At 47.5% G+C, this 72,089-nt stretch overlaps 1 protein-coding gene and 1 pseudogene across 1 annotated transcript; one reads left to right on the top strand and one right to left on the bottom strand.

Moving 5' to 3' along the window:
- Positions 1-19,510: 19,510 nt before the first annotated feature.
- LOC8036617 (acetylcholinesterase-1) lies at positions 19,511-44,943 on the top strand. The gene is made up of 3 exons (XM_029972108.4): positions 19,511-19,533; positions 32,897-34,390; positions 44,512-44,943. Exons 1-3 carry the CDS (start codon positions 19,514-19,516, stop codon positions 44,666-44,668), a joined length of 1,671 nt encoding a protein of 556 aa, XP_029827968.3. The 5' UTR covers positions 19,511-19,513; the 3' UTR covers positions 44,669-44,943.
- A 5,628-nt stretch (positions 44,944-50,571) lies between these two features.
- On the bottom strand, positions 50,572-52,028 carry LOC121837066 (annotated as a pseudogene).
- Between the last annotated feature and the right edge of the window lie 20,061 nt (positions 52,029-72,089).

Raw genomic sequence — 72,089 nt, 5'->3', positions numbered from 1 at the left:
GGGACAAAATCGAGAAATATGAGCAGTGTTCATCCCCTGAGCTTAAGGCCCCTCGATATGTTTTCGTTTGTCTTTATCCTTTATCAAGGGGCTTTACCTCAGCTCGGAGCCTCAACACGCGCCAATTGGCGTGGCGCCTATCCTACGCCGCCGGCGTTAATCATTGTCACGCGCTAGTGTTGGCAAAGTAGAAGACGCGTGTTGAGCTCCAGGCATTGTTAGAGTTTGGCTATGTTCACCCCTGCATTGGTTGGACACGAGCTTATACTAGAAAGCCCGCCGAGGCATTGATTGGTACGAGCTGAAGGCAAGTGCTCATGCAGTTGTCGTGTCCAATCTGTGAGTTGTGCTGGACTGCCGTCAGGTCGGCTGCTTCGATCCCGCAATTGCGTCATCAAACTTTACGAGCGCAAGACTGAGAAAAATAGTCCCCTTTTATGCTTACGATTTTACCGCGAAAAAGAAGCTTCAGAATCAGTGTTGGTCTGTGCGAGTATACTTGGGTGAAACCAGGATCACGATGACTCTGCAAAGTTATGAACCGTGCAACTCGATATTGTTTATTACCCCTTTATGGTGGCCGTGGGCATTGCGCCGCCGCGCGGCGTAAAAAGCCCCAAGTTGCATTTTTCTTCATCAGGCCTGCTCGCTTGCTTGGGTAGCATGGGCCTATAGGCACCCAGGGAGTAGTATGTTTGCTGGGTGGACAGTGAACTTGTTTGCGGTAATTAGACTTGTTGCTTCACGTTATAACGGGTATTATTTCCCAGAGAAAGCGGTCGTTTAAAATTTTAGGGTTGCTCTAGGAAAACCAGGAAAGATGTATAATAGAATAAACCGGGGCGCGCAGCCGCGCCAGCGGTTTAGACTACAGTTCAGATGCCACGACGCTCGTGTTTTAGCTTTTGCAGGGCTTTCTTTCTTTGATTCCGCTCTTTGCCGCGTGCACAAATTCTACATTTGTGATGTTGGTGTGGTCCCGAACTCGTTCCACCTTGCGGAGCTCTGGAGAAGCTGTAGTATACGCTCCTTGTGCTGGTCAGCCTGAAGCCTGGATCCTGCGAAACTAGCACTATTGCCTTCCCTGCCTGCTTGCCGAACACGAACATATACTTATGGCGAATTCGCGTGGTCATTTCCCGGCAAAATATTTTGCCATATCTCCGCCAAGGGCGTTCGCGTGGTCAAAGGCTGGCGAGTGCGCGCCGTTCGGGTGGCAGTTCTCAGGCGTGTGCTGGCAATTTACCGGCACAATTTTTGCCCGAGCTCCAAGAGGTCGGGCAGCTTGTCTGCCAGACTGTATCCGGTATCGTCATATCCGAATCGGGAAAGGGAACCAAACGAAACAATGGTCGCCGCAAGCGTGTTCTAGTAGAAAACGAAGCCATTGAGACAGACACCCCTCTGTGGTCCGAGAAAGACACCAAAAACAACGGAGATAAAGATAAAATATTTTAAAGGAAGCTTCCGCAAGATCAGTTTCCTATGGGACACAGCGTGTTATTACACCGCTGTAAAAAATGTATTGATAGTGCTGCAGCTCGACACTTGAACGCGCATTACTATTTTAGAGGGCTGGGTCAAATCAAAATGCCGAGGATTCCAGCAAAAAGGTAATAACAAGAAAATGGAATATAAAATGGCGACACTGGTGAGCCTTCTAGGATCCTTGTAAGATGGCAACAGTTCCTCGAGAATCTAAACAAAATATATTACAATTTGTTTACCCACATCTCAGAGTCCGAATATATGTTGCTGATGCCTAAAGCGTGCCTATTGTATCATAAAATAATCGTGGAAGAAGTTAACGAAGTTCACGCGCGACCCAGGCAGACGAAAACGCCAGTTGCAGGCGCTTTGTGTTCGGGTGGAGAGGGTCACGTGGTGCGCCGCTGGCGCGGTTTTCGTTGCCTGTGCCGCCGGCGTGAGCTCGCCGGCGATTGACCACCCGAATTCGCCATAACAAAAAAGCGAGCAAAACCTCGGAAAACGACTGGCTAATGAATAAAAATTCATTGACACTGTACATTGTAAGATATAAATCGCACCTGGAAACTGGTGTACAACAGGAGCATGTACGCTAGAAAGATCCAGGGGTGGAAGTAACAAACAAACGTAACATAGCGAACCAAACATGGCCGCACCGTACATCTCTCCAGCGCACACATCAAGGGTTATCTCCTTTACCTAAATAAATGACAATGCGAACCGGGTGTAGAATTCCGCAGGTCAACCCCTGACCCCCCCCCCCCTCTCCCCAACGGGCCTCTCACACCTGTGCAAGGGGCGCGAAAAGCAAGTAAATGCAACCACCGACCAGCCGCACGTAGTGGTAAGATCACCACCTAAGGAACTCTGCCTCGTCCGACCAAAAAAGCTCTAAGTCTAGATGGCAAAGCAGAGTACCCCGCAATCGTTTTGTGTGTTGTCCTCTTCTTCGTCCGTCGTCTCCGGTTTTCAAAAATGTGTGACATCAATCAGCTCGCCTGTCTACTTACTTTAGCTTCGAGCACGGGCCACGTTGCACAAGATCATCGTTGCTGGCCAACTGCCACGCAATGATTCTGCTAGGGAGCCCGCTGGCCGACTGCCAACAGGAGCGAGGCAAAGCCCCCCCCCCCCCCCCCAAGGGGGGGGGGGGGGGGGGCACCTACCGTCCGACAGAAAATTTCAGACGCCCATCTCCCGGAAGCCATGGTGCACCAAGCGCCAAAGTGATCGTGCAACTGGACAATGTGAGAAAACAATGTGTTCGTCTCCACGTGCCCACAGTTGGGACACTTATGATCGGGAACAATACCCCAGCGGTGGTGTCGTTGTCTTGCTGGAAGAACACCCCAACCCCGACGCCACTCAGAATCCACCACAGGTCCTGGAAGGCGACGAGAAACCAACGGGGTTCACGGAAAGGCGTTCGCCCGATCCCTCTGCTGAAAAGTGATCCGGGTCACGCAGAGCTCCTCGACTGCGTGACGTGGTGGCACTTAGCGCACTTCGAGGTCTGGTAACGCCTGTCTCAACTCCTCATGAAAAGCCACCATCCTTTGGTAAAAAAAAGAGGCGTTGCTTCTGCACTTGGGTAGAAGTTGTCCAACGCGCGAGGTACAAGCCCCCATTCGCGAGGGCCCCAGAAAATAAAGAGCCACGGACCGGACTGGGTGGTCCGTGTCATTTAAAATTCCTAGACATTTGCGAAGGAGAACAGGCGCCACACCGCGCCGACGCAGGGCAAGCCTCTGTATCCCAGTGACGTGTGAGGGCGGACCACTGACCTTGTCACTAGCTCAGTGCCCCTGCTCCAGTAAAACTGGAAGAGACATGAGGTGACGTGGTGGGTGAACCGGGGAGAGGGAAGTGCCACGTGAGCAACATAGAAAGGTTGCCCACAAAAACGGCTCTCACTAGATAAGCTCTGTCGTGGAGGGAGAGCGTTGAGGTGCCCGCAACAGTAACCTGACGCTGAAGCGCGGAGGCCACGACCTCCCACGTGCTGGATGCCACTCCACGAGAGTCAAAAAGCATACAGAGAACTCGGAGCTCGGTCACTACCTGGATGTCCGCAGTTGTAGCTGGAGGAGAACCCCCAAACTCCAAAGCCTGACTCTTCGTAGTGTTTAAGCACGCTCCAGAGGAAGCGCCGTAATCCGAGAACAGCTGTCCAACAGCCTCAAGACTGGTGGAGCTGCGGACAACTAAACGGACGTCATCTGCGTAGGCGCTAACCACCACTGTGTCCCGGCCGGGCAGCAAAAAGTGACAAATCCGGGAGCTGGACGCAAGACGTCGGAGAAGCAGATCCAGGCTAAGAACATAGAATCAAAGAGACAACGGGAAGCCCTGCCGTACTCCCCTGCTTACTGGAGAATGCAAGAAGAAACCCGTTGATTTGCAAATGGATACTTGGCTAGTAATTTAATCGCAGTAACTGAGTTACTGTAATTTAATCACCTGTCTTTGTAATTAATGACTTTCGGCCAAGAGGAATTGTAACCATAATTTAATTACTTTCTAGCGTCAGTAATTGCAAAATTTCAGGCATAATTACAATTACTTTTGCAAAACTTTGCGGCGCCGATAGAACCTCTCTAAAAGCCTCAGCCCTCGCACAGGCGGCCAAGCTATCGGTGAAACACTCGCGCAAAGACACGCACTTACGCACACGCACAACACAAATAGCGTCGCATTGTTTGATGGTTTGTTGCTTACACTGAGGGCTGAGAAACAATCCTCTTTGGAGCCTACCTGAATTGCGTCGTGTAGCGCCGTCTGCGGTGCGAGAAGAAAAAAATGGAGTAAACATGCCAAAATATCGAAAGAAAAAAAAATATAGCTTCAGCTTTCAGTTGAGGTAGTGAAATTTTATTGTCTTCGAGTATCTTTTGGTTTTTTGTTTTTGCCAGCTTTTTACGTTTAGAATACCATAATGTTTGTATGTGAATGCGGTCTTATTAGCGCGTGTGAATTTTATTTTTATATTAACACGTGTAAAGTATGCATATATGAATAATTGTAGAATTTTTATTTCCCGGGCTAACAAAACCCTGTCAACCTATTTTTTTCTTTAGCAATGTGGCGTCTTCCAGCATATGAACTAATTTATTTTTTATAAAAAATAAAAGAACATAGTACTTCATTGCATCAACTGTCAAGTTCCGTTATGAACTTAGCAAAATTCAGAAAAAGAAAGTAAAAGGCTTGGCATTTATGCAGCGATGTTTAAGCCTCCTCAAACACTGGGGCAAAGAATGAACAAATACGTTGCATTCTTATAGAGCTCGTTTAAAGTTATATGATCCAAGTCGGGGGTCGCTTTTAGAAAAAAAGTAATTGTAAAGTAATTGCATTACTTTGTATGAGTAACTTGTAATTTCAATGAATTACTTTTGACGTAGTAGTATTCTTTTTATTCTTTATTCAGGTAGCTCCTGCAGCGCCGTTGAGACATTATTGCAGGGGGCGAACAACATAGAAAAAAACATTTCTGCATTTGCGGCACAAACAGTTTCAACACTTAAATGGTTCCAATCCCTAATGGTCCTAACAAAGAAAGAATTTTTGCACAGTTCCGTCCTGGTGGAATATTCGCGTATTTTGTGGATACGATCTGTAAATGTAATTGTAGTTAAACTACTTCTGAAGCAAAGTAATTGTAATTAAATTAAATTCGGAAAGTAATTTACTGATGTATGACAGTCAGCTATATAGGGAGTGAAGTAACAGAATGAAAGTCTTGGGTAAGCGAAAGGCTCTAAGGACCTCGAACAGATAACGATGCTCAACCCCAACAAACGCTTTGGCTTGATCGAGGGAGGCACAGGCCCCCGACAGATGGGAAAATTCGCGTAGGAAAATAGGTCTCGTGTGAGTGACAGGGAGGCAAACGTTTTCCTCCTAGGCACGTTTGAACTGAGCTCCGTAGATGGGGAATGATTGTACGGATGCACGAGACGACTAGAGAGGCTGCCAAACTGCAGGATCTGATGGAAAGCCACCATTCTTTCGGAGAAGAATGACGCGGCCTGGTCTAAAGGATGGCAAAACTTCGCCTGTCTCCAGAAAGCCGTTTACAAGCTGGACTAGGGGGTTTGCAAGGGCATCTCAAAAAGTGACATAAATTCGGCTGGTAAGCCGACGTGACCTGGGTCACACCCGACCTTCATGGCCCTGAGAACGTCAGAGAGTCCCTCACGGCTTGTAGGACCTAACAGGGAGGAGCTCAGATCATCAGGGCAGGCCAGGAGATCTTCGCAGGATAGGTGAACCCGTTCAGAGTAATTCAAGGTGTTTGTAGCGGGGTTCAAAGAAGAAAAGGGACGAAAAGAAATTTCGGAGCACCGCGCCGATTTCACGGGGGACTTCCGAAAGGCTACCGTCCGCGAGATATACATTTGGAACGAAAGAGAGACCGCGTCCACCGGCACGTGTTTCACGGAGGTACCGGAGCACCTCCGGGCCTTCCACCGGCTGATCGCGCATCCGCTGCGCCACAGCCCTTCGCGAGGACGCTGCTATCAGTCGTTGGTGGCGGTCGCGAAGAAGCGCGAGGTACTCAGAGATCAAGCAAGTGCCCACGCCGCGACGCTGCACAATATGAATGCGGCGGACAACCTCATTGAGAGCCTCCGTTGTCCGGCGCGGAAGTGACTTCTCAGGCGTCGTCACGAAGGACCGGCAGTCAGACGTTATCGCGTTCCACTGGGGAAAGGGGGGGGGGGGGGGGGGGCAAAGGGACGGTTGTCAGCGACGCCCGAGTCGATTGTTGTAAGCTGGAAATGGACAGCTCATTCCGCAGTAGCGATATATCTTGAAGCCATGTGTCACCGCGGCGGTACAAAAAACACGACACATAAAAAAAAGAACGAACTAAAACCGGGTGGTGATCTGAAACATAGCCCGCAGCTGATGGAAAGGAAAGCACTTCGCAGCTAAGGAGACGTGATGCAAGATGCTGCTGCACATAGACACTGTCCAGCCGGCTCGACGACACGCCCCGCGACCACGTGAAATTACAAGTAGTGTTATGTAGTTCGACCCAGGCGTCGCGCAGGTCGTGAAACCCGATAAACCAAACCAAACCCTGGGCGTCGGAAGTATGTTACCCACAGCCAAGCCCGCGAACGTCTGGCGAGGAGTCTGTTGCACAGTTAAATTCCCCGCAGAGGAAGAAAACACATGTCCGTGGGCACATACTGTTGAAGGCTTCTACAAAAATCCTCAACCGGCGTATGGCCGTGGCGAACTGGAGCGTAAACGCTTATCGCCTGAACTTGGCATGACCGACAAGAAACTGTGCAAAATAATGAGGCCGTCCGGGTCGCGCAGTGAAAAAGCACCTCGCAGAAACGAAGTGCGAAATATTAAAACACCAACACCACGCGCGTGAGACGTTGCGAGAAAAAAAATAACAAGGAATCGAAAAACGGGTCTTGAATTCTGCCTCGTCCATGGGCAGAAGAAAAAAAAATTAGTTCTTGCAAAAACAGCAGATCGCAGTGACTAAACTGGGCAAGATGAATCACCTCGCGTTGCTTGTCCTGATTCCGAAATCCCTGCACATCTAGTGCCAAAATATGTAGGCCCATCAAAACTTCATGACCCAATCCGTTCTGTGATTGTGAATTCCCAGCGAAGCTGTTTAGCACACGACACAGACGTGACACAGAATTTCGAACAACGGTACGAACACATTTGTTTTCTTGATCGGTCGTCATCGTGACGAAAGACACGCACACAGATTTATTGTTGTCTTCATCGGTGGTCATTGTTTTGTGTGGAGAACTATCGCCGCCCCGATGGGCTGAAGGAAGCTGAAGGTACGACGGGACCGCAAACCCGGGAGAGGGGAAGGAAAGGAAACTAGGCACGCAAGCGCTTGGAACGACCACACGAAGAGGGAGGTGCGAGCGTAGACATTGCCGACACGGGTCGCACTGCGGCAAATCTTTGAGAAACCTTTATGATCTACCTGAGAGCCTATTGATCGTGAAAATGGTGCCTATTGATAACGAATCTACCGAATAATGATGATAAACTTCATTTTCAAAAGGGTGGTGCCATAACCTCTTTGGGGGAAGGGGAAAATACGTAGAAAAAGTTTACATTCGGTGGTGCATTCCTGTCGAGCGCGCGAACTCCTACAGTAAAGCGTGTTTCACATGCAGCGATTCTGGCCCTAGAGCGGCGCGATTTCCGCCGTCGCGGCGCTCGTGCCGCTCAATCGCTGCGGCTGGCCAGAGCGCCACGACGGCAGAAATCGCGGCGCTCTAACCGCTCATTCACACTGCAAGCGGATTCGCGTTCGCAAAGCGGTTACGAACGCGGTTCTATAAAGATAAGGTACAATTTCACGCGCACTTGATGTCACTGAGTGCGCCTGCAATTGACTGGATCTTTATACAACCGCGTTCGCAACGGCTTTGCGAACGCGGATCCGCTTCCAGTGGGATTGAGCGGTAAGGCCAAAACCGCTGCATGTGAATTACGCTTAAGAGTAGCGTCTCACTGGCCTGTGCCTCGTTAACAGGTATGATCCAGGCCTGTAAAGTGTGGATGTGAGGCCTGATTGCTAAATAACCCAAGCATCAAGGAGAACGCAGGAAATTGTGTCCCACTCGTCGCACGTGCCGGCGTCTGCAGCAGCATAGGGGGCAGGAAATGTTCTAAAGCAAAAGCCTAAAAGAAATGGCATTTTGCACACGCGTTCGTCAAAGCTTTGTTTTAACAATTTACTAAGAATTTTTTTTTTTTTTTATACTGGAAGGCGCTGCACGGGCCGGTGTCTGCAGCTGCAACTGTTTTGAAACAAAAGCCTAACAAATGGCTCCAGGCACGTGCGTTCGTGAGCGCATTATTTTGGTTATTTATTCAGAATCTTTTATACGGGGAACAGTGCGCATGCGGCGCCGGCGTCTGCAGCAATAACTGGTCTAAAGCAAAACCCTAAAACAAATATCTTGCACGCGCGTTGGTCAACGCTTTATTTTGGTTGTTTACCTCGAATGTTCCATACGGGGAAGGCGAACCCGTGCGGCGGGTGCGGTAGTGCGAGCGTCGAGTTTCAGTTGAGGCACAAGCGAAATTCACGGAGCCCTAGCCATAAACAGCCTCGCTGTAAATGTAAGTAAAGCAAAACATGGCAGTCGTTTGGCGTCCGAGTGGTCGTCTGGCATGTCGGCGTCTTCAGGAGGCGCCAACATTAGGAGACACTGACTCTACCATAGCCTCCTTTATACTGACAAAGCCTGGCAGATCGCCACCACAAGCGGCCGCCGAAATTGAAAATGTAGAGCGGCAGAACCACGGATGAGAGGAAAGCTACGTGCCGAGTGCACCGCCGCTGCGAGACGCCGAAACGCGCTTCTCCCGAGCGATGGAATGTCCCCTCGTGCTCCTCGCGTTACTAGCGCTACCGCTTCTTTTCTCCTCGGGTTTTAAAACCATGTTTCGATGTTTCGGGTCCTCGCCGCTGCAAAAGATGTGCGCTGACAGGTTCCCTTAAAGCCCCTTCATGTTTCAAAAGTAGCGCAAGGTGCGTCGATGCACGAGGCACGTGCAACGTGCAGCACTTGGGAAAATCATGCCGGCACAGCGCAGCATAAAGCTATATTTAGATTTCAGAAGCCATGTTCTTCCCAGATTGGGCGCGCGGCACGTGGCTAGAGTATTTCCGCAACAATGAATGACTCTTTTCCCAGGATAGAAGGTCTTTACGTTCCCCGAGAAATGCCCTGTGCTACCAGATCCTCGCACTCCAAATCTGCGACTGGGCACTGTATGGTTCCGTCGTCGAACTGCCAGGCTCTGCAAGTATAGAGGAGGCTATGACTCTGCGGACGACACGCGCGACGTCGTTGTCATCGAAGCCTCTGGCGTAGAGTGCGGATGTCCCTGGGCTGGAGTCACGTCGCCTTGCTCAGCGATCGAAAGGCGGTCGGAATCGTCGCGCAGGTCGTCGAGGCCATTGCCGCGAGATCTGAGGGTGGCGGCCGCGTTCGATGAAGCCTCCGAGGTTTGGTTGTGGTGTGTGGCGGGCGCGTCCACTCTAAAAAAAAGGGTGTCGTCTTACACCCTTTTATCTCCTAGAGTGCACCCCACAACTTAAGTTCAACGCCGGGCGCACTGACGCCGAACAGACGGCCCCAAATTTCATGAGGGGCTCGATAAGGGTGCGATATAACTTCTTACCCAGCTCAAGTACGCATCAAAGGCTACAGAAAGAAAACACTGAAAGTTTGCAGTAAGGGCAATAAAACCCCGATTATTTCGTTCGGCAGTAATGCGTACTTCAGCTATTTTATTAACATTCCGCTCGGCTATCCAGTCGGTCGAGAAGGTTGGTGCCGTCGCTTCGGAGTCAGCGCGCTTTACGCCAATCTTAAATTTTTGTTTGGTTTATATGATACAAGACGTGTAATACTCAATTCACACAGCAGCGTAAAGGCACCTTTGGCACAGGTACCTCTAGTAAAGGGAGCTGGAGATCGTAATCACACGGTGCATAAAGGTCCCTTTCGCTAATGGAGGTCCTGTGTTAAATGGAACTCGCCAAGCTCCCTTTACAGCTAGTGGGAGTAGCCTCGGACCCACGAACTGAAAATAAAATCACAAATGTATATAGATATATTTTGTTTAGTGCATTATACCAAATTGAATATATATAGGAAGAAAATTATGAAATGATTGTGAACACAAATGTGATATAAAATGCTGGAGTATGCGATGGAACCAATACACCAGCTAGCAGGTAGCAGCGGCGGCATGTGGAAAACAATGTCTGCTACGAACCCGAATACGATGGACCACTCAGAGCTCCTTTTCGAGGTTGTATCCGACTCCCCTGCCCAGACTTTTATCCTCGTTGTTGTCTATCGTTTTCGATGGCGTGACTGCCTTAGCCGTGAGACTCTGACGTGGTTCGTTTCTGCCGGGCACTACTTAACTATTTCAGCGAGAACTTTGCGGAAAAACTGAGCTGCTAGACATAAAATGGCCGCCCACCTTGCAATGGAAACTCGTAAAAGCAGATAATTTAGGGCCAGTGTGGCGAGGCGGGTCTGTCGTTTTAAAGCAAGACTCATATAGGTGCTCCCTCACACTTGGAGATAAAAAATGAAGTGCCGCAAAAGCAAACACAAATAATATATAGGTTTTAAATGTGATATTTCAAGCACAATAATTAAGAACTGGGCGTCAAACCGATTTCGAAGAATAATTGTTTTTCACGGTACTCCTCTCGCAGTTTAGCAGGAATGCGATCGACATCAGCTCATACTGCTCCGTTTACTTATCGTGTGATCAAGAACGCCATTTACTACAGGTAACTTCAGCTAAGGGACCTAAGCTAAAGGTACCTTAGCGCTGCTGTGTGAATAGGGTATAAGAATATGCCCTTTTTATTGAGAGCGTTCAATAGAACGCCCGAGGCTCCGCTGCCGGGGATGGCGGCCGTGTTTCATGGAATACCCGAGGCTTGGCCGTCGGTATGGGTGGCCGCGTTCGATAGAACGTGAGAGGCATCCTAGCGAGGGATAGCGTCCACGTTCGGTTGAACGCCCGACGCCTGGCTGTCGGAAATACGACGTTAGGTGAAGCGCCGGAGTCCCCGACAACAGGGGGATTTGGTGGAGTCCGCGGGCGGTTGGACGGGTCCGAGTCGTCATTGGAATGCTCGGGGTGCTGGGAGGGCGACGTGGGCGACACCTCTTTGCGGGGGGTGTGAGTGCGCCTCCCTGGGTTGCTGGGCGGCGGCGGCGTAGGACTTACGCTGGACGCGGTCCGCGATCGCATGCCCGTGGCGGCAAAATTGCAAGAGGCCGTGCAACCTGCAGTTGCATGCCCTAAAGGGCCGCATCGGTCGCAACCAGGTGTCTCGCACGCGGGTCGGATGCGGCCCTCCAGCCCTCACCGACTGCACACGCGGCGCAAACCGCGGTAGTCGACCCGGTGTCTCCCGATGTGGACCGAGTCGGAAATCGGCTTCAACATCTCCCTCTTGATCACACGGGTGCCGGTCCTGACGTCCGGCCGGTCTCGAAACGTGGCGTGGTTGATCGCCTTCCTTTTGCCGTACCGTGCGACGTCTTGCACCAGTGCATCCTCCGACACGTACGGGGGGAGGCGGTACACGGAAACAAGCACAACGTAGGCACCTACTGGGTCCAGGGGGACTTCCGCGTTAACAGGTGACAAGAACCTTTTCGCTACAAGACGCTGAGTGGCGGTTATGGCGCTGACCGCAGCCACAAACCTAGGTCCACCGTGATGCTGCAGATACGACAGGCCATCCCCGCCGGCGACAGCTTCAATGCTGTCCATGAAGGCATCCACTGAAGTGTCCGCCGGAACTTTGAACGAGAAGCACTGCGCCTTCGTAGGCGTCGACATGGCGGAGGCTTCGAACTCCGAGGACCTCAAATAAATCGAGTTCTCTGGGCGCGCGTAAAACGGGAGGAACGCTTCACACGATCGAGCGACCGCAACTGGTTGCCATGGCAATCTCCATTTCGGCCCCTTCAAATCTTCGAAGCTTCGAGAGGGTCGTTCTAATCCGGTTGCACCAAGATCACCATAGAGTATCATCGTACTGATGGCGATCCTCGCAATATAAGCGAAGATGTACGCTTGTTTCGCCGGTGTCTGAAAAGCACAATTTTGTTATACAAAAACTTTTTTACACAGCTATACCCTTCACCAGCGAATTTAGATCGGCTCGCCAAGACTGAAGAGGTCAAGCAGAAATTGCTAATATCATTAGACAAACTGCTGGCCGTACGGGGAGCTTGCAAATCTCAACAAAATGTTCTTTGCCGGGGCGACGGCAAATTCCGAAAATGCAAATAAAAAAGTACAATGAAGGTATCTACCACTCAGGTCACATGGACATCCTAAATTTCGTAGGTACAGAAAATGTTGCGGCAATGCGGGGTTTAATTAAGCGGTAGAAACGGCTCTAACCTACAATCTAAAAAGCGCCAGTGCGTCTACTTTAATTACAACTATTAGTAGTAGACGCCAGTGCGTCTACCGAGGCATCTCAGCAAATGACGATGCCGACACATATGTTTAGACCAAATATCGCAATCTGAGTTCTGACATTAAGGCTACGGTCCCACGGCAGCCATCTTGAACAAGGCGTTAGTTCAACCAATAGATGGCGACACGCACCCGTGGTGTGGCCCAAACATTGGTTCACGGTGGGATGGCTCGAGCACCATCACGTTCCCCTCGTGGCCTTGCTCGGGCCGCTGCCAGCTGCGCTCAGCTGGCTCAACTAGCGTGGCCCAGCAAAACGGATGTATGCGAGAATGTCAGGCTGGGTATAAATTGTTCTCTGATATAGACCGTTTTACTGAAAGAGGGCGAGAGAGAAAAGGGGAAAGGGCTACCGGTGCTTTCCTCCTTTCTGATTGTGTAGAAAGAGTGAAAGTCCCGGATGAGAGGCTTCGCCGGTGTTGGATGTCTGCTGTGCCCGAACTTCGTTCGCGCTTTCTTTCCTGTTTTAAACTCGCAAACTTAATTAGAGCCAGAGGCTTCGATGGCAACAGTTCCCCGGTCATCGGGACACCATTGCTGGGTCATAGGGTGCAGGAATAAAAACAGAAAGCATAGAATACCGTCCGAGGACATGTAGCTTGCAAGGAACCCGGCAAGGCGAGAGCGGCTGCAATGTCTTTGAGCTCTATCGCTTTCCGTATGACCCCTGTCTCCGGCTGCAGTGGATTACGTCCGTAAACCGAAAAGGCGTTTCCTCAACGCCATCCTCTCGACTTCGCTCGGAACATTTCGTGAATGGAGCGCGCACCGAAAAATGTACCGCCGATGAACATGGGGTACGCTCGCAATGTGCGCGCGAATTTTCTCATGATAACTGCTGTTTCAGGTTGTAAAATTTCGTAACTGAATTTATCTTACTAGTGATAATTTGCAGTGCTGACTGACTCGATTTTATCATCTACAACAGTTAGTTAAAGGCTCATTTACGCCGCCGGGTGAGGCTGGAAATTGTCGAAAACGTAGTTCTATTGTTTGTTTGTTTTTTAATCGCGATCTCCTGCGCGATACCAGAGAGCCGGCAAAAGCGCTCCTTGAAGTGCCGCTGGTGGGTTGTTTCCGTTGACTAAGGCGCTTTGAGGCGCTTGATAGTCGCTGCAGGAACGTCTCGTGTGTTGCGATCTGCGTTTTCGAGCCCAGCGTGCACGTTTCTTTGTTTGAGTCACGGCATCCGCCAGTGTGGCGACGGGGGGAACAGCGGTAGCGAACGTGCCAGCTATAGAAATTGGAGGTGAGTACTAAAAATAATGCATCAAATAAAAAAATATTTCGTGGCTGCTTCAAGGCTTTCTGCGGTTCGATAAAAGTACATCTAGAGCATCTTCGTCGTTCATTCACAAGGAGATATAAGAACAGGGACACGAAGATAAAAACAGCACAGCAAGACGATATGTAGAAGCTCCGGGCGTTTACAAAGTTAATTGAGGTTCCCGTTTCGTGTATCGCTTGTTGATTACAACTAAAAGCGGCTACGTTGAAATAGGCCAATTGCAAGCAAAAATGTATAAATGGTTCATCATTTCCAGTCATGCGGAAAGCAATTGAGCTTAAAAACATTCCAGCCGTACTTGCCTTGCCGGATTCCATGCAAGCTACATAGGTCCTCGGACAGTATTCGACGCTTTCTGTCGTTTTTCGTGCACCCTATCACCCAGCAATGGTGTCCCGATGACCGGGGGACTGTCGCCATCGAAGACCATGCCTCTAATTAAGTTTGCGAGTTTAAAACAGAAAAGAAGGTGCGAACGAAGTTGGGGCACAGCAGACACCCAACACCGGCCAAGCCTCTCATCCGGGACTTTCACTCTTTCTTCACAATCAGAAAGGGGGAAAGCGCCGGTAGCCCTTTCCCCTTTTCTCTCTCGCTCTCAAAATGGCGCTAACCACGATAAAACGGTCTATAGGGAGATGCGGTTCGGCGGTTGTAACTGGCTTTCGCAATAAATCTTACCAAGAAGGAATCAAACGTTGATTGACGACTCAATATCCTATCAATGAAAATTTCTTCTGCAGGAATGCACGCTCAGTAGACTCAATCTTCCAAGACACCAGTGGAAGCGGACGTCAAGCAAACTGCTTCGCGATTTACGGTACTTACCTCACTATTTTAATGACGACTAAAATAACGTCACGAAATATTTCGTTTCACGGGGTCCGGAAGATGTTGTAAAGGTTGTTACATTATAGTTCCCAGAAACTTTCTGGAACGACTCGAAGTCTTCCTTGAGTCCAACGCCCATCATGAACAGAAACTGAAAACGATCCACTATTCAGTCGGTGGGTGGCGAAACGTATCCGCAACTGCGGAGTCATGGTCGATGTGTACTCTAAGTGGCTGGAAGTTTGCACGATGCCTGCCACGACGTCCAAACACGTCATTGACGTTCTACGTTCTCTTTTACCTACTTTTGCCCTTCCGAAAAAAATACTTTTCTCTTATAACGCGCCAAATCTTGCTTCAAATAAAATAAACAAGTTTTTGAAGAAGAAAAAAACAAAAAACGGCATCAGGCATCACATTAGTGCACCATGCCATCCTGCAACTAACGGGCAAGCAGAACAGATGGTGTGCGAAACTAAAAAGAGCCCTTTTGAAGCTTACGGAAGAAGCAGTGCAGTGAAGAATCGCCAGGTTCTTGTTCCGGCAGCACGCGACGGCCTCATCTTACACGAAAAAAAACCCGCCGAAGCAATATTCGGCGGACGAAGAGCCACACCCCTCGATCTCATGATACTATGGCCTACGGACAAAGATCGAGAGATTCCCAGTTCGGGAGTAATGGCAGTTTATTCGGTCGGACAACTCGTCTACGTGAGGAATTTCAGCGGAAGTCGGGCCTCCCATGTAAAACTTGAGTAGAAAAGGCTCTATGTTGGTTAACCAAAAGGTGTCATCCCTCTGAATACGTTGGATATCAATGCCCATGAGTGTAAATATAACTGAATCACAAAACTCTCTTTGTGTATTGTGTAACTGCCCTTGCATTTGATAGTAGAAGCTATGGTGGTGATTTGGACCTTTCACACCAGGCTACTATTTCTTATTTTTCGCCTCATACTCCTTTGCGGTTTAAGTATGCTTCAAGAATCTTTTGGAACGGGGACACTTTTAGTCAACCAAGCCATATATTCCAAGCAGTCAATCAGGGAGTGCTGCTAGAAATCCGTCTCTCATATTAACGAATAAGCCGCACTTCTGCACAGTGCAGGTTTCCTGTTCCACGTACAGAGTTGTAAAGCAGCATCCTCATTGAATCTACCATATTCTGTTGCGGGTGAAGAAAGTCTTTGGGTACACGATACTTGAAACAAGTCTCGCACAGTACGTTGTGGTTCGACACCCACTAAAATCGTGGTCCTTATAGAGCCTCATCATTTAATCATTACCTCGTCGCCTCATATTGCTCTTCATCAACAGTAAGTACAATAGGCTGCCGCCATATTACAATCCAAAAATTGAAAAATTGAGTGGTTCAGTCCTTCGACGATCGACGTCCATCGTCGATCTTCAAATACTTATACCTGTATATAAATTAGACGCACAGGGGGGGGGGGGGGGGGGGGGGGGGTGTCGGTGGCCGAGTGCATGGTCTAGCGCACACCAGCTTGGAGCACTTGGAGCGAAAGCTCGCGCTGCAGAACCCACCCCGCTCTGCCCGTTTCGATCTGGATGCGCATCGTACCGGCGTGCGGTCGTGTATGCCTACTGCGTGGTGCACGTTAAAGACCCAAGGTTTGCGGTTGTACCAAACTGGCTAAATTACTCTTCTACAGCTGAGGCACCAGACGCCCACTTAGGTAGACTAACTTCCGGCTGTATAAACATACACACAACAATTTGCAATTAGACGCATAATAACAAAGAACACAGCGTGCCGCCTCTTTTCTTTGGATGCCTTTTTTAAACCAGCGAAAGCTCGCGCGTTCTCTCAGAACGGTCGCACATAAAACCCGCGTTTCTCCTACCCGGCCGCTTCCTCCTTTCATTATGTGTAGTTGGTTATAACTAAATAAACTATAATAATGGTGTATTATTCGTATTTAGTTTCAGTTTCAGTCAGGGAAAAGGAGTTTCGCGGGAACTAGAGCCAATAAATGAGCGGCGCTTAGAGTATTGGCACTCTCTTCCCCGACAGTGCTGTGAACGCCGCCATTTTGGTGCTTGTGCAGAGCAGGCGCAACTGCCGATCGTCATGATTCAAAAGTGCGACATCCTCAACATTAGATTCGGTGTTAGGAAGCTCATGTAACGTTGCTTTGCTTGTCGCAAACTGTTTAAAGTGGAGGACGGAAAAACGTTTTTTGTGATCTCAGATAAAGCTTCAAATAACTGGCAACCATGATTTTAAGCCACAATATGGCCGACTGTCGCTACTCTAAAGCGTAGCTTATTTAATGACATTATTTATGCTCCTGTTCAAGAGGCTTGTAATACCTGGAGGGGTCATGACGTAAGCCCCGTGGATTCCACAAGCAACTACCTTTTGACACCTGCCTCTTGCTCATTGTTCCCACTTGTGCCAGTAAATTAACTACGGTTCAGAGTAACGACACTTAACCATATTGTGGCTTAAAATCATGGTTGCCAGTTATCTGAAGCTTTATCTAAAATCAGAGGAAACGCTTTTCCGTCCCCCACAAATGTTTAAACAACCCGCGACAGAACATTGCAATAATGCATTAGCTTCCTAGCACCGCATCTGATGCTGAGAAAGTCGTACTTTTGGATCATGACGATCGGCCGTTGCGTTTGTTCTGAACAAGACCAAAAATGGCGGCGCCCAAAACAATTTTTGGGGAACGGAGTGCCGATACTTTAAAGCTCATTTAGTGACTCTAGGCATGAAGTGAACTCGGGTGTATTCTTTTCCTCTTCGTCTTTATTGTTTATTGATTACAATCATATCGAATAATGAACACATTATATCACGCTACGCTTGTGTAATTATTTGTCTTAGATTTATTAACCTGACTCACTACTTGAACCATTCATTTATCGATAGTAAATCTTCCGATATATTTTTTTAATGTGAAGGTAAAAAGACACGGAGATTGATGATGATACAGACGACGCCGCCCTCGGAAATTTTTGGAACATTAGAAATCAGCAGTTTGTCTGCCATCCGCCAGGCAGCGCAACAAAACACCCAAACAGGTTTTAATTGTTTTTTAAAATTATCTAAGCTCTACACCTATTAAAAAACTAAAGCAATATCATTGTGAAAATTTAATAATTGCAATGTATATCTATTCCAAGCAATAAATGTTATTTGATGCCAATAAATCTGTTTGATGTCGAAAAAAGATATGCGTCAAAAACAGGTAAGTTTGAAGGGCTCCTGGAGCGTTATGACTTTGAAAATGAAACAAAGCCACCGTCCACCTCTTGGGCAACCACTGTAGCTCTAAATGTTACTAAAGATTTTATCATAGTTTAATTATTTTTTCAGCGGCATTTGAAGTACCATGACTCGAAGCACCAAAAAGTGGTACGTTTGATATAAAATATCTAAACAAATAAATTTTACACAACATTCAATTTTGTTTCTGAATATTACCAAAAATAATCACTACATCTGTAGCTAATTTCATTGTCCTAGCGCTTGCCATTAAAAACATATTTGTGCTGAAATATGTCAATTTTAGGGCAATGTTTGGAGGGATAAAAAAAACAAAGTAGTGCAAATACCAAAAAAGTGTATCGTTACATTCTGCTCCGACATCACCTTAACAAAACTGCTATATTGGAACCGTGCTATCTTTAATGGATCGTTCATAAAACATGAACTAGCGGAGCAAGTGAGGGTCCGCGACATCATGTTCGCAACGCTACAAATGCGCATGAACAGTAAAAACCAACACATACATAATATCAAATGAAAGAGGATTGCATTGCCTTTCGAATGACATCAATCCCACAAAACAGTAATTAAAAGGAGAGGAGTAATGACCTGCCAAAAAGTACCTAAACTGCCACCTTCAGTGGGACCGTGGCCTTAAGCAATGCAAAACGTCATTTTTTGGTTCAAATATATATATTTGGACAACACCGTTAGCTGATCTTCCTCCATAAGTTGCGGTGATTGGCTCTCCGAGTATTCCGCGGAAAAGTAGACGCACTGGCCTCTTTTCGATTGTAACGCTGATGAGTGGTGTAATTTCCCGGATGTTTTGGATTGGGCAACAGCTTGATTGTTCGCACCAGGGACAGCGCTGCGCGATGGAATGAGGGAATAATATATCACGTGTCTTGTAATTTTATTTCCTTTGTATTATTTGAAAGCGCCCGTTTCAACAAAGTGCGCAATGAGCAGCATTCAAGTGGAGCTACCACAGCCTAACATATGTCGCATCATCTCGGGACAGTTCGTCCGGGACGCTTCATACTAAAGACATTTTAATAGAAAATGTTTTATCGCATTATTTTTCATCACGCTTTATATCACTACACTGCATTCAAACAGAGCTTATGCTGCATCTTCTAATTTCAATGCTTTAGGATGACGTATCTTCGGTATAACTTGTCCGGTCTGAATTGTACTGTATCAAATGCTTTGGGATGAAATGAGTGGACCCCCATGGAATCACTGTGCTCGTTCCAAAAAAGTTTAAATTTTATATATTCCATCAGACATTAATCTCCACCACTAAAGACGAAAAAACAAAACAAAAAAACACGCCGAATAATTTCGGAGAAATCAATATTACAACTGCTTACAAACGGCTTTGACGTACCCTGAAGTGCGTCGGGCCAAAACATCGAGAACTCGGTCAGCTAGAACTCGTCATCACTAATTTAACGCCTTGTATTAGACGAGCGCAGACGCCGCAATCATATCTTATCAGAGCTCCGCGATGTCCCCCAGTAGGCGACGTAGAAAACTCAGTTCTATGACCTTCTTATCTAGAAGGTGTTAACTCCGGGCCCTTTTGCTAAAAGCGCACCTTTCTGAGGTGCGACCAGATGAAAGTCATCTCCTTGCGGTAAGTGAGCGCTAAATCAAAGCTACATGCCATTTTGACACCATAGTTATTGGCAAGTTAGAAGTTCAGAGGGCGCTCCTTCAACCTCTTCCCACTCTGCCAGAGGAAACGCTGGATAGGAGATAGCCTCCTCTCCAGCGCTCGCACTGCTAAAGTGGAAAGAGGTGGGAGGCGCATCCCCTGAAATCTTAACCTGCCACCGACTATAGCGCCCCTGAGATTTTTTTGCCTTTGATAACACTTCGTTCCACGCGGAGACAAAGCACATCGGAAGGCAACAGTCGCGTGTTGGATGCAGATCATCTGCTACGACTAGTCCTTAACCTTTCACCGAGTATGGTCATTATGAAGTTGGCTTTAAAAATGACATACGCTTTGTTGCCGTGCATTCTTTTCGAGTGTTGTTTTAGGCCACCAGTTTGTCGCGCTGATGGTCAGAATACAACGTTTTTTAAAGGTACAAGAAAAATAAGATAAATAAAGTACGCGCACAATGGGTAATGAAACTTTATATATTGTGTGTTCTCCAGCTGCATTTTTAATTTGCACATGTGCCTACATATCCGCTGGAGTGAGTATGTCGCGGGGCGAAGGGCTGCTTTGTCTAGACTAGCTCTGTAGAAATGACTGGAGTTTGAACTTTACCGGAAAGGGCAGGTGCAACCGAGCCGTCAACGTAGGCTCATCACAAGCTGCACCTGCGCCCAGCTTTGCACGGTGCTGTAACCCCGAATTCTGTAAACTCTCTTAGTTACAAAGACTTCGAAGCTCTATTTTGAGGTCAAGCGCTTTACCAGGCTAGGCTTTAATTTGAGCAGATGTTTGCGTGACGCAAAGCTTGACTCGCACTCCCCGGACCTGCTCCCATTCTTTTCTACTTTTGCGGGCAAGAAGTTTTTGAAAGTGGCACTTTAATTTTATATTTATCGTTATAAAAATTTTGAGCACCAAGTAGGAGTGTTTGACAGGGCGTAGGATAAAAACACAAGCTGAGACTTGAAGTAGTAAAATAAATATAAAAACTACTCTGGTAATGTCAAAGGAGGCATGAAGAAAAGGTAGATTTCGCGAGGTTTAATTTTCTATGCCTTCTTAAAGCCTTCTTTGTGTAACGCTCCTGGTAAATATATCGCGAAAATATCTTACTGTTAACTTTTTTTTTTTTTTTTTTGCCACGTTACACAAGCCGTTGCTGCAAGCCTCCAGTTCCGTTATCAAGTTGGAGAGAACTACCAACAACCTGAACTCTGTATTATGCCTAAAAATAAAATTATAAACAGCAGAGTAGCTACTTAAGTTTATACACCCCAGTGACCGTGCATGGATGCATTCGCAGCGACTCACCCACTCAACGTAAAAACGCTTGTGGCGAGCCGATGTGGCGAGCAATTCAAGGAAAAGCTTCGTGACGCAATCTTGAGTCACGGTTATCCCGTTTTGTTGTCACTTTAGTTGCTGTGGATACACCTGACTCTCTAAAAACATGTTGTAAATTATTCAGAAGCCAACGAATTCGGCTGCCATTCCTAGGAACACCCGAAAAGTGTTGGGCTGGCGGTGCGACAGAGCGAAATCGCCGAGCCGCGTTTCTGTGTCTCGACTCGCGTACAAGCATTTGATTTAAAGGAGAGCCTGCTCCTACCTCGTACAAAAGACACGGCGTTTGCTTCTGACTCGATGACAGAACTATCGAGAGTTTTAGGGAACAGTATTTGCACATCCGACACGGTACAATGAACCATCCGGTACGAACTTGGCATGTGCTAACGCGGAAGACTCGCGTGTGCGCAGTTCGTACCGCCTCGTACCGTATCGGATCTGGAAAAAACCGGGTCTCTAAAGCTTTATTATACGCCTCGTGCATGTTTGAAGCGTGCTGACTCCACACGTATGTATGCTTTGAACACGTCATTAAAGATTAAATATCGAATATTTTAGCACATTACCTTTCTTTATCGTGGGACTTTCTGAATGGGGATTTTTAGAATAGGGAGCTATATCGCCTTGGGTTCCCCGAGCAGCTTAGGGCGGTTGCATGCACGAGCGTAGAATTTCCCTAATGTGAGAGAAACAGGGGCGACCTTTCGTGATAGTACACAAGCCTTCCTCAAGCGAGAGCACCTGCAAAAAAAAGCACGTTAGTGAACCTCGAACGTGTCTGTCGTTAACCAGAGTGCACCTACGAAGACCGCTCCATTAAACGTCCTGTTGCCAGCGCAGTTTTCAGCGTCGCTCTTTGGCGTTACGATTTCGAACACGCATGTGCTAGGCTCTGCAGATTGCGGAATAGGCTGTATAATGAGTAGGCACTGACTGATGTACGCACAGCTTTAAAACTGTTACATTTAGCTCTCCTCCAAATTGTTTCAGCACTGGGGATAAAATTGCATATTTACACAGAAATGCAACTAATACAAATTCACCCCCATTAAAAAAAAAAAGAATTTATGTTTGCGTTTTGCATCTTTTTTATAAACATATTTTCTATCAAAGCAAGTTTCAGAAAGCCAGATGTTTCTGGTTTACTGAAAGGCGATATACATCAATTCACTATTTATAGAACTGTCTGTTCGAGCTATCTCAGGAGCTGGTGTGCGCGCGCAACACGAGTGAAAGTATACGACCTATGCCACCTCGAAGACAAGGCCTGCGCATGATGTCATCGTTAGTAGATCCCTGACCCGCCCCATGCAAGCGGCAAACCACCCGCAGCTTGATGAGAGTAGGGGACACTCCACAACTACGCCGCATTGGCTAGCGGCCATAGCTGCGTGCGCGACTGCTGAGCGCGAGCTGATAGCGAGCTACCACAGTTAATTTGCAATGTGCATGCGACACCATCAAGATTGCCGGTGTTAGCAGCCTATAGCCTAGTTCACATGCAGCGGTTTTTGCCCTAGAGCGGCGCGATTTCTGCCGTCGCGGCACTCTGGCTAGCACCAGCGATTGAGCGGCATGAGCGCCGCGACGGCAGAAATCGCGCCGCTCTAGGGCCAAAATCGCTGCATGTGAAACACGCTTATTAGTGTGAGCTCGTGCGACACAATCAAGATTGCCGGTCTTAGCAGAGTATTAATGTGAGCTCGTGCGACACCTTCAAGATTGACGGTCTTAGCAGCCTATTAATGTGAGATGGTGCGACACCATGAAGATGGCCGGTTTCAGCAGACTATTAATGTGAGCTCGTACGACACCATCGAGATTGCCGGTCTTAGCAAACTATTAATGTTAGCTTGTTCCGAGCATTACCACTGAAGCAGGCGATGTCGCATATAGCAGACGATGTCGCAGACGAGGGTACTCATCCTGGCTAGCTGGGAGGCACTGAGGGTACAGTGTACTGAGGGGATCTACTCGTGATGATGTTTAGAGGAGGAAACGCGCAGGCCTTGTCGTTTAGCTGGTATTGATACGACCCAAGTGTCAACGAGCTGCTCATCACCATTACTAATTTTCAACAGGTTATCGATGAGTGCGCAAATGCTCTCAACATTGAACACGTCATCCGCCATACTCATTTGCAACGAAAATATTTGAACCAATGTTTCCTATTGGCTCGAGAACGCTGCCTGGAAAGCAACTACGACTGGTGCGTTCAGCGCCCAATGAACTAACCTCACCTCCAGTTTCACTACGCCATCGCTGCCCATCGTTTGGACTGTAGTGTTTCTGCACCAGCGATAACCGCGCTAAGGGTCTGCGCGACCAGAGCACAAGGCGGCACGAGCTTTCTCGGAAACTGGCGCCTGCCTCCTATGAACTAGAGCTATGGCGGCGTCACGCATGCGTGGAACGCTTAGTGAGAACGGTCTATTCCGTTCGTTCATTGGAAGTTTTCCCAACGTGGCAAAAGGCGTCACAAACCCGGAGCGTCATACTATTGGATGCCGCGATCTTCGTGGGTAAAAGCTCCGGCAACAAAACTGGAGCAACGGTGAGTGTCGCTGTCGCTACGGCGTCTTAACGCCTGGCTGCCGAAGCTATTCCGTGGACTATTACGTTGGAGAGCGACCTGCAGCAGAACGGGCGTTTGGCTCCTCCACCACCGCCAAGACCGTGGCCGGCGACAACGTATTTATGATGTCATCAGGTGGAAGTCGAGGAACACTTTTTGGGACGCGGTAAACACACAGGTTGGAGACGCCTTCCAGGCGCCATATAGCTTCCAGAGTCGGGCCAAATCACTTCTTTCGGCCACTAGGCGCCTCCCCGTACTATGCCAAATACGATGGGCCTCCAACGTCGCTGACTGGTTAAGAAACACAGAGGCGTAATAAACCCCAGCATCTTGTCATCGCTCCGAAGACGATAAGATCCCATTATTTGCACATAAGAAAAAAATAAGAGCAAATCACGAAGCTAGAAGCGTGTAAAGAAGTAAATAAAATTTGGCTTATGTTTACTAAATTCTCAGTGGCTATTGCGCAGGAATGGTGTTCTTTTGTCACCTTCCTTGTCACTAGTGTCATATTTTTTTGTTTTCTTTTTACTATAATTGACTCTGTTAGTGTGACGTCATGACTCCAAACAAACCGTTGCTAGGGCCGTTGTTATGAACAAATACATCTGGCTAGGTTTCGCTACGAAAACCCGACCGTTCAAAAATCAGGAGTAGGATTTAAACTTCTGAGAGTCACAGATTTATGAAAGCTTGAACTTCACATATGTTTCGACAGAAGTGTGCCAGTAATCGCTTGTTTCTGAAATATTTAAGACTGCAACTTCCGGTCCTCAAGATGCTTGCAGCAGACGACGAATGCAAGAAGTATGCCGTCTGCCAAACGCGGCAGGCCAAGCCGGCGCCGTCGTTTGAATCGTGTGAGTAAGGACGATATTCTGATGTTGCATTTGTTCTAAATATAATGATTTTCAGTAACTTAAAATAATTCATATTGGGGTGCAATGCAAAATATGGTTTATCGAAAGTCCGGGCGTCGATCGAGATGATCGTCTGCTGAAAGATCGCATTGGACCCGTGAGAAAAGTACTTCAGGCGATTGGTCAAGATCAAAAATGTTTTGTGGACTCGCACTATGTGAGGGTGCGTCATACCTGGTTGTAACCATCACAGCATTGGTTACTGTAAAATCGCGATAGACATGGAACTGTTTAATAACCTGACAACCTCAATATTAATAATAATGATAATAATAATAGTAAACGAATTACCTAGACGGCGTACGGTTTGTTTCTCATACTGGCCTGCACTACGCCGGTAATGCACTTCAGGTATACAATAGTAAGGGTGCAGGCGAGCTGGTGGATGTTAACCATGTTGAATATACCTGAGACTGGGGTAGAAAAACATAAAAGTCGAAGAAACAGAACGGGACAGGACGACGTCTCAAACGAGACGTCGTCCTGTCCCGTTCTGTTTCTTCGACTTTTATGTTTTTCTACCCCAGTCTCAGGTATATTCAACATGGTGCACTTCAGGTAGTCGTCGTAAATGATCTGCATGACGTAGCTTTATTTTACGGCATTTTCACCCCTCTGAACTAAGCTGGGTTCTTCGCAGAAAAAAAAAAAAAACGTCTATTGCGGAGGATTCTACGGCCACGGAAATGCACTTGTTTTTGTCGCTTGTTTCCTGAAGCAATTCGATGAAGACGCCCGCTGCAACAGAAGCCATCAAATCTATCGTGCCGTCTGCTACCAAAGCAAAGCGGAGTGTACTTCAGAAATGGTTTTCTTCGTTGCAATACGACACAGAGACAAGAACATCTTCATAATTATATATCAAGAAGCTAGGTTGCTTACAAAGAATTATTTACTTACTTGTAAGCAAAAATCTAGCCTCATGTGGAGTTTCCATGCATTAGTCCATAGCAACGCCCCTAGCAACAGTTTGTTTGGACCCAGAAACCATGTTGTGACGTCAGCACTTACGGGGTCAATTGTTTAGCAGGTTTTCTGCCCAGTAACCCTTTTTTTATGAAACCAGTTTGTTACTGGGAAATGTTGAAAGGAAGAGGTGTTTTAGATAGGATCAAGTGAAACTTCATTCAGTATCAGGGCTTATGAAAGCTTTTTTTCCGATGAAACCATTGTGCAATATATCTATGGTGAGTGCTATGCTGCTGAATTTGCCGTACGAACTAACACCCCAGGAGAGAATGCAAGTAGTTAACTTAGAGTTCACAATCAAAGATTATTTCCCATCTTGCAGCAATAGAAATGAATGACGACTGTAAAAAGAAAGAGATAAACCTTAACGGTAGGCAAATTATTGGCTTCACAGTTGACTTTTCCATAAGATCATAGTCCGTAGCATCTCATTGTAACTCTGCAGCCAGTGACATTGCAGTAATGTTGATTTTCAATAATTATTATCATTATTCTGTTTGTGCACGGGTTAGATCATGTCTTTGCCACTTTGCCTTGCATTTATTCCCAGACGGAGCCTGCGGAATTGCTAAATAATGATAATAACGCCGATGTATTTAAGTCAAACAAATACCATTTCCCTAAAAGGTGAAAATTTGGAAGGCTTAAACGCATCAACATCTGGGAATAGATCCGGTTTAATTGTTTTACAGCAATGTCCACGCTCTGCACCAATGTCTAAATTGTTTAAAGGGCCGCTAAAAACAAAAACAAAAAAATACAAAAGCTTTTTTATTTATTTTTAAACAGTTTAGTTGGGACTCGCGCGTCAAAACTTGATTTTAGAGAAAAAATGTTTTTAGAGCAATATTGACGACGCGAGACGCAATTTAGTCGGCAGTCACCTCCTTTCCACTTGTTTGGCACTTCAGACAAGTGGAGGAGAGGTGGATCGCACTTTAAAAAAGCCCGTGAGTCTGCTTTCCTGCACAACGCTGGGAGAGCCAATCACCGCAACTTACGGGGGCAGCTCAGCGAATGACAATGCCGAAACATATGTTTAGATCAAAAAACGCAGTCTGAGTTGTGACATTAAGCAATGCAAGCGTGACGTTTTGCATTGCTTAATGTCACAATTCAGACTGCGTTTTTTGGTCTAAACATATGTTTCGGCATTGCCCTTCGCTGAGCTGCCCCCCGTAAGTTGTGGGTTGTGGTGGTTGGCTCTCCAAGTGTTGTGCGTGAAAGTACACGCACAAACTTTTTTTAGAGTGTGGCCTGACCTTCACGTTAAGGTGGAAAGAACGAATGGCCATCTCGTTGAGGTCGAAAGAGCGAATCACCGTTCCGTGACGCCATGGACTTTGCGCGCAGAATTTCAAATAAATCCCTCGCCGTCAAAATTGCCCTAAAAGGTTTTTTTCCCGTAAACTATATTTTTTGAAACGTGTGTCCCAACCAGACTGTTTAAAATAAAATATACGAGGGTAGAAAGTTGGGCAAGTTGGTGATTCATAATGACTAAAAAGCGCAACAAGACAACGGACAAAGCAAGACAAGACGACGGAGCGCTGCGTCTGTGTCTCCTCCTTGTTTGTCCGTCGTCTTGTTGCTCTTTTTATTCATTAAGATAAAACATGTTTTTTTCTTTTCATATGACGTTTAAGGTTCTGAAGGCATAAATAGCAAAAAGGAGATATTCCTGGTAGCGAATATCATTCAGATTACTGAAATTACTGCTTCTGAATGCATTGTCACGAACTCCCTAAAATGAAAAAAACAATTTGAGAAAGCTGCTAAGACACCTGCGATTAGGTGAGGATTCGAGAAGCAACGTAACTTTCTTCTTGTGTTTATCTTGGTTAAAGACGTTTTAAAAAATTGTTAACGGCGCGCAAAAAAGACGAGGACAACGAGAGTAGAGCACAAGAGCAGCGCTCGTCTTGCGTTTTAATCTCGTAGTCCTCTTTTTTTTTTTTTTTTTTGCTTGCTGTTCCGAATTTTTTAAGTCATGAACTAACTCGCCTGCATCACCCCCTTAATTAAAGACGTCTTTTAAGGCGGTTTCTTTTGTTTCTGAAGCGTTGGTTACTTCTCGTGTCTTCAGCCAGTTTAGGTGTTTTAATAAATATGATAAAGTTGCACCAGCTTGCCTGCGCCATCTCTGTAATATGAATAATTTGATAATGTTATTTCATGGCAGTATATTTTGGTTGCAGGTTGTCCCAATGGCTCGAAGAATGGTCGTTTATTTTCGTTGCTCACTGTTGAGACCACAAACATTATTAAGACGAAGGAATAGCAACGAAATGTAGGTCAAATAAGTTAACACTAAGAATTTGTTTTGGTGGGCGACTCTGTACGATAGGGAGAAAATATAAAATATGTGAGGAGAAATGAACAAATAATAACACTGAAGTCAACACTGTCAACACTTCTTACACAGCTCATGACAAAAACGTATTAAACTAGTCTTCGTATTTGGCCTGCTGCAGGATAATCGTAGCTTACAGTTCATTTGAAAGGGGAACTCCGCTGCGAAATTTAGATTGATTTTGCAGCGCTTGTCTTGCTAAAATCTTATAAAGATGCATGCGCGAGCTCACATTTACTGCTCGAAAAACGCGTACCCAGAGCACTTTTGCATCAATCCAAATCCACCTGCGGAACTTCCCATAAGTTACCGGATATGAGCAAAAACTTGGATGTGCATTAAATGATACCCATTTCCCAACCGCAGCTGAACGTCAACCCCTGTTAACGGATGTAATATATTTTCGACAAGGTAGAAATACGCCGCCTCGTGCCTAGTGAGGGCATTGTTGCCGCTTCCAGTACTGTGTTTCGAATTGTTGGAGCTTCAAGTCATTTTATTTCAACCGAAGGTAGTTTTCGAATATTCGGCATCATCGCTGGTGGCGTACCGTGCACAAGACTTCAGAAGTGGAAGCCACGTTCGCACATCCCCCACCTGAATTTCCGGCAAATCGAGCAGCGAAGTTCTGGTCCGATATCTTTTTGGCACCTCAGGTAATGAAACTGCGGTATCATAGGCGGGCAAGAATAATTCGAGAAATTCCACCGGGGATTTGAGGCTTAATTGTGCATGACTTAATACCCGAACATTATAAAGACTACATTTATTCCTGCGCAGGTATTTGTGATCAGTAGGGTACGTTGTTGGGTTAGTTGTTTCATCTTAGTTAAATATATAAAATAGCGCAAAAAGACAAGTACAAGTATACAGGACAAGCGCTTGTGAGTTGTAGGGGATTTCGTAGCTCGTATGTTGAGTTATCCGAGCACCACCGGCGCGTTCTCAATCCGCGCTCAACGTTAGAGCACGGGTTTTCATTAGCAGCGACTAGTAACGCAAAGCTCTTAATCTACTAAAGGTTCTTATTATTGGAAATACTTAGGGTAACGGGTAATGCACTAATATTGTAGCAATCTTCCACCTTGACGATTTAGCAGCTTGCACCTTGACGATGACTTTGCAAATTATTTTTAAGATATATCCCCAGTATACTTAATGTATACTACAAATCGTTTTTAGTACTGACACCTCAATTTCAAAACTAAAAGCGAAAAGCTTGTGGCATCGCGGAAAGCGGAGAATGAACAGCAGAGTACCAGTTTTTGGGAACTACTGACCTTTCGCTTGTTTTTGTTAATTGGAACTTGTTTGACTGAGTTTTGTTTCTGCGCGTTTTCTTTTCAGCGTGCTCTCGGTGCCACATCTGTTTGCATACAAGGCAACGGAAATATTTTCTATCAGAGCTCTGTACGTTTCTCGCCTTGATGGCGAGAAGAGTCGATTAAACGGCGCTTATCAATAGACCAGACTCACAAAGCCTTCGGCGCATGCGTGACGCAACCATTACTTTAGCTGACGGGACGCAGACGGCCGTGCATGTGAGGGCTAATGCCATCTCGTGCTCTACCCACGCAAAGTTCCAGCAAGGTCACGTGACCTATAAACCAAAATCAGTTTCTCCGCTAAATTTGCCGGGAACATTTAGCGGGCAATGTAACGTGACCAAAACACCAATTCAGTTTTGTTGGAAAATTTTGTGCGAAAATTGATGTCACGTGACCTACATCACGTGACCTATACGCACATTTCGTTTCCCTGCTAAATTTGGCGGCAAAATTGATGTCACGTTACCTGACGCCAGGTGGACCATACACTGATATATTTTCACCACTAAATTTAATATTCAAAGTCCTACAACGCATTTTATGCATTATATAGTACCTTGAGAGCAATAGCATATTAAAGGCGGCGAAATCACCTGTTGAGAAACAAAAATATTAGGAAGCATTTTTTGTGCTCGTTTGTAAAAACGCTTTTATTTCTTAAAAGCAGGAATCGGTTTCCGGAGAGCGGCGGTCAAACCTCGCAGTTATGGCGCCCAGTGATTTTACGAAGGGCCCGTCTCCCTAATTTCGTGCTCGCGGGGCGATTTTGGACAGCGAAATCGTCTCCATTACCGTTCATATGCCCATCTGAACAATACATGGCGTTTCAGAGCCCTGTGGGTATTGCTGGGAGTAATCCATTCGTTGACCGGTATTAAAAGCAAGGCGTTCGCAGTGCTGCCTGAAAATTCTGAGGATTCCGCAAAAGACAATTTCGAGATATTTTTCTCTTTGCCAAAACGACGTCAACTTAGGACGTGGCTAAACGCAAGGTTTCACAGGTATGATGTTTTCATGACTGACGTCACGGGTTCAAGTGTCGGACCGCGCGTCAGGCCTAGCTCTTTGTGAACCGCGCGACGCTTGAAAATTGTACCGCTGACGTAGTTAGCCTCTGTGTTACCGATATATACTGCTAGCCTTGCTTTTATTGAATGTTCATTCAACAGGCACGGAATTCTACTTCTGTGTTTATCCCTGCATTTAAGTGTTTCTTTTGTGTTTTAGAGACGTAGTAAACGCACGGTCCAACTCGTGCGTGTTTGATCGCGGACCCCATAGACGCCGGCTTGCCGGCCGGTGTATATAGGATTTCCCACGCACTCACTCGTGATTGGTCAGAAGTGTTGTGAAGTCACCATTATATTCCGTTCACCTTTAAAGGGGCCGTGGAATGATATCTGCTTTGAATGTTTTCTCACTTTACAGGAGCTTACTGACAATAGTGGGACCCATGTACAGTTGCACGCAAAGCCACTGACCAAGAATCTTTTTTTTTTTTTTTTGTTGCGCTGTCATTTCAAGGACAAAGGCGAGATTTTGTTCTTCATTCCCTCCTTCGCAAAATTCGATGAAGTAGCTGAGAGATTGCAGTATCCTTCAATGACAATATTTGAATGCGGCTCATTGGCTGGGCCCGAGCATTCTGTGAGCACACAACTTGGGCTCGTGATAATCAATAGTTCGACAAGCATTCGGGTAGGGGGCCGTTTCTAATCGCTGCACTGCCGAGAATTGCCGAACCCTAACAAAGTCTTGAAATCAGCGCGTGGCATGTGCTTTGCCAACCCCAGCACGTGGCAATTATTAAAGAGATAATGAAGACAATCTCGGCTATTTTTCGGGGGGATCGATATGGGCTTCAGCTACGTCCTAGGCAACGGTACCTAAATTTAAGCCGAAACCGACGTTTGTATGCCTCGCAAATCAATTAAACAGTTGCAGTAATAATCGTACCTGGATCGATTGCGGCGACGCCCCGAGAGTTGCGGGAGAAGCCAGGAGAATCGGAGTTTGCGTGACTTTGCGGAGCTTAGAAGCGCAACGTCACAAGAGACGCGTCAGCGATTGGAAGAAAACGAGAGACGTGCCCTCGTTCAAATTTTTGGTTCGCGATTTTTTTTAACACTGTTGCAATTTTGACTTGAATAACCATGAAAAGTATAAATCGGACCAGAAATGATTACTAAACCCTAATTAAAACAGCATAATTATTTTTCGCATTGGTATGCTGGACCCGAAACGTATAACGAGCAAATATGAGCAAACAAGGTAAATAAAAAAAAATACAGCGTGCAAGACGCGGGAGAGGTTTGGTTCTGGCTTCAGAAGTTGGTCTCGTGTTTACTTTGAGAACATGGCACTGTAAGGATTCTGGCACTCTAAGGATTCTGCAAAGCGCCCGAACTCACTCGCGAGAGCGGCACTGTCGTCCATGTTGACAGGTACGACGAAACGACCGTCCCACTGAGCTGCTATAACCCACCGCGCTTACCAGAGTCTCGATCTCCTAAATGCTACTGATACCGACTATTCACACTGACGTCACCCCCCTACGTCACCTCCGTTTTCGAAGGCCCAGAAATAAGAATGAAGATAGTTCAGTTTCGGTTTCTTCAGTTCTTTGGGAGGCATAGAAATACGCGTCACAAATGTCCATTACAATTGAGCAGTGTGCTAGGTTCGTAGGAGGCCTAAAAACACCATTCAACTAAGATAATTAAAATCGCCTTCATTGTTCCTTTAACACTGACGGAATATTATCGGCTCCATATCAGCCGGCCGCTTTTATGGCTGCGATTTGACGGGTTGAACGCTGCTCGTTTTTCTTTGATTTTTTTTTGCGACGTCTACTGCGTGCGTTGAGAAAAGAACGTGTGTTTCATAGGTACTTAATATCAGAAATTCGTTCTAAGCATTATTTGTGTAAGCGCAAGAATTGTTGCATTGCCCCTTCAAGCTGAGACTGCAGCCAATGCACAGGCACAAGAGCACGAGTCTCAGCATGAGGGTGAAGGGAGTAGACGCCTTTCCAAAATTTACAAGTCTTCAGCCTAGCGTGCAATCTCCTCAAACAAGCACGCGCACGTTCGTCGCTTCGGAAAGCGAGCAAATCACGCACCATACGCACGAAAACTTGAAATAGAACCGGCCAGGAGCCCTTTTATGGAAGTCTATGGGAAAGTAGCGCTGAAGGCAGGCAACTGGTGTGCCGTTCTCATATGTAGTCTCATTAACTATAGTCATGCTGACCGAAAGCAGATATTTTCACATAATTTTATAAAAAAAGTCTCCAACATGAGAATGCTCCGATAACGCCTTGATGCTAGTATTCTCATTTTTTATGTCTAGAGTCTCTGCCTGGTGTATCTGATCAGAGCTGAATGTCTGGCATGCGCTAATCAGAGCTGTTTTTGTCGCTATTAAACCTACAGACTATTCAGTTTTATTTTTCAAGGGTATTACGCATTGTTGGTGTAGTAACATATATTAGCTTACAATATACGATAGCTTTTCTAGCTACTGGAACTAGTCTTTACAACACTGGTCAGCGGGATCCTCTTGGTTGTAAACATTGGCAGTGACGATTACCTTCAAATCCATAACGTCTGATGGGGAGACGTTCCAAGAAAAAAAAATGAGGGGAAAGGAGGAGAAAAAATAAAGAGAAGTTTATATTTCATATCAATTCTGGCTCGGATCATTATCACAACGTATACGTCGCATGTTCCATATAGCATAATCAAAAGCCAACGGCACATTATAAGTAAAAAAATTCGAAACAAGTGCATTATTTTAAACATTTTAAAGACTCTATGTTATTTTCACTTTGCAGGTGGTTTGTGATGGAAGTGTTGGACACGTTCATCGCTCTAATGCTATCTGTCGTCTTGGGGACTGCAGCAGTTCAGGAACGATTCACTCAGAGCTGCCTTCAAGTTGCGCTAAGCCTGGGTGAAGTGCAGGGCACGGCGGTGAACTTCGAACACAACGGAGTCTCTTACCAAACTGCGGCCTTCCTGGGCATCCCTTTCGCTGAAGACACAGGATATGAAAACCGCTTTAAGAAACCTACCGCTACTTCAGGCTGGAACGGAGTCTTCAACGCTACTTACAAGAGGTCACCGTGCATCCAGCGAAACACAACGGGGCCAAATGGCTTCTTCGTCGACGCATCGAACGCAACTGAAGATTGCTTGCATCTGAACATCTGGGTACCAACGGGTTGTGTTGACGGTAGTCAGCGGTATCCTGTCATTTTCTGGGCGTATGGTGGAACATTTAACACTGGAGGAAACAGCTTTGACTTCTACGATGGCCGCTTTATTTCGGGGTTTGGAAAGATGATAGTCGTGGCTCCCAACTACCGCGTCGGGGTGTTTGGTTTCCTTAACACGGACACACCAGACGTCACTGGCAACATGGCGCTGCACGACATGATTACGGCGCATGATTGGGTGATGAACCACATTGAACGCTTTGGAGGCGACAGGAACAACATAATTCTTGCTGGCCAGAGCGCGGGGTCAATTATAAGTTCCTTGTTCATGATTAGTCCATTGCTACCAAGTTCGTTCTACTCCAAGGCATACTTATTGAGTGGCTCAGCGTTCACAGTACTGCCTGAAAATTCTGAAGGTTCTGCAAAAGACAATTTCGAGATATTTTCAAACAAAGCCAGCTGTTCCATTGAAACGACCACTGAATCACTTGAATGTCTACGGGCAAAGAATGGCACGAAGGTATTGAATGCGGAATTGGAATCAAGCCTACTTTTCACACCAAGTTACTACGACGATATTTTGCCCGTTAAGCTGACCGAATTACTGCAAGGTATTGAAGCAATCAACAAGACGGTTCTGCTCTCCTCTACTCGTTCCGATGGAGCGGGGTACTTTGAACTGGCATTCCCGGATGTGGTCGAGAATAATCTTACGTTTACTCCAGCCTTGCTTGCTCAAACGTTTCCTACCATTTTCGACAATATTGACAACGATACCTTGTATGGTATACTTGAATTGTTACCGGGACCTTACAACATATCGCAGGATAACTACATGGGATGGAAAGAGCTTTTAGGAGATATCTTGTTTCGCTGCCCCATGCATTTTATGGGGGAAGCTCTGAGTGAAAAAGGAGCAAACGTGTACATGCAAGAGATTTGGTCAAAACCTTCCTTCAGTGTGTTCAGCGCCGAGTATGCAGGCCATGCCGAAGACGTGTTTATGCTTTTTGGATACTCTTTCCTATACCCTTTTCTGGCCACCGACGAAGACAGAGACACCACTCTTCGAATGATCAGAACACTGGCGGACTTCGCTTGGGAAGGGTAATGTGTTCAACACAATATTATAATTACTACCATTGTGCCTAAACGACAAGTTAAAAAACAATTAAGCGGAAATTAGAGTTCGCATGTGCCACACTCTGTTTCACTTGAAGTGCAAGTGAGGCCGAAGCTACAAGCGTGAGCGTGTGGACCTGAACAGTGCTTGCACTGCACGAGCGCGCGTGCTCGGCTGGGACCCTGAAAGTCCGCTGAGTTCGCTCTCGTAGCTTCTGCTACGCTCACTCTTAAGGCCGGTTCAGACACTTGCGTTTGAGTGCGTTTGACTGCGTTGCGTTGAGAACCGAAAGCGAGTCACCGGCACATCTGTGCTTCGTATGAAGCGTGGAATCTAATTCAAGGAATCATCTTGGCACGCGATATAAGCAGCAGGAATGTCCTGGTTTCTCGCAGCCGCAACGCAGTCAAACGCAGTCAAACGCAGTCAAGCGCAGTCAAACGCAACTGTCTGAACCAGGCTTTACAGTGAAACGGAGTATGCAACAATACCTGGCCCTGACGTCACGCAGCTGCAGCGGCGCTTTCGATGGCACGGCGCATGCGCAGGCGCTTCACACGAATCTGGTGTCTGCGCACGCGCACGTGCCAACGATCGCTTGTTTGAAAACTATGTGTCAGTCTATAGCCAATACTTTCTAAAAAAAAATGTGGGGTGTGTGTATGTTTGTACAGTCCAGAACTTAGTCTGTCTCAACGGGCGACTTGTCCCCCAGCTGTAGAAGATACATTTAGCCAGTGCAGTACAACCGCTAGCCTGGGCTCTTTAACGTGCACCAGGCAGTAGTGATACAGGACCGAACGCCGGTGCGATGCTCATCCAGATTGAGACGGGCAGGTGTGGGGACTGAACCCACGATCCCCGGGATCTGCAGCGCGAGCTTTCGCTCTACGTGCTCGGAGCTGATACCCAATTCACACTGCAGAGTAAAGGTACCTTTAGCTTAGGTCCCTTTGCTGAAGGTAACTGTAGTAAACGGCGTTCTTGATCTCACGATAAATAAACGGAGCACTTTAGAGTGATGTCGATTGCATTCCAGCTTAACCGCGAGAGGAGCACGTGATAAATAGGTATTCCTTGAAATCGGTTTGACGCGCAGTTTTTTTTATTATTATTGGATGAGAAATATCACATTTAAAACCGTAATAGTATTTCTGTCTGCTTTTGCGGCACTTTGCTTTTTCCTCGAAGTCTAAGGGTGGACGTAAATGAGTCTTGCTTTAAAACGTCCTACCCATCTGGCCACACTGGCCCTAAATCATCGGCGTTCACGAATTCGCATTGCGAGGTGGGCGACCTTTTAGTTTAGCAGCTCCATTTTTTTTGCAAAGTTCTCACTGAAGTAGCTGAATAGGTCCCGGCAGAAACGAAGCACGTTGCAGACTCACGGTTACGCCAGTCACGGGATCGAGAGGGATGGACGACGACGTTTATAAAAGGTCCTGGGCGGGATAGTGGGGCAACTCGTCTACAACCTCAAAAAAGAGCTCGCAGTGGTCTATCGCTTTCGGGTTCGTAGCAGACATTGCTTTCCACGTGCCGCCGCTGCTACCTGCTAGCTAGAGTATGCGTTCATCATTATTGTATTATTCCATCAGATTTGTGTTCAGAATCATTTCATAATTTGATACTTATATATATTCAATTTGTTATAATGCATTAAACAAGATATATTTATATATCTGTGATATTATTCTGAGTTCGTGGGTCTGAGTCTACTCCCTGTAGTTGTTAAGGGAGCTCGGCGAGCTCCTTTTAACACAGGACCTCCCTTAGCGAAAGGAACCTTCATGCGCCTTGTGATCACGATCTCCAGCTTCCTTTACGACAGGTACCTGGGCTAAAGGTACCTTTACGCTGCCGTGTGATTTGGGTATTACGCTAGCCCCATTGGCCACCAATCCCCCCTTCCGATAGACGTATTGCTAAATTACCCAAGCAGCAAGGAGAATGCAGGGATTAGTGTTCCACGCGCCACACGCGCACGCCTTCCCCGTATAGAAGATTCGAAGTAAATAACCAAAATAAAGCGTTCACAAACGCGCGTTCGAGATGCAAGTTGTTTTAGGCATTTGCTTTAGAAAAGTCACAATTGCTTAGGCCAGGACGTGCGGCGCGTGGAACACCAATAATTGCATTCTCCTTGATGCTTGGATATTCAGCATTAGGTATATACTACCTAGAACACAACGCCTGTGTGTTTCGTCCTCTAAACGCCAGCACTACTAAATCCACCCAGCACCCCACAGGCAGCCCGGGTGCGCGCCATTGTCTGCTACACCGTCTGCTCTATCCCCAGCTTAAGCGACTTACGTAGCTCATTTAAATAAAACAAATGCTCAAGCGGAGTGTCTATTGCTATAGCAGACGATGAAGTGAGACGCCCATGTGGAGCGTCGAATAAGCCTCCTGCTTTGTCCAAGAGGCGCTGCGGAAAAACTAAAGCCCCTTGATAAAGGTGTTTTCACAAGTACCGCCAACCATTGTTGTGGAAATGCGCAAGACACGTGCCACGAGCGGGTGCTCCGCCGCCATTCGCTTCCAAGGGCCGCTCATTTCAGTGCTGCGCCGCCATTTGCTTCCAAGGGCCGCTCGAGACCTGGGCCACGTGCGCTCGCGCATTTGGCGCTACTTGCAGAGACAAACGAAAACATATCGAGGGGCTTTAGGAAAAACCGGCTGGCAGCGCCCCCTACTATTTGCTTATCAGTATTGGGTAGCACAACCTTTCGCATTTGAATTTGTCGCGCTTGAAAACTTTAGACGGCGGTATGAATTCCCCCCTTACGATTGTCTTACGGCACGAGGTCGAGCCAATTTCTAACGTGGAGAGCTTCTTTCGTTCGTCCACACTTCGCAGAGAAAATAAAGTCAGCGATCGCAAGCTACTTCCATCCTGTACAAGATGTCGCAAATGTGGTGTCGGCGTGCTGTAACTAGAAAACACAGTGAGCTTCTTATGATGTCGAGCTTGGGGAGAGCATTACGAGATACGATAGCGGGCCTTGTAAGCAAAAACGCCCTAACTGCAGTCCCTCCGTACAGCCAACACTGTACGGAGGGACCAACCTCGAAATTGCACGATAGCCGACGAAAGCGATCGAGCGTCGACCGGCCAAGCGCATCGTTTTAGAGCGCAGCTCTTAGGCGCCCGTTTCCGGCTTGAGCGGCGTCGGCGTCGCCGTCGGCGTAACCGCATGTAACCCTCGTAACCCTCGTGAGGGTTACTAGGGTTACTGTCACGAGGGTTACGAGGGTTACTCTCGCGAGGGTTACGAGTGTAACTCTCGTGATCCTCGTGAGGGTAGCAACCCTCGTAACCCTCGTAACCCTCACGAGGGCTACGAGGGTCACTCTCACTAGAGTTACGAGGGTTACCCTCACGAGGGTTGCAAGGGTTACCCTCACGAGGGTCACGAGGGTTATGAGAGTTACCCTCACGAGGGTCACGAGGGTTATGAGTTATCTTCACGAGGGTCACGACGGTTACCCTCACATGGGTTACTAGGGTTATGAGAGTTCCCCTCACGTAAGAGTAACCCTCGTAACCCACAAGAGGGTTACGAGGGTTACTCTCATGAGGGTTACGAGGGTTACTCTCATGAGGGTTACGAGGGTTACCCTCACGAGGGTCACGAGGGCTATGAGAGTTACCCTCACAAGGGTTACTAGGGTTATGAGAGTTACCCTCACGAGAGTTACCCTCGCAATGGTCACGAGGGTTACCCTCACGAGGGTCATGAGGGTTACCCCCTGAGGTCGCGGGACCCTCCGCTGAGGTCACGTGACCCCCCTCAGGTCACGTGAACCCCCTGATGTCACGTGACCCTCCCCGCCAAGGTCACGTGACCTCAGGGAGTCACCTATCCCTCAGTACCCTACCATCCTATCCCTCAGTACCCTTCCATCCTTCTCAAGAGCTGCGCTCTATTCCGGCGTTACAGAGAGTTGTAAATGGCTTTCATTTTTTTACTATTACTATTACTTCTACTATTACTGCTACTACTACTACTAATAACAACAATCTTTATTTGCAGAGACATTTTACCCCGAGTGGATTGCTCGACTAGAACAGAAATACGAAAGCCCGTGCGCTTGTGTGTCTGCTAGCCAACAACCCGCGGCTGCAGGAGAAAAACAAAGAACTGCATGCTGCCTCTCGAGCTCTTGCATCTTTTCTTGCTCATCTGCGATGTAAGCTTCATGCAACATAAGATACGCACTAGAAACTCTACCTTCAGCACATGCTTGCAATTCGCATGACGCTCGTTTCGATGCATTCCATGGCCGCTTGATCGAGTTGCTGTGCCTTAGCAGAACAACCTAGAGGGCGAGAAAAACAATCGTGTCGCGTACTCAGTGCGCTGGGCGGTTAGCGTCGTATCCTCCGCTCGCCTTTGCACAATCTCGATGGGAACCTGTAGACGTTCACGCCGGGTGTTTTCCAGTTCTAGACAGTTAACGAACGCAATAGTTCCATCGACGGCGACGTTTCGAACGTATCGAGGCCGCGCTGCTGGCTGCCGGTTTCGACGTGCTTAGACGAAGGAAACATTACTAGCTTGCGGCGAGGTCGGGTCCCCGGGGTAACGTTGTAAGTTGACGACCACGGGTGACATATTTTGTGACATGACCACGCGAACACACAAATAACAGCAGTGTCCAGAGGTAAACAGCTGCTCGAACAGGTTTGTTACTGCGTGGGGCCGCGGGACTTGTACTACCCAGACACTCTATCGCCCGCCACCCGAGGGCGCCACGATACGTTCAAAGCTTCAGCGCAGGAGGCCTATGCATGAGTGAAAATGCCTACTGCTGTGCAAATGGCTCCAAAGCAGATCAGCATCGGTATTGTAGCGCATTAGCAGTTTTCGCCTTCCCGATGGATGAATGACAAAGGCAACAGCGGTTGCAAGCCCTTCCGAAGTACAGCGTTGTGTCCTAACACTCAAAACTGCGAATGAACATCGCGAAGATAATCCGCCGTATTTTTGACAACTGCATTGCCCTACGTTACAACCGCGTATGTGAAACTGCAATAGTGAGTTATCGAAACAATCGTGCTTCGTGTGGTCTAAAGGGCCAACAAGTCGAAATCCGACCTCGATTCGCCGGGACAACCGCGTTTCGTACAAAGCGTTAATACAAGTTAGAGAAGTAACTTGGCACGCGCAATACGAAGTGCATGTGTGCCGTTTCAAGCCTAAAAGAGTAGTGGTGTAGGAACGGCCCAAGTTACTCGGCGGCGCATTTTACGTAACGTATTCTATCGCAACTGAGAAAATAGGCATCCCCAGCTTTCACTCTGGATCATGTGCAAGACCTTTTCCTAGAGCAGGGATGGCCACAGTGACATGGGGTAAGAGCCGCAGACAAAACTACCAAATATCAGAGTGCCGCGGAAAAAATAAAGGAAGGAGGCTATTAATTACAAGAAATGATATGGAGGGAACAGTCCATTCCAGAGGGGACAAGGTTATTTCTCAGCTACAACAAATAACAGCGGGAAGCACAACGTTTCTTCAAACCGTTAAGCAGAGATGAATGCAATATTCGCTAGCCAACCACGATATACGTATAGAGTTCGAAATTCGTTCAAGAACAATAAAGGAAGCAGGGTCTGACGACATTTATGAGTCAAGAGGAGGTCCAGCTTTATGTAGGTAGTGTAATACAATACTGCTAAAACTGTGTTCTTCTTTTAAACTTAAAAGTATTTTCGTCTTGGGGATACAGAAAGAAAAGGGGGGCGCACAAACCAGAGGGCCGCGAGTCGCACTTGAACCTGCGAAGAGCCGCATGCGGCAGCCGCGGTTTGGCATCACTGGCCTAGAGCATAGCTAAAGTTTTTATATTTGATCTTCAAAAGGAAGCTGAAATACTTCCTTCACAACCAGTTCGTCGTACACAAGGTGGCAAGCGTTGAAAGTAGAACCTCCTGGATGTAAACGTGAGTCACGGTTTTACCGGTGAATACGCCTTGGCCGTTTCTGTTGCTGTTGACTCAACCGACGCAAATGTCTGAATCAGATGTTTGAGCCACAAGCTGCAGCCCATGGCGTTGCTCTGGCGCTTGAAACGTTTTGAGTGCAGGCGCGCACCAGCTGCATAAGATAAAACTATTGTGAAACGCCGCCAAAGGACCCAATAAAAAACACGAACGAACACCAACTGTCGCGAAGTACTGCAGGTCATGTTTCTGCACATTGTTGAACATGTCAAGTCGCGTTCCTATATTTCGCTAGGTGTGCACTATCTAGTCCTGATGTGCTATGTTAAGAATGGCATATTCCCAAGCCATATCGGCTCAAAAGTAAACGAAAAAGAAATGGTACAAATTCTGTTGTAGAACTGGTCATGGAGTGTCCGTCGGCCCTACTGAGACGGGTGTCGCAAACTCCAAATAAAATCGGTTGCTTCCAGAACATGTCCTTGACGTGATCAACATCATAGACAGCTGTGTTCCCACTAAATTAGCAGCCCACAATACAAAACGCAGCAACTGTGGAATGCAGAGAAAAACCAAGCGCCAAACGAAGAAAAAAACAAGCCTCAGATTTCTAGTTTTGTTTATATCGCTGGGACGTAGTTAAGACGGGGTCCACACTCTCCCCAAGCTTCGTGATCCTTTCCTTTTGGGCGCGTCTGGAATCCACTAAAGAGCTTCATGCACAGGCCTTGTCTTCTAGGTGGCATTGCTGTAGCGCACCGCAGCTCGTGAGCGCGCGAAGCAAATGCTCGCGCTACAAAATCCAGGGATCTTGTATTCGGCTCCCACCGTGCCAATTTAGATTTGGATGACCACCGTACAGGTGTGCGGTCGTGTAGCACTGCTGCATAATAGATGTCAAACTTTAAAGCCGGAGTCAGACTGCTTATACATCATAAAAGCGACAGTCTGCAAAAAGACTCAAACGCAAGTCACCACGAGATATATTCGTCAAATGCCGCATGTCAACGATTTCAAGTAAAAACCTGGCACGCGACATTTTAACCTCGGATATATGTGCTTTGAATGCCGCATGTCAACAAGTTGAAGGAAAAACTTGTTCCGCGACATTCTGACAACGAATGTTCCGGAGTCTAATGTCTGCAGACTGCATTTTGTATGATTTATAGGCACTGTGACTCCGCTTAAAGAGATGGCGAACCGAACATATTATTGTCTATAATAAGTGGCGCACTATCTTTTCATGAGTCAGAAGCCCCTGGTGTGCGCGAGGAGCACGAGCGACGAAATTTACATCATCATATCCGCCATTCACGCTTAATAAGCTCGAATGGGGGATATGATGACGTCAATTTCGTTGCGCGTGCTTGCGCACACCGGCGGCTGCTGAGTCATGGAAAGATAGTGCGCCGCTTATTATATACGCTGAAATGTTCGGTTCACCATACCTTTAATTGCGAGGCTAGCAGAGATACCGCACTTGCCGATTGTCTCATTTGCAGCAGAGACACCAGATGCCGATTGGGGCAGACTAACCTGCCGCTGTCTAAACAAATGTGCACCACAATTATTCACTCGAAAATGGCGTTCCCAGTCTTCCTTCGTCACGTGCCAGTTTTTTTATGTCTCACTACACGGAACTTAGTTGGGGATGTTCGAACACAATAGAAGGGTTTATAACGGTGGGCTCGCAACCTTTTTGTGACCCTAAGAAAAGAAATGGGGGGACACAAATGCAAAAGTTTGGCGCCGCCAGCATATAGAATAGGGTTTTTGCAACGCAGCGCGGCGTGCTTCCGTTTCCCGCTTGCACTGCCATTGCGGCTAACAATTAGCGTAGTTATGAAAACCGAAAAAAATATATATAAAAAAAAAACTTTTCATATGCGCTCAAGAAGCAATTTTGTGTATAAATATTAGTTAAGGTAAGACCGAATCAGCCAGACCAAAGCAAGAGACAATCTAAAATCAGGATAAAACATTGTGAGCTGTCTTCAACCAAGAACAATCAAATCCGTAGCGCTCTAATTCGGCACTTGTTTTCGGATTGTTTCCTTCAACTAAAGGCCTTCAAATAAACGCCGAAACTGAGAAGAACTTGAGCAAGCATACTCTGAGAGAAGCTGCTTTATTTAGACCTTAGCTGGAACGATTTGGAAGACTTATTTTTAAGCTACAGGCTTAAGCCATGAACGAAACCTACTTGGACTTTCGGAGTACCGAGACGTCGTCATGCCAACGGTTACCGCGTCTCTTTAGGTTTAGGAACAACCAGAATCAAAAGACTATATATAGAATGGGGTACGCTCATCGCTCATTATTTTCGATGTGAGGGAGACAAAGCGAAGCGAATGCCGGCTGCACCATTCACTGGCAAAGAACGTGGCAAATACGGCCGCGATTATGTCGAATTGGCTCCGAAGCGAACGGAAAGGTCGCTGCCATGCTTGCCGACGCCAACGCAACTCGGCCCCAAGCAATTAGGGGCCCCACACTATTTTTCAAATTTTGCGTTAGGGGCGATCGCCAATCCAAAACCCAAAACCCAAAACGCAGTCTGTGTTCGGCGGATGCGCAGTGGTGAGCCCCCATTTCTTTGGGGCCCTCAAGCTTTAGAGCCCCATATTCTAAAACCCGATAGCATTGTTTGACGATCGTTTCGACAACGAGAGAAGCCGAATCGCATGGCGAGAATATTGGAGAAACAGAAGTTAACGCGCCGGCAATTCGGTGGTACATAATTACTTGAGGAAGTCGGAGGGACTTTGGCGCGGTATCCCTTCTTTTTTTGTCTCGCGTTTCTAGTTATTTTTTTAAGTAATTGCGAGTGTACGTTGAGTTGAGAAAAGCCACTGTCACTGTCAGGATGGGAACTGTATGAAGTCGTTTTCATATGTCCTCCATTTCGGCACGAGTGCACACTCGAGGCTCACAAGACTCCTAAGTGCTATTCAAGGTAGAGATATCGCACTGGAGCTACTACAACTAAAGGTTGCCCTGCCGTTTATCATCCGGTCAGTAGTTTATCACTGCATGTGCCCAAAAGGTGCACCATAAAGCTGGGGTCTTGTTCTTTTAGTATTGGCCTCGCTTGCAGTTGGTATAACATAATGATTAAAAGGAAGTTGAAGAGGTTCTTGAAAAATCAAACGAGTTAGTGGTAAATTCCGGAGTATTTTTATCCTGTGACTCTGAACACCACGTTCGGTTTCCCCGAAGATGTCGGTAAACGCGAGGAAACAAGAGAAACCACCGAAAAGTCGTAATGTCATACACAGATCTTTCGGCCTCCAAGCGCGTGTCGCTCGCATGGGCAGCGTATGGAAATGCAGGCTTGCCAGGTATAGACAATTAAAGCACGCGCCAGATGAAGCCGCCATTGCCGACCTTCTCTTGTCTTACCAGGATGCCGAGTCACTGAAGCGGGCGTTGACGAGCCTCCACACAGGCTTATGCTGGAGAGAAGGACACAGTAGCACTTAAAGTGGCAATGACCTGTCCTGCTGCGGAAATGATGAAGTGAAGCGAACGGAATAAGAGGAAACAAAAACGGAAGGTCGGTTATGGCGGCGCTCGTGCACAGCTGCCCGGAAGCGTTTATATTCTCCCCTCTATCACCAGTCGTGGCGTCTTATTTCGAACTTTTTGAAAATAGCAAGAGGGCGCGTGCATAGCTTTAATATACGCTGAAGAGTTGCGAGTGTGGAGATTCCGAAAACTCTGGATATGACGCCTCGCTCCGAGAAGAAGGAGCTTCAGCGGTACTTCGAAAATTATTTTCTGCAGCTTCCGTGAAGAAAAGTGAGAAATAATCTCAATATTTGTGATCTTTTAGGCCCAATGAAGACGATTTAAGAGTTTATCCTCAGAAACAGAACCGCTTCACTTTCCCTTTAAGCAAGTTTGCATTTGGTACCATTTGGAGTCGTTGTTTTCATCGAATGTATTTCATTAATTACCTTCCAACGTGATCGAACTATAGCAACTGGCTTTTTCATGATTTACGATTCTCTTTTGCGTTATCAAGTGACTCATCCTAGTGGCGCACTGCGCTGCACTCTGTGTCTTAAATAATAATCGAGAATCTTCAACGTAGTAAAAAAATATATATTCTTGAGCTTGATGATATTTGGAATTACCTTGCTTTGTTTTCAGGAAGTTACCTTTACTGGAGGATGGAAGTGTCTGGCCGATGTACTCCACATCTGCTGGGTCACAAGTGGTTCAACAAACGGACTCTGGCTACTCGATCGAAGAACCTCGGGACTGTGAACTTATTCGGTTTTTGTCGTCTATTATTGAAGGCTCCTGATGGCTGCAGCGTGCTTCTGATGGGTCGTTCAAAAAAGCCCTGGACACGCAATTGATCACTGTAGTTTACTGTTTTTTTGTTTTGTTTTTTTGCCTTCGTATTTACCTATGATTTAACCCGATTCTGATACAGCTACCGCCTCTGTAGCCGTTATGCTGGTTATGATGTGAGGGAAGTGCACAAAAATTTTCGTATAAATGTTTAAGAAGAGAAAAATGAAACCCGTTTACAATTCCCTGTAACGCCGGTTGGAGCGCAGCTCTTGAGGAGGAGGATGGAAGCGTACTGAGGAACCAAAATTTCGAGCTCACTAAACAAGGCCGGGCTGATAGGCGGGAAGCTGCAAAACCAAAAAATATCACTCATACCGCAATATATCTAACGGATCGACGTATTTTCTGAAAAAGAAGTGCGCGAATGAACCCGGCCGACGAGGCCAGCGACACAAGGCACGTCACGATTCCCATTCTCTCTCCCCCTCGCTACGTCCCGTCAAGCTGGGGAACCGAAGCGAGGAGGAGAGAAGAGAGGCCGCTTCTCCTCATTCTCAAATTTTCCCGGAGGACAGTTACGTCAAAGAACTCGCTTGATCGCGCCCTTCTTTTCCAAAAGTATGGCCTTCCGTTTGAAATAGCGATGTGTGTGTGATCTTTTCGAGTTCGTAGCGTCCCGTTCAACACTTCTGCAGCCTTACTTTGCGAAATCCAAATTTCGGTTCAGTATCCCTTTAAGGTCACGTGACCTCATGGGAGGTCCGGTGACGTCAAGGGGGTCACGTGACCTCAGGAGAATCACGTGACTTCAGGGGTCACGTGACCTAAGGGGGTTCACGTGACCTCAGTGGGGTCACGTGACCTTAGGGGGTCACGTGACCGCGAGGGGTCACGTGACCTTGACGATGACGATTTGATGACGTCATCAGTGACGTCACTGATGACGTCATCAGTGATGATGACGATGACGATGGGGATGCCAATGACGTCATCAGTGATGATGACGATGACGATGCGGATGCCAATGACGTCATCAGTGATGATGACGATGACAATGCGGATGACGATGACGTCACCAGGTTGCATGCAACCTGGATTGCATGCAACAGGTTGCATACAACTCGTTGTATGCCAGTTGCATGCAACCTGTTGCATGCAACTCCCGAAGGAACCCGAGGTCCTCTCGAAGGAACCCGAGGTCCTCCCGAGGTCCTACCGAAGAAACCCGAGGTCCTCCCGAGGTCCTCCCGAAGGGACCCGAGGTCCTCCCGAAGGACTTCGGGTTCCTTCGGGACGACCTCGGGTTCCTTGGGGAGGGCCTCGGGTCCCTTCGGAAAAATTTACCCATAATGCACCGCGCGGTTACGCCGACGGCGACGGCGACGGCGACGGCGACGCCGCTCAAGCCGGAAACGGGCGCCTAAGAGCTGCGCTCTAAAATGTGTACCAAGCCGCTGAGAATCTTCACCAGAGATTGAATATTTTTAGAGCGCAGCTCTTAGGGGCCCGTTTCCGGCTTGAGCGGCGTCGCCGTCGGCGTCGCCGTCGCCGTCGCCGTCGCCGTCGCCGTCGGCGTCGGCGTAACCGCGCGGTGCATCATGGGAAATGTCCCATAATGCACCGCGCGAGCCCCCCACCGGGGTCACGTGACCTCGTGGGGGGCACGTGACCCCGGTGCATCATGGGAAATGTCCCATAATGCACTGCGCGAGCCCCCCACCGGGGTCACGTGACCTCGTGGGGGGCACGTGACCCCCCGAGGTCACGTGACCCCCCCGAAGTCACGTGACTCCCCTGAGGTCACGTGACCCCCTCCTCGAGGTCACGTGACCCCCCGAGGTCACGTGACCCCCGCCGATGTCGCGTGACCCCCCGATGACGTCATCCTCACTGATGACGTCACCGGCATCCACATCGTCATCGTCATCATCACTGATGACGTCACCGGCATCCACATCGTCATCGTCATCATCACTGATGACGTCACCGGCATCCACATCGTCATCATCACTGATGACGTCACCGGCATCCACATCGTCATCGTCATCATCACTGATGACGTCACCGGTATCCGCATCGTCATCGTCATCATCACTGATGACGTCACCGGCATCCACATCGTCATCGTCATCATCACTGATGACGTCACCGGCATCCACATCATCATCGTCATCATCACTGATGACGTCACCGGCATCCACATCGTCATCGTCATCATCACTGATGACGTCACCGGCATCCACATCGTCATCATCACTGATGACGTCACCGGCATCCGCATCGTCATCGTCATCATCACTGATGACGTCACCGGCATCCACATCGTCATCGTCATCATCACTGATGACGTCACCGGCATCCACATCGTCATCATCATTGATGACGTCACCGGCATCCGCATCGTCATCGTCATCATCACTGATGACGTTACCGACATCCGCATCGTCATCGTCATCATCACTGATGACATCATCAGTGACGTCACTGATGTCGTCACCGGCATCCGCATCGTCATCATCACTCATCACTCGCTGATGACGTCATCATCACTGATGGCGTCATCAGCGACGTCACTGATGACGTCACCGACATTCGCATCGTCATCGTCATCATCACTGGTGAAGTCATCAGTGACGTCACTAATGACGTCATCAGTGACGTCAGTGATGACATCATCGGCACTGGGGGTCACGTGACCCCCAAGGTCACGTGACCCCCCACTGGTTAGTTTAACCCCCCCCCCCCCCAGTGCCCTTCCCTCCTCCTCCTCAAGCGCTGCGCTCTAATTCGGTGTTACAGGGAGCTGTAAGCGGCTTTCATTTTTTTTAAGCTCTCCTCCAAATGCGAGTGTTTGAATCTTTCTGCAAATAAAAAACAAACAAAGAAAAACATCGTGGTTCATTGTATGGTGTGCATGAGGGCACTGAACCAAACCAAACAAAAAACAAAAGTGGCTGACAGTGTCCCACGTCCAATGCAATAAAAAAGAAAGAATAAGCGACGTGCATGGCCGAGTTCCATCGCGGATGGGGTTTCACGTGAAGGCATGGGGAGAGCCACTAAATGAGCTGCGCTTGGGGTATCGGCACTCTGTTCCCCGACATTGTTGGCGGCACCGCCATTTTGGTGCTTGTGCACAAAATACGCAACTGCGGATCGTCATGATTCAAAAGTGAGACTTTTCAGCATTTGTTTCGGTGTCAGGAAGCTCATGTAATATTGCTTTTTTCTATCATGGACTGCTTAAAGATATGTGGAGAACGGAAAAGCGTTTACTGCGATTTCAGATAAAGCTTCAGATAACTCGCAACCATGATTTTAAGTCACAGTATGGGCAAGTGTCATTACTCTGAAGCGCAGCTTATTTAGTGGCACTAGACACGGAGTTTTAACCCCACCAGCCTAGTTCGTTATATATTTTTTGTGTGTTCTATAACGTTCTACTCGAACCTTGTAACGTTTCACTTGTTCCCGTGTAGGGTGTTCTAGACTACGTAGTAGGTGAGACTGACATCAAGAGTGTCACCATTTCATCGCCGATGCAAGGTTTCGCGCGCCTTTCTTTTTAAGTCTGTGGGAACAAGTTAGCATCCTCCCTTTGCCGGTAGCCGCCATACTTGTGCGGCGGCGATTAGGCATCTGGAAGTGCAAACTTAAACGCGAAACCGCGCGCACCGGGGGATATTTTGCTGTTTGTTGTGTCTTTGACGAACTATAAACTTTATATCCTACGCCTGCTTCGCTTTGCCTTTAATATTTAGTTTCGAAATTTGACACTCTGCGCACATGAAACACGAGAGATGGTCGTTTCGCATGTCGACTCCTCAGGTGGTTGTTGCAATTGGAGCTCAAGCAATAGACCCTTTCCGAAATTCAGTCTGGCCACTTTGATCACTGTCATCATCTGTGGAACGGTAGCTGTGCCATACCAATGGCGGCTTTCTAGTGACTGATAAAGGAAGACGTTGAAGAAGCTCCTAAGCGGATGATAAGTGCCTGTACATTCGGGGGTCAGTACGACGCGACATAGGAATGGAACACAAGAGCTACGTAAGCGTTTATTTCTAATAATTCATATTCAGTCAATCTGTGGGCAGCACACAATCGGCTTTAAAGCACTTTGGCGTATACAATTTTCTTGAGGCATCTGAGTTGGCTGGAGCTTTGTTCTGAACGCATGCTTCTTGGTCACCATCGAATTGAAAGTTATCGGGAAGGAACTCACACTGAACGATTCCTCGCGTGCCGTTGACTTGCAAAAGTGACGGTGCCGATACGTGTTCATTTCCGCCATTGATATGGCAAAACCTTAACTGCTTTACGAATCACCAGATGGCACTGAATTTCGGAAAGGGTCTATCCTGACTCAGGCTTTCACGCTTCTCAGAATGGAACTGAATTTTGGTGCGGAGGCGGCAGCGTGAAAATGAATCCGTAGAAAAAAAGGTAACAACTTTTTGCCTTCAATTTTATCATTTCAGGCTTGTAAACCGTACACCTTGCATGCAATTTACGAGCTCCCGCCCAATAATTAAGGGGGAAAATGTGCATTGTACTCCCCCTTTATATTCTCATAAAAACAAAACCAGACCAGAAAAAAATAGTTCGAAAAAAAAAGCCTTGACCGCCAAATGGTGAACGATTATTTTAAGCGTTGCACTAATATTTTATTTTTATTTGCAATAACAAATATATAATTACTGTAAATATACAGACGGATAAATTATACTCCAGATTTGCAGTTCCATGTACGATATTGGTTTTGTAGCGAAGGTAGTAAGAAGTTATGAGCCTATAAAAATTAATGATTCTTAGATTTACTTCCACTTGAGAACACTAAATTTGATGGCAGACACAGAGAACATCGTCGAAGCACCCACGCTTACTTTAAAACTATAAGTGTTAAGTTTTATGTACAAAAAGCCAGAGCAGTACGGTTGTGCCGCGCTGGCTACATGTTTCACATACATTGAGAGACAAGTCGCCCGTTGAGCAGGGCAAACTTCCGACAGTGTAAACATATACGTATAAATACAATACAATTAAAAATTGTGCAAAATAGACGGAATGACTCGCTTGCTAGAGCGAGTCATTCCGTCTGTGCCATACGCACGAACACTGCAAGTGAAACCGGAGGGAGCCCTTTGACTGGGTAGTAAAGATGTTCTTTCTTCCAGATTGCGCCGGGACCCGACGACGGAGGCAGCTGATGGTCGCTGACGGAAGAATAAACCAGACAGGACTCCGCGGATAGGGGAAAGAAAAAAAACACGTCTATTTACAAGTGAAGCTAATTTTCGAATGTCTTGCAAAAGGTTACAGCACGTGCTGTCCTTGTCTTCTTCTCTTCTCAAAGCGTCCCCTGCCCCAGCTCGCACGAGCGTCGCCAGTTCACCCACATACAGGGGCACACGTGCAAACGCCACACGCACTGGAAAGAAAATGAAGCTCGGTCCTGTTCCCGCGTCCACTCACGGTGATGGCGGGGCCGATTCTCACACCTCCCGACTAAGTATATTTTTTAGACCCGAAACGTCAAAAATAATATATACCAACTAAACTCAAACGCGTACGCATATTAGACACTCCTTACACAGAGTTTGGGACTCAACCCGTGAGAATCCAAACTATAAAAGAAATTTACACCAATATGAAAATCACACGCTAGTAAAGCGATTCTTACTGTGCCCGCCAAGGCTCTAATTCTATCATGACCGGACTTGTGTCTGCACTCATAATATACTCATACTCAAAACAGGTACTTAAAAAATAATAAAGGGTATGTTACCTGCATAAGGTACAGGTACGAGACTAAGAAAAAAAATAGGAACAGAAGTCTTTTCGTTGTCCCTTCTCGCGATGAGCTTTAAGACATCTAGTTGAGTCATTGAAATCTTCCAAAAGACGCTCTTACACTGTCCCACAGCACGTTCTACCACGCCCTTGGATAACCTCCTCGCCGTCGGCGTACAGCCACGGGTGTCGTCGAGGGCCCTCAGGGAGGCCTCCTTTTTGGAGGGCACCACGAACGGCTGGTAGCGGTCCGACAGGTGGGCCCACTCTTTTTATACGTACTCTTCCACCGCGTTCTGGGCGTCCACCCACTCCTCTATGCGGTCCGTGTGGACCATTTGGACCTCGCGCTCCACAAGCTGGTCCATCTCGAAGGCGCTCAGCTGCGGCACCCGGACCTCCACCGGAAGCTCCGTGGCCTTGGCCTGCTTCTCTTTTGGGCTGGGCCGGTCCTCTTTCTTGACGGGCTCGCCCTCGGCCACTTTGTCGGGGTCTCCTCGCTCGGTAGGGGGTGCCTTTTCGCCACTCGTCGCCCCCGCCACCGCTAGGTCGCCGTTTGCACGCCCAGCACTTGCCTGTCGACCGTCGGGTTTGCGGTCCATGGTCGAGGCGAACACCACCGAGACAGTGCCGCGCAGGTTGAGACGCACTTTCACCTTGATCTTGGATGCCCCGGCCTCGGCCGCGGAGACAACCTTGTTCCCCGTAAAGCTGCCCAGCTGCAGGTCTGGGTGGGGCACCACCGCCTCCTGCGGGTACCTGGCCTCGAGGCTGAAGGGCTTGCTCCGGGAGAAGGTGAGCATCTTGATGAAGGGCAGCTGGTGCCAGCAGGGGAACACCTTGCCCGTGTCGTATCACAGCTCCATGGGGTAGGGCTGGGCATCCACCACCGCAAAGTCCTGCACCTTGAAGATGGGTGACAGCATGGCACGCTGCAGGGAACCGACCCGGGCCACCGCCTCGTCCTGGTGCAGTGTCGTCGAAGGCTCCCGTTGGAACACCTTGCGGACCAGCTGCTTGACCGCCGGCACCCGGGTGCCGCCCCCGACCCACTCCACCGACTCCACGTCCGTAGGCCACAGCCCGGCCACCGTCGGCGCCCACGCCATGGTGCGCTCGGCACGCGCTAGCAGCTCGGTGGACACGGCCTTGAAGATGTCCCGCTTCATCTTGCCCGCAACGTACCGGTCGTTCTTGAAGCACTCGACGTTGAGCGGCAAGTCGTGCGGGTTGGCACACATCTGCTTCTTGAGCTTCTCGCACTCGGTGATGAGGCGCATAAGGGCGCACCGGTTGGTGACGACGTCCAGCTTGTAGCGCTCCTTGAACTCCTGTACAAAGTAGCGCACCAGCATCATGTCGGAATCGCGGCCCCCTACTCCATCGAAGGTGATGGCCAGCATCTTGAGCCGATCCTTGTTGAAGGCAACCAGCGCCACATGAAGCATCGAGTGGGCCATGTCCACGAAGGCCCCCACGCGCACCTTGTCCTCGGGCAAGTCGTTCTTGTAGAACCCGAAGCTGAGCGCTGCCGTGGTCGTCTGCGACCTCACCACCTTCGTGAGTAAGCGCATCTTCACCTTCACAAACCATCGGTTCGAAGTCAACCCTCCCGCAAGCCAATTTTAGGCTGTCGTAATCATCGGGCGTCAACAGCATGTCTACGCCGTTAACCAATTGTTCAGTGACGGCGCACAAGAGCGGCACTTCTCGAGGGACGTAGTCAACGTAGCTTGTGGGAAGAGTCATCGGTATAGGGCGCAGGACGGCGCTCACGCTGTTCCCGAACGCCCCAGTCAGCGTCACTCTTCCGGACGACCCCTTCATTTCCGGCGCCACCCCATCACGCACTACGCTAATCTCTGCTCCGGAATCGATAATCGCCTGCACCATCCTCGGGCCGCATTTCACCGCCACTCTCTGCAACTCAGCGCGCGTACCGTTCTGATTGACATTTATGTCCTGGGAGATACTCTGCTGAGATATTTTATCAATTTATCTTATTCTTATCAATATTCAATTCAATTCAATCTTATTTATATCAATGACCTTCCTGTGCATGTTTCTTCCTCTATTAGTTTATTCGCTGACGATTGTGTAATTTATAAAGAGATAGTTAACGACTCTGACATTTCCGCCCTTCAGGTTGATATTAACAACATCTGCAAATGGTGCAAGGAATCGCTCATGGAGCTTAACATCACTAAATGTACATCTATGAGAGTATCTCGTCATAACAACACTTGTCCTTCCTACTCTATTAACAATTCTACTTTAGTTTCTGTGTCCTCCTATAAATATCTCGGCATTCACATAACCAACGACCTCTCCTGGAATATCCACGTCCAATATGTCACTAACAACGCAAATAGGCTTTTGGGCTATCTCAAATGTAACTTTTCGCTGGCTCCTCTTTCGTTAAAACTTCTCCTCTATAAAACCCTAGTTCGTCCTAAACTGGAATATGCAGCTTCTATCTGGAGCCCCGGTATCACTCTTGCATCAGCTGTCGAATCTATTCAGAATCGTTCTGCCCGTTTCATACTCTCGAACTATCATCGTACAGCCAGTGTAACTTCCATGAAATCGTCCCTCTCCTTACCTGATCTCTCTCTCCGAAGAAAAATATCTCGTCTATGTTTATTTCACAAGATTTATTACTCTAACCCCGCTCTCCGTCAAGCATTGTTTTTAGAACCATCGTACATATCATCACGTGTAGACCATGACCTAAAGGTAGGGATTCCCCATTGTAGCACATCCACTTTTAATGCTTCTTTTCTACCCCAAACCTCCATTGATTGGAATCGCCTTCCCGCACATATAGTCTCAATAACTAACACTGTTTATTTTAAAAATGCTATTACCAACTTTTTAACAGATGATGCGTAGCGCGTGTTTTTGCTGTGTGTGTGTGTGTGTGTTTTTTTTGTATTTTTGCCTCGTTCAACTATGTTATTTTTATCTGTCGACCGCCCACTCCCCTCTGTAATGCCTTCGGGCCCTGAGGGAATAATAAATGAAATGAAATGAAATAATGTTAAATTTGTTGAGATCTTACCCACCACGGAGTTATTTCCTTCTCCATCTGCCTTCTTCCGTTGACAGTCACGAGAAAAGTGTCCCATTCCCTTGCAGTTGAAACACTTCACCCGGGAATTGTCAGGTTTAATGCCCTGCCTTGGGTTTTCGTGTTTCTCCTCGAGAGAAGTGGCCCTTGTTGCGTCGTATGCGCGGCTCTTAGAGCCTGACGGGTGATCTCGCTTTTTACATCGCTCACCCTCGTCGAAACGGTCAGCCAGTACCGCCACCTCCAAGGGTTTCAACCGATCACCCACCTCGTTGAGGGTTACATATGCCTGCATGTCGGCGGGCATGGAGTCCCTGATGCGATCGGACACCATCAGTGCAATTAAGTCCTCAAGAGATTCAATCCCGCGGCTTCTAGCATAATATTCGAAGCAGCTCTCAACCCGTGTCGCAAACTGAGTCCAGGATTCTCTTTCCATCCTGGTGGCTTTAAGGAAGAGCCTCCTGTACTCTGCCGGCGACAATCGGAGCTCTAATAGAACACGCTCTTTGACTGCCTTATATTCACTTGCCTCCCCCACGGGCAGCCTATTCACCAGAGCACGCATGCGCTCCGTGAAATAGGGTCGCACCAGGGATCCTCTCAGCCGCTCAGGGACTTCATACGTCTCGAAGACGTGTTCTACGCCGTCAAACCAGCTCGGCACTAATATTTCGGACGACGGCATAGAAGTCAGTACTCCTTTCATCAATCTTGAAAAGCTTAAAACTTCATCTCGGAGGTTGAACTCCATGCCGCCTTCACTGGCTCGCGTTCGGTTCCCTGAGCATAGATGTTCTAGCTCTAGCTCGAGACATATTAGCCGTTCTTTCTCCCTCACTAGTTCTATCTCCTTTTCAATTAAGCTGTCTGATCGGAATCCTCCGTTCCCCTCCCCTTGTGTCTGCGAGTTTGCCCCTAATCCACTCGAAGGTGACGATTCACCTGGCCCGTCAACATCCCTATTCCGACCCCTATTCTGCTCGGGCATTAGAACCGGCATCCGCCGCTCTGCACTGTCTGTATCCATGGCGGGCACACGTCAAAGAATCACCTTACCGTAAGGTCAACGACTGCCGCTGGATCACAGACGCAGCCCACTGCTCAGAATAGTCAGGCACGAAAATGATGTCCGAGCTGCAGACTCAGGCGTTCCTCGCTGGAGTGGGACGTCATCAGGTCCGAGGTAGCTCTGTCACCACGAAGTAGCTCGGTGGTCCAATCTCCAAGGAGCTCGGTGGTCCAGTCTTCTCTGTAGAAGGCTCCACCAGCGCCGCGTCAAGTCGCTGTCAGCCGATTCCGTTGTGAAGATCACGCCGCCGGGGTCCGCTGACGCAATCCTGTCGACTGCACCAGTAAAGATGTTCTTTCTTCGAGATTGCGCCGGGACCCGACGACGGAGGCAGCTGATGGTCGCTGACGGAAGAATAAACCAGACAGGACTCCGCGGATAGGGGAAAGAAAAAAAACACGTCTATTTACAAGTGAAGCTAATTTTCGAATGGCTTGCAAAAGGTTACAGCACGTGCTGTCCTTGTCTTCTTCTCTTCTCAAAGAGTCCCCTGCCCCAGCTCGCACGAGCGTCGCCAGTTCACCCACATACAGGGGCACACGTGCAAACGCCACACGCACTGGAAAGAAAATGAAGCTCGGTCCTGTTCCCGCGTCCACTCACGGTGATGGCGGGGCCGATTCTCACATGGGTCCAGGAAAAATATTGCCAACCTGCCATATGGGTGCTATTTCGGTTCATAAAATGAGTGATTAATCCTTCACCTCTCTATTCTTGGTGAGTCAATTTAAATTTGCTCGTGAGAGGCAGCTTTATAGAGACATTTCTTGTGTAACAATATTTTGTTGTTCATGCACCGGCGAAAAGAACGTACATCTTCGTACTGCCACCACATGCATGTCGCTGCTTGGAGGTATTGAAAAATATTTTTTTTTGCCCTGAAATACACAAGAAGAACATTATCATTTTAAGATATCCGTGGAGATGGGCATGATTGGTAAGTTGACCGCATACACAGTGCGAACACGCTTTTGTTGACGAGGAACAGTTTCAGTACGATGACCTTGGTCCAACTGGTTTAAGGGAGACTCACCCGTATAGATGACGCTGACTTTTTCCGGAACAAACCAGTTACTCGAAGCTGAACATGCAGGTCGAGTGCTCCGGGTGGGCTTGGGCCACGGTGGAAGAAACATTTAGGTGATAGCCCTCTGTCCGATGCGGCGACCGCATTATGTTCGCCGCGCCGAGCGCTTCACTCGCACGGGGATTGATGGCGCTCAAGTATCGGGTCCCTCCCAAACCGACCGCTCCGGTTGATTCTACTAGCGGTGGTCCCGCATTCCCTCGCTACTTATTGTACCCACGGTGGAAGAAACACATTTAGGTGCTCAAGAGTGAATGTACAGGCATCGGTTGATTTGGCTTCAAAGCCACGGATTTCTGTGCCAAGCAAATGGCGTGCGGCACGTGCCGTTCTCTTCAGACAAGGCACGGCCGAGATCAATTTTGTCCCTTGCATGTCTATATAGCCGGAAGTTAGTCTAAATGGGTGTCTGCACTCTAAAAAAAGCCAGTGCGTCTACTTTCCCGCACAACACTCGGAGAGCCAGTCACCGTAACTTGAGGAGGCAGCTCAGCGAATGACGATGGCGAAACATATGTTAAGTCTGAGTTGTGACATTAGGCAATGCAAGCGTGACGTTTTGCAATGCTTGATGTCACAACTCAGAGTGTGTTTTTATATTTAAACATATGTTTTGCCACCGTCATTCGCTGAGCTACCTCTTTAAGTTGCGGTAATTGGCTCTCCGATTGTTATACGGGAAAGTAGACGTACTGGCTTTTTTAGAGTGTGGCCTCTCAGATGTAGCTGAGAAATTGAATCAATGCAATACAAACGCTAGCCTGGGGTCTTTAGCGTACACCAAGCAGTAGTGATACACGACTGCATGCCGGTACTGTTAGCTATTGTTTTAGCTATATAAGTCGCATAACTTCTTTTAGAGCGCAGCTCTTAGGGGCCCGTTCCCGGCTCGAGCGGCGTCGGCGTCGCCGTCGGCGTCGGCGTAACCGCGAGGTCACGTGACCCCCCCAGGTCACGGGACCCCCCTTAGGTCACGTGACCCCCTGAGGTCACGTGACCCCCTTAAGGTAATGTGACCCCTTAAGGTCACGTGACCTCAGGAGGTCACCCCCACCAGGTCACGTGACCCCCTAAAGTCACGTGACCCCCTTGAGGTCACGCGACCTCAAGGAGTCAACTATCTCTCAGTACGCTTCCATCTTCCTCCTCAAGAGCTGCGCTCTCAACGGCGTTACAGGGAATTGTAAACGGCTTTAATTTTTTTGATTAAAGGGCAACTCCGGTCCATACTTTCGATTTTGGGATTATGACTGTTTTTAGTGCAGTCAGCGCCCCTGAATTGCAAGGTGTAATTTTTTTCTCGTTATTGTACGTAGTTTTAAAGATATCGACGTCTCAAGGTTTTGTTTAGGGCGTGGCCAACAAAACCAAAACTAGCCGCTCGAGGCCCCGGCAACACTGGAAATCAGCCGCTACGTGAACTTGACGTCAGGATCGTTCCCGTTCAACGACTACCCAAGCCGAGCGGCACCTACCTCTGTTGCGCTAGCCGTCTAAGGATAGGAGGTATGCTGATTTTGTTTTAATTCTGTATACGTGGTAGTTATCCAGCATATGTAGCAAGAGTTAGTGCGTATACCCAAAACCTAGCGACTGGAAAACCCGGGAACTTGAACGCTGCGGTACTCGGCGGCCGCCGCCGAGCGTGCGCTATGCTGTACTCGTCGCTTGTATACCCAAAAGCTAGCGACTGGAAAACGAGTGAACTCGTTCCGTGCCGTACTCGGCGTCTGTAGCCGTGTGTGCGGTCTTCCGTACTCGTCGCTAGGCCTAAATTGCATCGGGGTTCCGTGGATGGACCGGCATTGCTCTACGCCACGCTGCCAGTGACGTACAGTACTGGGGGCCCTCTCGCTTTCGCGCTGCGGGCCAGTCCCAGACACGAAGCTTTGAGGCTCTCCGGCGCGGGCCGCGGCGCCCGAACACACGTGTGCTGGGCTCTACACGTCTTTTTTTTTTTTTTTTTTCATCGGGCGCGTAAAAGTAGAAGTCCAAAGTCCACTCGTCGAACAGCGTTCATCCACACCATCTTTAATTTCCGGTCCGTTGAAACTTGTGAAAAAGCACCTCCGTGTTGCACAGCGGGTTTTTTGAGCAGCCCACAGCGCTACATGTTGTACTCGGCTTCTTTCGAGGAACAGCTCGGCAGCCTTGGGCGCACCAAGTTGCTCGCTAAAGCGAGTCCTGGAGTCCTCACAAGAAAATAAACAAAAGACTGTACCGAAGCTACACGGGCTACAGACAAAAGCAACGGTTAAACACGCCAATCACAAGCCGAAGTAGTGGTGGTAGCGGCTCAAAGAAGCGCACTCCGCGCAATGCCTGGACCGGAGGAAAAAAAGAGAACGATACTGACGTCACCGCCCAATGTTGCTTTAGCGATCGGCAACCCGGTGGCCGTCCGCTAAGGAGCAGCGGCTCGCGGCGGGTCTCATTTTTATTATCGGCATTAGTTGAGAATGCGGCGTCTTACGGACGTAATATTTCGGCTGGGTTCGTATTATGTGTCACTACAGCGATACCAGTAATTTATTTCATTTTGAGTTTTGGCCGGAGTTGCCCTTTAATAAGAAAGCGAACATAAAGTTTAATACTCGCCTTTACATGCTTTCGGGGCCATCTTCACGTTTTCGAGCTTTCTTTTTTCTTATTTCACTATCCTGCTGCTTTTCCGCATGAGAGATCAGACACTCACTCACACGCCCTAAAATAACCTGGATCTGACCTCAGATCTCGAAGTACTTCAAATTAACTGGGGTTCGCCGAGTTTTTAACGGACGTATGGGTAATACATCGGTGGCTTCGGTATCTCTGGTTGGGCTTCCGGAATCGGCGTCACGAATTGGCTCGATTTCTTCCAAGTCGTGGTCTGGGGTTGGCTGATTCTGCTCAGGGTCTTCTGTCTCACAGACGGAACCAAGATTTTGAAGCGGCTCGGATGCCTCTGTCTCGAAGTTAAAATCGAGGTTCTGCTGTAGTTGCAACCCAAGGGTAACGTCGGCCAACTCGGGGCCACTAATGTCTCGTGTAGTGCGTCTACGCGGCTGTTCGACGTTTACTACTCCATCATTCCGTCGGTTGCCGCTCTGGTCAATGCGCACAATTTTGACGGTATTTTGTCCAAAACCCAGTGATACACTATATGGACCATAAAAGAATGGTTCGAGAGTCGATGAACAAGATCCCAATGTGCAGTACACCGTATCACCTATCTGGAAGTTTTGCTTCCTGCGCTCGGAGTCGTAGTGCTGCTTGGCTGATGCCTGACTTCCTTCAAGGTATTCTCTCGGTCTGTCTCGTTTCTTTGCAAGTTCTGAGAGCCTCGATGCCTCGTTTAGCTCTTCCTCGACGTCGGACAGACACAGCTGTCCAGGTAGACGTGGATCATACCGGTGCATCAGCTAGAACGAAATGTGTTAAGCCGATTTCTGCCTAGCGACGTTAATCGCAAAGACTGCTTCGGGAAGCATCTTGCTCCTGTCAGAGTGTGGTTCAGTGATCTTTAGAAGCACATTCTTTAGCACTCCCACGGCCGGTTCCACTAGTCCGTTAGCCTGCGGCCAGTCCGGCGGAGTCGTTACATGTGTGATACCGAAGCGTCAATGTACTGCAGCTGTCCTCTTGCTGACATAACCGTTCGCTTGATCGGTCACTATCGTCTTGGGGACACCGAATCTTGGTACCCACCGGTTCATCAAGAAGTCGAGGTAGAACATCGAAGCCGTTGAAAGCACTGCAACTGCGTCGACGTAACGTGTAGCGTGGTCAGTACACTCAAGTACATGTTAGTAGCCATCGCATTCTTCCAAACGTCTGGAGTGATCGAGCAAAATCACCGTGTTGGGTACATCCGCGATGTTTCTTGGTTACAAAGACCCTTCTGCTACTGTGGTGCTACAGTTGACTCTTCGACATGTGTGGCAAGACTGCAGATACGCTTTCACGTGGCGCGACATGCAAGGCCACCAGTACCTTCTCTCAATCTGGTTTAGCGTGCGCTGTGCATCCATATGTCCAGTTTTGTCGTGGCACATATGCAGTGCGGTGTCCCCTGGCAGAGCAGGTACCACTACCTTGAGGCCATTTCTGTGTGTACTTAATTTCACTAGGATGCCGTGTTTCTGTGCAAACTCTGTGTTGCCTTTGTGCGCCAGTTGTTGTAGACGTTGGCAGTTTCCATCTGTTTTTTTTGGTGTTCGCGTAAGCAACTATTGTCTGTCTTTAGTAAAATGCAAATGAAGTTGCCACTGCTCGCCTTCCCACTGAGGGTTGAGAGACACCGGATCTCTGTCCAGATCGTCAAGTCAAGAGGGGGCGTCCGCTTTGTTGATCCTGTCTGGACGATGACAAATTTTGAAGTCACAGTTAGAACGCTCGATGCACTCTCAGAAGAAAGGGTGTATGATTACACCCTTTGTCCCATATAATACACCCCAAAATTTCAATTCGACGTACAGCGCCCTATAATCGAACAAACGGCCCCAAATTTTACCAGGGGCTTTCTTTCTTTGGTTTTTGATACGTACTTTAGCAATTTAATAAGTTATATCGCACCGTTATCAAGCCCCTCGCAAAATTTGGGCCCGTCTGTTCGACTATAGGGCGCTGTACGTCGAAATGAAGTTTTGGGGTGTATTATATGGGACAAAAGTGTGTAAGGTGATACCCTTTTTTTTTTAGAAAAAACCGTCGTTTTTTTAAAACGACGGTTTGCTGTTGCTTTGTGTGCTAGGTATGTAAAGCTGTGGACCGTTCGTCTTGAAGTAGTTGGGTGGTTCGGCTGGTCTATTATGAGGGTTGGTGTTGCGTACTCGCTTTGATCTTGTTTGATTCCTCCTTGTTCCAGGTATTCATCGATGTTCTCTATCATCAATTCGCCGTCTCCGTAGGTGAATCGGTAAGGACGCGAGGCTACCGGGATTGAGTCTCGCAGCTCAATTGAATGTTCCACGTGTGGGCCCATGCCAAGCCGTTGCTCTTTTGTGGCCAAGGCTGTGTGATGCGTCTTTAGTATTTTGTGCCGCCTTTCACGCTTTTCTGATGATTCATTTGTGTCATGAGGTCAACTGCCGCATTGATCTTTTGCTCAAGGTCCACGTCTGGACTTGACCTTGACGGTTGAAAGGAGACAAACATCGCAACATCAATATCGTTGTTTCGTTCTGCTTCCGTTTCATATGTTAAAATCAGTGCCTCTCCTGTTCTTTGAGGCGTTTGTTGTTCCGTGGTGGTTGTGGTGGTCTCGTCTCTTTGAGTCCCGTCGAGTGCCGGAAGTTTCACGAGAGTTATGTCGTTCGACACGTGAAATCTTACATCGACGTTAGCAAACTGTCTCCGGTCTGATTCCAGAGGTATGTCCATTGTAGAAGGAAGTGGTAGAACCATCACCTCGGGGAGGCAGGTGGTCAACTGGCCGACGTCGATTGATAGTTTAGTCGTCCACTCAGGTTCGACCTGTCTTTCCAGTACTGTGACCAGGTCATTAACAACCGCCGGCTGTTTTCTCTTGGTTGGGTGGAAGAACCTTAGGATCAACAATTGAGATGTTCGCACCAGTGTCAATGTAGGCTTTGAGTTGGCTGCCTTCGTTCGTGTAGGCTGTGTCGATTGAAAGTGTGTCCCCCGTGTCCGCAGGAAACAGTAGGCATTTCTTTCGTGGTGACTATGGTACTCTTTCTGCTTCTTGGTTCTTCTATCTCCAGCTCGAGCTGCTGCCGTACTCTTGGGTTGTGGGCAATCCTGTGAGATATGTCCGAAACCGGACATATCTCACGAAACCGGAGCAGTGAAAGCATTTGCGATCTTTTGGACTCTTGGTTTACAGCGATGGTCGCTGTGTAGACCACTGGCTCTGCTGACGTTGCACAAACGGTTTGTAGTTTGACAGCTGCTTCGGTTTGATGGGGGATTGAACCTCCAACTTTTGCCGGTATCGAGATTCATCGCTCGATCGATCAGCTCGAGCACGGACGCACAGTTCTGGGCGTCCAGAGGCGTAGCCCATTTGTCGTCCTGAATTCCACTGAGGATTAAGGAAATACGCTCTTCGGGTTCGAGTTTCTGCGGGACCTTCTGAAGCATAGCATTTTTCGCGTACATGTACTGCACAAGCGTTTCGTTTGGTCGGTGCTGGCGCTGGTTTTGATAATCTAGCAACTCCTGGAGCGACATTTTTCGTTTGAAACTTTCGGCTATGGCGTGCTTATATGCGTCCCAATAGCCGATTCGAGTTCTGTACAATTTATGCCAGTCACGCGCTGCTCCACGAAGGTAATTAATAGTGTTGACTATTGTAAGTGACGGCGTCCAGTGCGCCAGAGACGCAACACACTCGATTTCTCTAGCCATTCTTTCAACCTTCCTCGCTGATTACCTTGGAATGTTTGTATGGCTGCGGTCGTGTCACCCGTTGAGTGCTCCTGAAGAGGTCTTGAGTTTTCGATCAGGTCTTCAGCGAGTTGACGTTGCGCTTCGGCGATGACGCCAAGGATGTTGTCTGGTGCGAGGGGTTGTACTTCATTGTCGTTGACGTGCTCGGAGACGGAACGATTTGACGTTTGCGTCACTTCGGGCCTGCGTTGATCGACGCGTTCCTCTCCTCTTCTCGGGGATCATTGCCTTGACCGTTGCCGAGGTTCAAAGTTCTGAGAAGCGTTTGGAGTTGCGTTTTGGTATCCTTGATTTTGTTGAGGAGTTTGTCGTAAACGTTGGGGTGGTTGTAGTTGTTGACTGCGCCATGTTAGCTACCATTTTAGCTATTTAAGTCGGATTACTTCTTGGTTAATAAGAAAATGAAAAAAACTTTTAATTCGCAACTTTCAGCGATGGTGGTACCGCGTTGTGAGAATCGCGAACCCCAGCTCCTGGATGATTGGCCTCATTATAAATGGGCTTGCCTACACCTTCCTGGCGTGAACAAATAACGTAAGGCTCTAATACTGCTCATATATAGTAACACTAGAATTACTTACGCGTCGCAGACCCGGCCTCGTACCGCTATTCTACGACGATCATCCAAATTACGGCCATTTTGATAGGTCGTGAAAGTTGCGAATATTCGCCATTACAGGCTTTCGCGGCCATTTTCTCGTTCTTCGAGCTTCCTTCTTCTCTTCTTTCGCTATGCTGCTGCTTTTCAGAACTAGAGATCAGACCACCGACCAGACACTCACTCGCACTACGATGCTCATCTAGATCGAATATGGCAGGTGTGGGGATTGAATTCGGGATACAGTGAACTAGAATTTAGCGGTTTATTAGGTCGGCCTATGTATGTTTTATGTGTGTTTCAACGTCTATAAATTAATGTTTAAAGCTTACTTTGGCAATGTAGTGAAAACCGGGGTAACCAGTCTTGCATGCTGGCACGTAGCGGTGCACATCCGTCTTCTTTCTCTTCGTTTTCATTGCTTAGCGGCAAGACTCGAACCTATGTAATCACAATGCCAAGCACTTCACATTCATGAAAACGAATTGCGAAAACGACCATGGACACCACAGAAAGAGTGTGGGAACGTACGCGACGCCATGTCCCGGGTTACAGTAGCCATGTCCTTTGATGACGATGATTATGATGGTTTGCGCGTCTTCCCTTTTGAATCGGGCGGTCCTGTAGAGTTTGGAACCTAGCCAGTGGGGATTCAGTTTTCCCCGGTGGTGAACCAGCACCCACCAGTTCTCTAATCTTCGTTTCGTGGTTTCCACCAGCTCACGCCACCCTCCGTTGGTTAAAGGTATAGCGCCGGTGTTGTTGTTGCCGTTAGTCCCACCTGCAAAGACTGCCACTTAGCTGGAAGCAGACCCAAAGCCGAGTGCCGCTGCCATTGCGAGCTCCCTGGTTATCTGTCCACGCTTTGCCGGTTGAACTGATTGCAGACCGGTGCACGACAGCACAAGCTGTTCAATTGTCTCATCCGCCTGACCACACACACGGCAAGCTGCAGATTTCACCGTCTGGTCGAAGCGACGGCGATACACCTCCGTTCGCAGTCCTCCTTCGCGTGACTCAAACAGGAGCCGGCTGCCCAGCCTGTTGTCGTATAGTCTAGTCTCTGCCAAAATTTCGGGCTTATATCGATGGTACATATACAGCGTCGACTTGGGTTTTGCCGTTTCTGCCCACCCAGCTGCCTCCTCCTCTTTCACCCTGTTTCGTATCTCCATTTCCTACTTCCTATCTGATGTAATAGTTACATGGTTGAAAAGAAGCCGTATTTCTTCTCTAACTGATACAGCCGCTTTCTCCAGCCAGTCTGCACTCCCGTGAGATACGTGTAGACGAAGAGTCTCTTGGCCCACCGGCCGCGGTCCATGAGACGGAGGCGGCTGTCGTAGGTTATCTTACTGGTCACCTCCCTGGCCTCAAACGACGACCACCCAAGATCTCCCTGGACTGCTTCGGTGGCCACTATTCCGTGATAGCCCAGAGTGTGCCTCCCGACCTCTCGTTGATGACGTTCCATGACTTCTCGCACTGTGCCAGGAACAAAGAGAACCGCGTTGGCGAAAGTTAATCCCGGTACCACAACCGCCTTCCAGAGTAAGCGAGTCACCAGAAAACGATTGCAACTCCACAGATTTCGTTTTCGGAGTACATTCGTACCTCTCACGGCTGCCTGTCGGAGGTGAGCATGCTCGGACAAGTACTCCGGCTTGTTTGTCAGTCCCAGGTCCCAGGTATATGTATGACTCCTGTACCTGTGCTTGCTCGCCGTTCAGCACCAGATCGTTTAATTTAACCTCATCAGACCCGGCTGATTGAAGGACTGCCGACTTTTTGGTGTTGAACCGAAGGCCCAACATAGCCACCTCCGTCTCACATATACATATTAGACGCTGCGGGTTCTCCACCGTCTCCGCCGTCAATGCAATATCGTCCGCATAGGTGAGGCCCGGCAGCATCCACTTCACCTCTGCGCCTCCCTCCATGTGTGTCAGTGAAAAACCCACCTCCGTCTGGGTCAGGCGTTCTTCCAACCCTGACACATGGCCTTCCATTCACCGCCGCGCCCTTTTTCAGTCGGGCAAAAGGCTTCCGCAACATCGCTTGGTCCTAGCGGTTCCTAAAAGGACGGATCAAATTATTTTTTCAGCCAAGTACTCAAATTAAAGTACTAATCTAAAAGGGCAGCACTGTGAGCATCTAACCAGCCAAGTATAACACCCTATCGGACGCGCCGTAAATGTCAGTATTCATTTGCAATATCAGCCACATCAGCGAGGAAAACAAGCTCACGAGTGATTTCTAGAGTTCTTTATGGCGCCTGGGAATTAATATTACCAAGTACGGATACTGTGGTATGCGTCGCTCGAGTACCACCAGTCGTTAAGCCAGAAACGCTCCAGCGGTAATTGATGCGACCATGACTAGGTTACACATTTTTTTTTAATTTTAAAACAAGTGATGCAACATGTTTTTGCAAATTTGTAATTACCGGTCATTAAGGGTTAATCGGGTAAGATTTAAATGAAATCAAGGATGATTTTTTTTTTAATTGCGTCCCACTAATTGCAAAAGTTTTACTTTTTTCGATTTCGACAAAAATTCCGGGCGCACTGCAGAAAATACTTTCAACAATAGAACGCAAATTAATTTTCTAAAACTTTACAAAGCAATAATACTCGGCACAAAAAGTTTCAACTTTAGAATATAAATTTAAAGTGACTGAAAAATGGCCTTATTATGTAGGATTTGAACAAGAAGCGAAGTTTGGTATTTTATTTCGCTTGAAATATATGCTCATACAAGTTAACATTAACAACCTCTGGCAGGGAATTACGCCTGCATTGAACATAAAAACTTTGATTGTGTAGAAAGCTGCATTATTTATCCCTCCGGCCTTCAAAGTTGCGTCATCGCGCAGTTGGGAAAATCGTTGCTTCAACCTTCTCTCGAATGCGATTTTTCTCAGGAATACAAGAAAGTATCTTGAAAATGTAAGGTCTTTCCCGTTGTGCGGACAGGTTTCGCTACCTCATATAAAAATATAATTGAAAGCAAAAAAAAAGGCATGACTCCACCATGATCGTCCTTCTCTGAACACACCCAACTATGAAGCGCTCGAGCCCCAATGGGAGCCTATCCATCAAATCCCTGCTACAGACGACAGGCTTCGCTCCATTGAGACAACGGAATTTAGGTGCCGTTTGGCGCGGCTTCAACAGCTGATAACGCCGGTTTGCTCCATGGGACAGTTAATGATTTCGCATTAAAAACGGAGCTGCGTTTCTGCGGGGCTTCGCTGTGGACAACGTCGACGCTACCGCTCATCGACGTGCCTTCTACAAAGGCCATAATCCACTCAATAAATTGTGAGAAACTTCGTTGCCTCACTCAGTTTTTAATCAAAGCAAAAATTTCCGATATTGCCTCTATTTGTCTAGCCAAACGCTGTCCTCCTGTTTTTGTTTTTTTTTTTTGTTTAGGTGGCTTATTGGCCGACAAATTCTCTGAGCCTCAGCGGGCCACCGCTTCTATTCAGCGATGTCTTCTTTACTCCGCTTTTTTTTTTTTTTAGAAATGTTGCGAACATGACTAGAGCACATCCAGCAAGCGTACGTTTTCTGTAATAAGGTGAATGAATGAATTATTGTTATTGGCAGTACCCTTTGTATCTGTTGGTGGCTTGCGCCACCTAGCCTATAATCATTGACACCTTCCCACGCTTCAAAGTTTGCTATAAAATTTGTCTCTTTAAATCATCTACCATACGAATTTTGTGTATTATTACTCTTCTATAAATCATCTCCACCAATCCCTTAACCTCCTTTTTCTGATTGTAAATCCTTTGTTACTCCATTATTCCATCACCGCCAGCAAAACCCAGTGCCCCTACCAGATCCGTTACCCGTTCAGAAAACGCAAGAAATTGTGCACATAAAAATTAACGTTCCAGGGCCGCGCTGTCACTATGGCATACGGCCCATATGTATCTACCTCTTAAAATTTGGCCATAAATGTCTTTGTCCTTAATTAACACTCCTCCCTCGCTTCAAAAAGTAAAGAGCTTCCCAGTTAATTACCAAACATCTGTTCGTGCTGCAGAAAGAGATGCTATAGCATTTATTATCGAATTTAAAATACACATTAAAAACGACACGTGCTGTCCATTAATTAAAAACTTGCCTGTAATAACCTCAAGCGCGTTCTTGTTAAGCAGCTTTATCTTCGCGTGCTGTTTGTTGGCGCTGATTCCCGACGTTCATTTAGTTAGACATTAAAGGGGTAGGAAAACGAAATTCCAGCGCTCATTTTCTAGCTTGAATGTGTTGCATGTTGCACCCTAACCTCAAAAACACCAGTCTTCCGTTCAAAGGCACAAGAAAACTAATTTTAAAGCTAAATAAACGATCTTTCAATATGCACCTGGTGGATGCTGCAGAACCCATTTGGGAGGTAGTATACCAACGTTGTGGAACCTGCTACGTAGTCTTGACGTAGCAGATTCTTTCAGAGCAGCGCCACCCTTTGGAATTTCAACATTTTCCTTCTTAGCTTTCCTCCTCACAAACCGCGCATTGTACCAAACGGTCCAAGAAGACGGAAAGGAAGGACTCCCCTCTTTCTCGGACCCTCGTTCGTGCTACCGGAAACAGACGTTCTCCCCCTACAAGATTAGCCCGTCGCTCAAAACTCGAACGAAAGTTGCCTTTCCCACTCCGTTCAGCCCTAACCTGACAGCGTTGTGGAAGCTACGTGCTCCTTGGGCCAGCCACACGCTCGCCACCCCACGGGTACTTTGAATGGCTCGGTTGTAGCGCGCTGACGCTATTAGAGAGTTTTAGAAGATCGTTTTGGCTCTCCCGCTACGCTATACGCTAGAGCGACGACGCTACTGACCACGCGCGCTGCTAACGGAAACATTGCGGAGCTGCGGAGGCTAGCGGAGGCGCGCTAGCGGGCCAAAATAGCGAGGGGCGTAGCGCGGCGTGCTAGCATGGCTCTCGCGAGAACGAGTCTTGGCGAGATAAGGGAGACCCAGCGAGGGACGCTGTTCAAGATGGCCGCCACGCCGCGTCTACTCGGTCTGTGCGTTTCGCGATCGTGGTTCTAAGGGGTGGATTATACCTTGCTGCTGCGAGAAGTACCCGCGACAAAGCCGTTCCACGACTGCAACAGGTAGCGATTTAATGCGGATATACTAAACGCGGCCACGGAAAGGAGAAATAAAAAAGAAGAAGCTTCGCAGATTTTGGTGCTGTGAGCGAAAGGTGCAGCCCCCTGCTCGGCCGCTTTGTCGTGAAGACAAAACCGACTAAGGAAGCGGAGCGAGCAGGCGGATATGAGGGATTTCTGTGGCGCTTCCTTTTCGGTGAACAACGACGCAACAGATGAGCTACAGTGGTTGTCCTTTATTTTTGAAGATTTTTCTCGGTGGCTTTGACACTTGACTCATATCGGATTGGCTTGGACAGCTTGGCCGACAGTTGTATTCAATTACAAACATAATAGTCACCTACTCACAAAAGAAGCAACGATTAGCACGTTATTCAATAAAAAAACATTTTATTAAGATAACGACGTTAATAAAAACAATTGCGAAGGATTGCTTCACAAATCTGTTTTACGCGAGCCCTAGTGTCCGAAAGAGCCGCTAGTGGCGTTGCGTTAGCTCTCGTAACGTTGTAATCCGTAGCGGGTTGCGAACGTTCTACTAAAACTTAAAATGGTAGTTCCGCTACGCTACATATAGCGGAGGTCGTAGCGGCTAGCGGAGAGCACAGCGGGAGTGACTGAACGATCCACTAAAACTCTCTATTGACACCACCACAACGCTGACAACGCCACCAAGGGCAAAGCTCATAACCACGCCTGCCTTGTTACTCCACGAACGCGGGAGATCTTTCCTTTCCGTTTTTGTTTGCGCCGGATATGCCATGACGCATCGCGCTCTCCGTTCGCTTCTCTTTGAGCGCTTGCTCGAGTGCACCGTTTGGAAGGAAAAATATAGCCAGTCGTTCAAAATGCAAACGTGTGATTATCATTTACGGTTATTATCCGTCATGCTGGACCAATTTCCGAACGAAATTTGAATATTTCAGTTTTTGTTTCCGTACCCCTTTAAGAGGGTGTTCCTCGAAACGTGAGCTCAATCGTTCCCGCGACACCGAAAACAAAAAGAGGAAAAGGTTAAAGGTGTATCGGCTCCTGCCAAAAGTCCCTTCGGAAAAAAACATAACAATAACAACCATGTTGAATTAACCTGAGACTGGGGTAGAGAAGAAACATCAAAACGTTCGAAACAAAAACGATTCCGCAGTGGTCTATTCTGGGACCATTGCTCTTTTTTATCTATATAAATGACAATGTAAGCATCCCACAAACTCCGGATCTAATTTTATATGCGGACGATACAAGCTTGTTCTTTTCTGGTAATCATTTGCACAACCTTGAAACTCCGGCTAACATATGGCTAAGGGAGCTGTGTTCTTGGCTGGGATCAAATCAGCTACAATTAAACATGAGCAAAGCCAAATAAGTAATTTTCAAGCCACGAAATAAACTTGATGACTGTAATATTATCTTAAAATTCAAAAGCAATGTAATTGAACAAGTCTTCATTTATAAATTTTTAGGTGTTCTTTTTGAAGAAAACTTATCATGGACCCCCTATATAAATTAAATTCATAAAAACATCTCTCGATCCATTGGCGTCTTACTCAAACTTGGATCTTTGATTCCAATTTGGTTAAAAACTGCAATTGTATTACATTGTAGTGCATTCTCATCTTAATTACTGTTTATTAGTCTGGGGATCGAAAACTGGGACAAACCTCGAAAGGCTTTTTATCATGAAAAAAGGGCAATCCGCAGCATAGATCATCTAAATTTCATAGACCGTACTGCCCCGCACTTTTTAAGCACAATTTGCTTGACGTTAACCAAATGAACTTTCAATTTACATGCGAAACGACATAATTAACGACCAAACGACTTTTTTGAGAAATTTCTTTAGAATAATACTCAATATGATGTAAGGCATGGATCCTATAGGATACCACGGTTAAGAACAACCTATGGAAGCCAGAAACTGGAATACATGATACCTCAATTCCTAAACAAGCATCCATATGTTATGGAAATAATACGAAATAGTGCTTCACGTTGCAGCTTCAAATACGATTTAAAAAGGTATCTTCTGTCATGTTGTTCGGAATAAATTTGAACGTCAATTTGTCTTTACATACACTGTGTATAGTATTATGAACAGGTCTGTTTTAGCTACTGTATAAAATATCACGTGTAATGTTCATCCTTGTGGAGGTAATGGTATCAATGATATTGCACTGCTGTTTCTTGCCGATGTTGTTTTTTTTCCTGATGTTTTGTATTTGTTTTTCCATTGACTGCTGATGCAGTGTACTGAGGGAACTGGGCCTCGTCAGGCAGAGTTTATCTGCCTTTTGCCCTTTCTCCTTGTGACCCTGCGTCCGAAATAAAACAAACAAACAAACAAACAAATAATTACTTCAAAAAATTTAACTTCTTAAATATTGAATCTGTACGTACGGTTATAATGAAAAACTGGCTAGGGACCATAAACATCTGCTAAATCAACTCAATCCAGAAATAAAAAAAAAACATGTATAACACTTTACAGCTCCCCCCCCCCCCCCCCCCCTCTTCCACCACACCCGCAAAGAAAAAAAAAACGGTCAACTTGAACGCATTGCTAGGTTACGAATTCCTCTCGGTTGAACTAGCGTTACTGCTCCCCGAGGCCGAGGCGCGCAACGCTCGTGCGCCACATTTCCTTCCCTTCGAAAACGAGGCGGCAGCTGCTTGCCTCGGCCAAGCGGGGAGGACCTTTGTCCTCTTTCCGTGACCTTCCACGAGGGAGGCCCCGGTGCAGTACCTTTCGCGCAATGACGCGCCCCGTTAGGAAACCGAATCCCCCCAAAACAAACAAACAAACAAGCGCGTCCATTTTTTTTAACGCTGTGAAATGTTGTAGGTCTAACTTTTATATTTCTAAAATGTGTTGATTTAGCGCTTTTCCCCCCAATCCCCAGCAAGTTTATACTTGAAACCATACGTCTAAATTCACAAGTTAAAAATATCATTATTAAAAAGTAATTATGAACTGATTATTCCGAACGTTATTTATTTTACCAAATGGGCTCTTTGACAGAAAGCAATACGACCTTTGTCCCCCTTGTTCCCCTTCTCGAGGGATTATTGTCGTCGACGACCTTAACCTATGTTTTTCAGTGAGATGCGTACTTTTTGCGGGTACGATTTTACCCGCGTTTCGAGGAACACCCTGCATATTCAGTTTTAATAAACACGTCAGAAAATGGAGAACGAACGCGTCCATCGTGATGTTAATCTTTTTCTCTTTAGCGTTTTTTTTTGTTCAGAGAGGGAAGTTACACATCACCCATCATATTGCTTATTTTTAGTTTACGGGCTTTACCCCAGGCTTCCGTAAACAGCTGTCTCTAAGAATGCCTCTGCTCTGAAGCTTTCCTGCAACGACCGGTGGAATAAGGCCGTCCACATAAGCCCATCCGAAGCTGCACCTGTGCGTAGCAATACACGTGGCTACGATTTCAGTGTTTCCCGTTTCCGTTTCTGCAACGACCTATAAAATAACTCATTTTTCCCAGAAAGGTGCAAGGCTGTAGTCTATTTTCAGCTATATTTTGCGTCGCGCTATATTTTGCGTCGCTCACTTTATGTGGATCTCTTATTGCAGTGACACGTGGAAGGCCATACCATTGGCCCTGTTTAACTATATATTTATTGAAGGTTGGAATGCGTTTTAAGAAGATCTTACGCTCACCCACGCACACCCGTACTTCAAGAAATGATTGCTTTCGTCAATTGATCCCAGCATTTCCCCGCTAAATGTAGCGGGCAAGTTGAATTGGAATTGAATTAAACAACAGCTAAAGTTGCACATACACCAATTGTAATCACGTAACAAAACAACTTAACACCGCGTCGCGGGACGTCAGGTCACAAACAAGAGTGTCGCGGTATCAAAATTGTGGCCTCACGCGACGTAAAGTCACGTGACGTTATTGCATCTGGTGACATCATAGTTCGACACTGGGACGTCACGTGACATGTGGTCACGCGACGTCATTGTATCCCGTGAAGCCTCAATTTGAAGCTGTGACATCCCCTGAAGTGTGGCTACGTGACGTCAACAAGTAAGGAATATGCTCTTCACCCCAGTAAAACAGCTCCCTAGCGTCTTCTTAGCACGTTGAGGGAGAGAGAATAAATAATGTTTGCGGAGAGGTGGGCAGTCTTAAAAAACGGCGCCGGCTGCTTCATTCAATAGGTTGATATGATCGCACATTAGAAAATGCCCTTTCCGTCTGGCCTCTAACAAAGGAGATGTGATGCAATGGCATGACGTTTCTGTTTTTGGCGCTTTCGTCATGTGGTCACAAGG

This window comes from Ixodes scapularis, unplaced genomic scaffold (genome assembly GCF_016920785.2).
Source record: "Ixodes scapularis isolate PalLabHiFi unplaced genomic scaffold, ASM1692078v2 PGA_scaffold0__279_contigs__length_252992795, whole genome shotgun sequence".
Lineage (NCBI taxonomy): Eukaryota > Metazoa > Arthropoda > Arachnida > Ixodida > Ixodidae > Ixodes > Ixodes scapularis.
Note: the sequence above shows the minus strand (reverse complement) of the source record. Positions and strands in the feature narration are given on the sequence as shown.

Bases quoted from the DNA above. Each gene is read 5' to 3' on its own strand.
- LOC8036617 (XM_029972108.4), top strand. From the start codon at position 19,514: ATGAAAGTCATCTCCTTGCG. The intron at 19,534-32,896 runs GTAAGTGAGCGC...TTCACTTTGCAG, and splicing joins ATGAAAGTCATCTCCTTGCG to GTGGTTTGTGATGGAAGTGT. The intron at 34,391-44,511 runs GTAATGTGTTCA...CTTTGTTTTCAG, and splicing joins GCGGACTTCGCTTGGGAAGG to GAAGTTACCTTTACTGGAGG.